The following is a 72,089-nucleotide window of genomic DNA, read 5'->3' as shown; positions in this document are numbered from 1 at the left end:
GTTGATATTTTGGCAGAGAAATGGAAATAAGACATAACCAAAAGGAAATTCTAGAACTAAAAAGTACTATAACCCAAACTAAGAAATTAATGGATGAGATTATTAATAATAAAGACAGAGCTAAAGAGACAATTATGGAATTGAGAGATATTTTAGAAAAAATAAATAGAATGAACAAAAAAATATGGAATATAGAAAAAAGATTAAGAGTCATAAGGGAAATAATAACAACAATAAAAATCTAACATGGCTATAATTGTAATTGTGGAAGGAGAGTGGAGAGAGAATGAAGCAAAAAGAGAATCTAAAAAATATTGCTAAGAATTTTCAAAATATGTTCAGTTCAATTTAGTTCAGTCTCTCAGTCGTGTCCAACTCTTTGTGACCCCATGGACCGCAACATGCCAGGCCTCCCCGTCCATCACCAACTTCCGGAGTTTACTCAAACTCATGTCCATTGAGTCGATGATGCCATCCAACCATCGCATCTTCTGTCATCCCCTTCTCCTCCTGCCTTCAATCTTTCCCAGCATCAGGGTCTTTTCAGATGAGTCAGTTCTTCCCATCAGGTGGCCAAAGGATTGGAGTTTCAGCTTCAGCATCAGTCCTTCCAATGAACATTCAGGACTGACTTCCTTTAGGATGGACTGGTTGGATCTCCTTGCAGTCCAAGGGACTCTCAAGAGTTTTCTCCAACACCACAGTTCAAAAGCATCAATTCTTTAGCGCTCAGCTTTCTTTATAGTCCAACTCTCACATCCATATATAACTACTGGAAAAACCACAGCTTTGACTAGTCAAACCTTTGTTGGCAAAGTAATGTCTCTGCTTTTTAATACGCTGTCTATGTTGGTCGTAACTTTTCTTCCAAGGAGTAAGCATCTTTTAATTTCATGGCTGCAGTCACCATCTGCAGTGATTTTGGAGCCTAAAAAAATGAAGTCTGCCACTGTTTCCACTGTTTCCCCATCTATTTGCCATGAAGTGATTGGACCAGATACCATGATCTTAGTTTTCTGAATGTTGAGCTGTAAGCCAATTTTTTCACTCTCCTCTTTCACTTTCATCAAGAGGCTCTTTTGTTCTTCTTCACTTTCTGCCTTAAGGATGGTGTCATCTGCTCATCTGAGGTTATTGATATTTCTCCTGGAAATCTTGATTCCAGCTTGTGCTTCTTCCAGCCCAGCATTTCTCGTGATGTACTCTGCGTATAAGTTAAATAAGCAGGGTGACAATATACAGCCTTGACATACTCCTTTTCCTATTTGGAACCAGCCTGCTGTTCCATGTCCAGTTCTAACTGTTGCTGCCTGATCTGCATACAGATTTCTCAGGAGGAAGGTAAGGTGGTCTGGTATTTCCATCTCTTTAAGAATTTCCCCCAGTTTGTTGTGATCCACACAGTCAAAGGCTTTGGCATAGTCAATGAAGCAAAAATAGATGTTTTTCTGGAACTCTCTTGCTTTTTCGATGATCCAGCAGATCATCGAAACTAATGTTAAGAAAAAAGTCTCCAGTATTCTTTCTGGGAAAATTTCATAGACAGAAGAGCCTGGCCAGCTGCAGTCCTTAGGGTCACACGACTGAGCACTCATGCATAAGAGAGATGATGGGAGGTGGGTTGGTAGCAACAAACAGAGCAACAGCAAAAAGTCTTTCAAGCAGTCAACTACTGAGACAATATTAAATGGAATGATAATTAGAAGATACTTTATCTCTCAGGGGAAAAAAAAGTCCAGAGCAAAATAGAATGTTATTGCTAAATGTGAAAAGAAATAAAAATACCAAGCTGAAATTTTATATTCAGCAAAATATTATTTAATAATAAAGAAACTTAAATATTAAAACTTCTTTGACAAACAAATTTGAGAGATTTTTTACAAGAAGAGCTAATTCTCTAAAGGAAATATATAAAGTCTGTTCAAATATTTCAAGTAGAAGTACAGTGATACTAGCTAATAGCATCTCAGAACTTCAGGGAAGAATAGAGAACAGTGAAAAAGAGTGTATATGTGTGGTAAATCTGTATGAGGATGATTTTAAAAATAACAACAACAGCAATAATGTATGGAGAGTTTCAAAAAATATATGATATGAAGAGCATATGATTTGTGAGGTGGCAAATGTAGTAAAATTATTCAAAATTCCTTCAAATTTTAAGAGGAAATATACTAATTTAAATTTGAATTTTCTAACTAAAAGATGCTGGTGGTAGTCTCAAGTGTAATCAGAAAGAGAATTGTAGTAGAATCTATAATTACTAATAGTTAAAAGGATAAAGGTAAAGAACAAAAAAATAATCTTATGGAACATGAATAGAGAAAAAGAAGAATATAAATCATATGTGACAAGTTGAAAGCAATTAATAAGTCAAATAAAATGTATCAATAATTACATTACATGTAAATAGAACAAATATTTAATTATAAAATAAAGTTAAAACCCCAAACTTACATGCTTCTCCCAAGAGACATATACAAAATGTAAAGATAATGCAGGTTGAAAGTGACAGGATAGGGAAGAATTTGATGCAAACCTAAACCAAAAGAAAGATTATGTAGCTGTATATCAATGCGGACTTTACGGAAAAATGCATTTCTTGAGATAAAGAGATGGACTTCTTTCTTAAATCACTTTATTTGTTTATTCATCTCTTCACTTTTGGCTGTGCTGGGTCTCGGTTGCTGCACAGGCTTTTCTCTAGCAGCGGTGAGGTGGCTGCTCTTCACTGCGCTGCTCGGGCGTCTCCTGTGGTGGTTCCCTTGCAGCAGAGCACGGGGCTGCAGGGCCCACAAGTTGCGGTAGTTGCGGCTTCTGGGCTGAGAGTGCAGTACCTGTGGCGAATGGGCTTGGCTGCTCTGTGGCATGTGGGAGTTTCCCGGATCTGGGATGGAGTGCACGTTTCCAGCACCGGCAGGTGGATTCTTTACCACAGAGCCACCAGGAAGCCCTAGACCTCTTATGTAAAAATATAGTTCACTGGTTCACTCTAGTAATTACAAATATGAATGCCCCAAATAACATAGATTCAAAATATATAAGGAAAAACTACAGAACTACAAAAGAAAAAGCCCAAAACCTGTAATAATGTTAGTAAGTTTTCAAGTACCTCTCTCAGTTCCTGATAGAAGAAGCAACCTAAAAATATTAGAATATAGTTCAATAAGCTAAGCTTAATTAACATATTTTAATTGGAAAATATTTTGAACTAAATGAAAATAAAAATAAGACATGTAAAAACTTATAGGATCTGGCTAAAGTGAGTGCTAGAGGGAAATTTTCCAGCATTAAATATCTATATATATATTTAACATCTTATTAGAAAAATAGAAAAAATTCATCTAGGAAAAAAGAACATTAAACACAAAGGAAGACAAAGGAAAAATATGAAAACAAAAATCAGTAATATCGAAAACAAAACCAATACAGAAAATCACTGAACTCAAAAGCTTATACTGTGCAAAAGGTCACTGCAATAGATAAACCTCTAGCTGGACTGTTCCACAAATAAGAAGGCAAGACACAAATCATCATTATCAAAACTTAATAAAAGGATATTTCTAAAGAACCTAAAGACATTAAAAGGAAAATAAGGGGCTACTATAAACATCTCTATGCCGATACATTTGACAATTAGGCTAAATAGACCAATTTCTTAAAAGATACAAACTACCAAAGCTCATTGGAGAAGCAGCAGGCAGTCCGTCAACTTGGACTGCCACATTCAACAGTCTGAAGGATTTGCGTTGTTCGTCCTTCCCTCCTGAACGGTTACTTGCATAACGGGCTGAAGCTCCTTTGAGGCAAGGACTAAGGAAATCAGAACCATGTTCTCCTGCGACAGTGTATCCGATTCTTTCCTACTGGAGGACTGGTGACTCCTTCTTATAGTGGGGTTTGCCGTCCCCAAACTGTGGTTCAAAAGTGTTCACTGGGGGCATGGACATGCTTGACTTGAATTCACAGTGCCTCTGCTTAGCGCCTTTGCTGACTGTCCGTCTATTTTGCACGTGAGGACCCTCCTCTGCCACAATCCCGCTGTGAGTCGGGCTCCCCCGACTGCCCCTCCGGCTCGCAGATTCCGAGCGCTGCCCTTGGCTCCTGAGGGTGGCGTAAGCCTCCTGGCCTGCAGTATTCAGGGTCCGGTGACCCCACTGCTGTCGGAGAGCCCAGTTCAGCTGTGTCTGCTCTCGTCAGCCCAGCCTGCTCGGAGGGCCACCACTCTCCCTTCCACCAGCAAATTCCTCTGAGCTTTGGTCAGTGGGGTGTCTTTGGGTGCTTTTCCATTCGAGCGAGCCCAGCTCTCCTAGCCCACCCATCCCTCCTTCACCATCTCTAAGGCAGTTAGGGCGTTTGCACCTCCTCTATGGCAGGAGCGGGCAGAGGGCAAATCTGAGCTGGGACACAGTCTCAAGAGGCCTCAGCTGACCACACAGAAGACGCTGTGGCTGGGGTGGCCCTTTGCAGCGGCCCCTAGTGTGGGACTTTTACCCCCATCTGGATCCATCAGGGGTTGTGAGGTGCCCCGGGTGTTCCAGGCCAGCCCTGTGCAGATCATGGCTGTGGGCCCTCTGCCGACAGCACTCCCAGAGGCTGGGAGAGTCGAAGCAGGAAGGACATCTGAGTGGATCATCACAGCACAGGCTAGTCAGGCCGGCCAAGAAGCCAGACCCAAAGGAGTGCACGGGGTCCGTTCCACAGGGCTAGCAGCCAGGCAACGCTGCACTGGTGCTCTCGGACCAGGGAGCAGCTGCCTTGCGGGAACAGGGCAGGGGCAGTCGCGGGGGCAAGGATGGGGCAACCGCCTGGTTTCCGCGTGGGCATGCTTGCCTGAACGGCACATCTGTGTTTTGTACACTTTTCCATCTGTGCTCTACTTCGAACAGCGTGAAATTACTTGGGAGAGGAGGAGTGTTTCTGAGATCTGGCAAGCATGGTTGTTTGAACTGCTGCTTACCTCTTGTAGATATTGACACAGCCTGGAATTTCCTGGTTTGCTGGTTGAGGAATACTTTTTCCAGGTGCAACACATCTGCTCTCACTTTCCAGTCGTTGAATTTGGATGATTCAGATGCTAAATTGGACTCTTTTCCTTTATTTTACTTTATTTTTTTCTGGTTGACATGAGTAAAGCAATGTGTGTGTTGTTTTTAGAATGGAAAGCTTTGGCTAACTGAAACCAAAATTATCCCTTTTAAATCACAGGGCAAATTGCCTGCATGCTGTAATAAACTTACTATAAAAGTTTGGGTATGCATCTATGTAGAGTAATTTTGCTTTGGGATGAATCAATATAATGCCTTGTTTCTGATATTTTAGAAAGCTCTTCATAGCAAGAAGGAATTTGCTGACTTTGGCATGTGAGCAGTGAGGGTAAGATGTTTCAAAATTATTCAGTTTTAGTAATTCTAAGAAGAAGGTTTCTAGTACAAGGGAAACAAAGCCCATGTCAAGTGTTCCCAAGACACCATGGGAGCCTGAGTTCCTGTGCGTTTCGAGAATGCCAGTTCTAAGGATCAGTCTCATTCCCCAAGCAGACAGAAGAGCGTTGCAAGGAGCCCCTTGACACACAGCCTCACCCTAGACTTGATGCCTCAAACCACACAATCTGATCCAGACCTTTCATTCCACACTTAGGAAAAATGCTTTAAAAGCCAGTGACCTTGGCCAAGCTAACATGTCAGTTGCTTCTGTGCACAACTTGAAAGATAACTGAAACTGTGCATGCGACGGTGCTGCTCGTTTTCACGGAAAAAGTAGGGTGGCACCAGTAGAGAATGTAGATGAGCATCTTCCAGACGGGACATCTGGGACGCCATCCTGGACATCCAGCAAGAGAGTTCTCAAATAAGCCCAGAAGTGCTGTTGACAACAGCAACTCAAGTTACCTTAAGGGCATTGAAAACATCATACAATGGGAGCAGATATGTGGACCATATAATCAACAAAGGATCAGTATCTGGAATTCCAAGAACTGCTTTTTTTTTTTCATTTTATCCTCTCCCTTCTCTTGTGAGTTTACTCACCAGCACAGAGCAGAACTCTGAGAAGCCACACCTTGGAACTACATCTACACCCCGAGAGGGAGTGACCACCCCTTCTCAGAAGTGGAAACCCAGTGGCCCAAACACTGTTTTAAATCAATAAGAAAAGGACGAGTTATGTCCAGAAGCAGCAGCACGTCACAGAAATGTACACAAAAGACATGAATGGGAATGCTTCGTGTGGTAGCAGAGGTCTGCAATGACCACCAACAGGAGAATAGGTAAATTGTCATATATCCCAACCGTGAATTATTTTTAACACCCTAAATTAGGCGAAATGCTGGGCTGGATGAAGCACAAGCTGGAATCAAGATTGCTGGGAGAAATATCAATAACCTCAGATACACAGATGACACCACCCTAAAGGCAGAAAGTGAAGAGGAACTGAAGAGCCTCTTGATGAAAGTGAAAGAGGAGAGTGAAAAAGTTGGCTTAAAACTCCACATTCAAAAAACGAAGAACATGGCCTCTGGTCCTATCTCTTCATGGCAAATAGATGGGGAAACAATGGAAACACCGACAGACTTTATTTTCTTGGGCTCCAAAATCACTGCAGATGGTGACTGCAGCCATGAAATTAAAAGATGCTTACTCCTTGGAAGAAAAGCTATGACAAACCTAGATAGCATATTAAAAAGCAGAGACATCATTTTGCCAACAAAGGTCCATCTAGTCAAAGCTATGGTTTTTCCAGCTTTCATGTATGGATGTGAGAGTTGGACTATAAAGAAAGCTGAGAGCTGAAGAATTGATGCTTTTGAACTGTGGTGTTGGAGAAGACTCTTGAGAGTCCCTTGGACAGCAAGGAGATCCAATCAGTCAATCCTAAAAAATCCATCCTGAATATTCATTGCAAGGACTGATGCTGAAGCTGAAGCTCCAATACTTTGGCCTTCTGATGTGAAGAAGTGACTCATTGGAAAAGACCCTGATGCTGGAAAAGATTGAAGGTGGGAGGAGAAGGGGATGACAGAGGATGAGATGGTTTGATGGCATCACTTACTCGATGGACATGAGTTTGAGCAAGCTCTGGGAGTTGGTGATGGACAGGGAAGCCTGGCATGCTGCAGTCCATGGGGTCACAAAAAGTCGGACACAACTGAATGACTGAAATGGACTGAAATTAGGAACCGCAGATGTATGAATTTCAGCAATTTGGTTTTGAGTGCTAAATGAAAATCCCCAAAGAATTAAAAACAAGTAAAACCAAAGCCACATGTATGTAGGCTAGAAATACATGCACAGAAAGGAAGTAGCACCAGATGACATCTAAGGGGAGAGTGGACTGGGGGCTGTTAAGGCTGAGGTAGTGTGTTATCAAGTCTGCATTTTTATTTTGGGTAGTACTTTTCTGGACGTTTGCTAAATTATTTAAGTAAATTAATTTTAAAAAGTAGGCATTGCATAAACAATAACGAGAATATGTTAGAAACTGAAGGTTCAATTAGAAGGAAAAAAAAAACAGGAAAAGCTGACCATGTGATTGAAGTAGTCAAGCAGGGCAAAGTTCACTGAAACGTGGGAAAACAGTGAAGACCAGAAAAGTGAGCAGGACAGTGTGAGGTGGGTATAAAGTTGGCTCGGCTGTTTTGCTGAGGACCAGCCCTGAGACACATGCTCACTCTGGTCAAATTCCAGAGAAGCTGTTTTTCTAAACAACTTTATCTCCTTTTGGGAGGGCTTGAAGTTGCAGGTTCCACCTGCAGAGACACGAGTTCTCTGCTTGCTCCTGGGGGTGTAGGTGGCTATGAAATCCTTGAAGAGGTTAAAGGTTTTCATCTTGGCTGCTTGCCCAGGGTTCGCTTTAACGGGATTAGGAAATGGTACTTTCACAGTGTATTTCTGGAAACTTTCATAAGGTAATAAATCAGCAGAAAAATTCACACAGCCTTCTCCCTCATAGCACTTCTGTGATAGACAGGGGTTTCCATGAATAGTTCATGTGGAAATTTTAGTCTAAACATGACACTCTCGAGTATTCTACAGAGAAATGACCTGTCACTAACGGTGGTGGTTTAGTCTCTAAGTCACACGGACAGAGGAAGGCAGAAGCTGGGCGAAGGCTTCGGATCCCGTGACTGTGGGCCCCCCCGTCTCAGCCCACCTCCTTGGCCAGGTGGGGACCGCCGGATGCGGCTCCAAGCGGCAGGGCCTCAACTCGGCCCGTGGCGTCAGCCTCGTGTGGACCGTGTGGAGAGCGGCAGGTTTGCAGAGGGTGTGGCCTGCTTTGCTGTGGGTAGGTTAGGAGGAACAGCCTGGGCCTGCTGGGACGATCTGGAGAAGGAGATGGCAACCCACTCCAGTGTTTTTCCTGGAGAATCCCAGCGGGAGCCTGGTGGGCTGCCTTCCACGGGGTCGCACAGAGTTGGACACGACTGATGAGACTTAGCAGCAGCAGCAGCTGGGATGATCTGTGTCTCTTCCTGCACCATCCACACCCCTGTCAGCTGCTTCAGTGTTTCTAAAGGCCAAGCTCGACGGCAGTTAGGGTGTTCACTTCCCGCATTCGTGTCTCCGTGCTTAGGTTAGATAAACAAGGCAAGAAGCCTTTTTATTCACGTGAAAGGCTTTAAATGTTGGTGTTGCAGCATCCTTTCCAAGCATGCTCATGGACAATTGCTTTTTCATAAATTTTTGTTTAGCTCTGGTTGTGAAATGACAGAGTTATACGTGTATAAGTGCATCCACTTTGCAATGAACTACTTGTATATTTTTGGTAGTTTATCTACACTATACTTTCTCTGATTAGGTTGATTGCAATATTACTTTATGCCTCTTCTAGCTAACAAAAACCTGGACTTGCTTGTGTATGCTTTTGATTTTTCTGGTAATTTGTTTTCATTGTCTTTTATAACAGTGTTGCTCTGAATGTCTTGGAAACTAAGAATATAATTAAGTCTCCCACAGGTTGGTTGGGAAGCACTTGGGGGTCCCCACGGCGAGCCCTGAGCCCTGAGCACATATCCGGGTCAACAGTCCTGTGAGGTGAGCAGGTCCACAATCTGGACCTCTTGATGCAAGACTTAAGAACTTGGAAAAAATCCTTTGGGTGCCAGTAAGGGAGCCAGGCCTAATATCTAACAATTTAGCTATAAAACAATTCAGGGAACTTCTGGCTCATGAGTCCAACCACACAGAACTTTATTTTAAAGGAATGAGCTTTACCTGACTTTTAAGAGAGAGGCAGATGACATGAAAATAAACTGCTTGCTGAGAATTACCAGAGATGTAAGAAGAAGAGTTTCGGCACCTGACTTATGCTGACTGACTAGAGCCTCGCTAAAACACTTCACGGTGTATTTCTTGACAGGCCAGTGGCTGGAGGACCCAGCCGGAGTGGCCACAGCCCCTTCAGATTCAGCAGGATAGGCCAAGGTCACAGTGCTCAGGTCTCTGGTGGAGAGGGGGCAGATGAGAGTGGTGAAGGGGACCCAGAGTGGCTGCAGAGAGCCTGTGCCACAGAGAAGCAGCTGGGCCAGGCGAGGCAGGAGGGCTGCCGGGGGTCCGGGAGGGCCGTGTGAGAGGGGGAGAAGCCCCTTCACCATTGATGTAAATTCTACACGAATTTCAAGTTCACACCACTGTGTCCATTATACGGTCAGTTCAATGACTCAGTTGTGTCCGACTCTTTGTGACCCCATGGACTGCAGCACACCAGGCCTCCCTGTCCATCACCAACTCCCGGAGTTTACCCAAACTCATGTCCATTGAGTCAGTGATGCCATCCAACCATCTCATCCTCTGTCATCCCTTTCTCCTCCTGCCTTCAATCTTTCCCAACATCAGGGTCTTTTCCAGTGAGGCAGCTCTTCACATCAGGTGACCTAAGTATTGGAGCTTCAGCTTCAGCATCAGTCCTTTCAATGAATATTCAGGACTGATTTCCTTTAGGATGGACTGGTTGGATATTGCTGTTCAAGGGACTCTCAAGAGTCTTCTCTAACACCACAGTTCAAAAGCATCAGTTCTTTAATGCTCAGCCTTCTTTATGGTCCAACTCTCACATTCATATGACTACTGGAAAAACCATAGCCTTGACTAGATAGACCTTTGTCAGCAAAGTGGTGTCTCTGCTTTTTAATATGCTGTCTTCCAAGAAGCAAGGGTCTTTTAATATCATGGCTGCAGTCACCATCTGCAGTGATTTTGCAGCCCAAGAAAATAAAGTCTGTCACTGTTTTCATTGTTTCCCCATCTATTTCCCATGAAGTGATGGGACTGGATGCCATGATCTTAGTTTTCTGAATGTTGAGTTTTACGCCAACTTTTCCACTCTCCTCTTTCACTTGCATCAAGAGGCTTTTTAGCTCTTCCTCACTTTCTGCCATAAGGGTGGTGTAATCTGTGTACAAGCATTAAGTAATATTATTCATAAATCTGACCTTTGAGAGGGCTGGCAATCATTTAGTCCTGCAAACAAGCTCATCAAATACTACAGGAAGAAACACAGAAGCATCTGTGCTGAAGATGGGGGCAGGCACAGCCGCATCACAAGATCAAGAACTCCTGTAACTCCCTGTTGTGCCCTGGAGACCGGCTCCATACCCTCCTACCAACACACCCCGGAAGAAAGCCTGGGAGGCTGGAGGGAGCTGGGACGATCTGAGGGTTATTTTATCCCTCCTAAATGCTTGTTTTGCAGTGAACCACAAAACTGGAACAAGAATCTGTAATTAGACCTTCAGCAATGTCAGGATTTGGATCTGGCTTTTATGTGTGTTCAAAGGTGATAGGCAAGAAGGAAGGTAAAGAAGCACACTTAATTTAAGAGTTTTAAAAGAATAGTTCTAGAATTCTTGTGTATGGAAGGCGGGAAAGACTGCCTCTTTTTTTTAGAGCTGGGAGGCGCCTTGGTGAGAGCAAGCCTCCTTCTTGCACAGGTTTGGGGACAGAGAGGCCGAGAAACTTTCTAATGTCACACAACCTGTGTCAAAGCAGGGGCCAGCAGCCAGGCCAGAATTTTCTCCATTGAACTGCACTGGTTTAGACATCTGCTTTTTAAAAATGACAGTTTGAAAGCAGCCACCACACCCATTCCAACAAGTTCACTAATGTCCCTTCTCTGAGTGCCTCTTCTCATAAAGTGCTTGACCAGCAGCACATTTCTCCTTGGATGTCCTCGGGAACCAGGCCTAGGGACAAACTGTGTGGAGTTCATCCTCAGCCGCCCGCTGGCTGGGATGTATGTGCTGCGCTCACGTCCACTAACGGGGAGGCCACCAGGGCTCCCAGCCCTCAGGGCCGCGAGCCACGCATGACCGCACCACCGATAGCAGACGGGCCACATTCGCACATAAAGACCTCAGAGCACTTGCAGAGGGTCACCTGTCCAGCCAGGGATGCTGGCATCCCCGGCCTGTTGTACAGAAAGATGATGCAAAGTGAAGGCTCCAGGGAGCTGGGCACGGGCCACTGCTCCTGTGGGTTTATGATAAATTTTCTCTCTTTAAGAGACTTCCTTACAGAGTATCTTTAAGGCACTTCCAGTCAGACCATCATCTCTGAGGGACTGGGTTCAATTCCAATTTTCTTACTAATTTCTTTCTTCAAGAGTTACGGGGATTCTGACATGCAGTGACTTGAGGGAATCCAGAGTAAAAGATTTATGCTCCCGGGCCTTTCAATGCTCCCTGGAGTCCTGGAGGTGCCGCCGGCTACCCAGACGCCATCTGATGGTCTGTGTATCTGGATGGAACAAGGACGGAGCCACACAGGCACGCACTTGCCCAGGGCCACGTCAGACAATTGCAAACACTCGTGTTTCTCCTGTATTTAATCCCCAAAGAGCCTCTGAAATTTGAATCTATACTACAAATCCTTTCATGAGAATACAGACACCAGCTAAATTCTCAAAGGGCTTGCAGTTAATCAGGGAGGATAAATAGCAAACTCAGGACCTGGGGTCTGGGGAAAGCCTTCTAGAAGAGCCAGCATTAAGCTGAGACCCAAGCGACGATAGGGACTTAGACAAGATTGTTGCAGACAGCAGGAGGACCCTGCTGCAGCCTGGAGGAGGAGGGGGCATCTGAGAGCTGGAAGCAGCCGTGATGCTGGGACGTGGCTGAGGGGGAGAAGGCGGGAGGGGCCTGGGGACAGGACCAAGAATGTGGACTCTGTGCAGGGAAATAGGGGCCCTGGGGAAGGGGAGCCAGATGGGACCATGCAGCCGTCCCGGCGAGAAGACGGTGCTGTCAGGGCTGGGAAGAAACAGCCAGGTGAGAGTAGCATCCCAGGTGGCACGCAGCGGAATGGGTGACGAACTGCAACTCTGGGACCAGCGAGCGGGCTCTGTCACTGAAGTAGGGTCAGGAAAGAGGCCGGGCAGCACTGCCTGAGGCGGCGCTTCTCCGAGGGTCCTGCATTCCTGATGTCCAGAACCCTGGGGATGCTCGTGAAGATGCTGATTTTTCTGCTCTAAAGCGGGAAGAGGTGACAGTGGAGACCCGGAGTCCTGGTCAGGCAAGTGGTGAGCACACCAGCAGTGTGCGGGCTGTGGAAACTGCCAGGAGTTCATTCACCCCGGAGACCGAGGTGTGTCCACTGGATTTGCCAGCATGAAACCGTCCTCCACGTCCCTGGCAAGGTCGGACTCAAAGGAGGGGTACAAACACAGGCCAGGCCGACCGGTCCGGGAGGTGCATCAAGATGCCGTAATGCAGACCGAGTCTGGAGGATGTTTTCATGACCCTTGGCGGGAGTATCAGCAGCTGGAGGAGACGCGAGGCCTGAGCAACATCAGGGTTTGGGTTTCTGTTTGTTTTTAGGGTGAGAGAAACTTGAATCGTGGTGGGAAGGAGCTCATAGAGAAACAGAGGTTGGAGCTGGTTGGCCAAGTAAGTCCTTTAGAAGGACAGGGTCCCCCCGCACAGGGGGAGAACAGTTTCATACAGCAGAGGAATCAGAATTGCTCAGTGCTCATCCAGGTTCCTCTTGAACACTTCTGTGCCAAGAAAGACCTGATGCCTTTCAACCAAAGGTGACCCTTTTGATAGTTCTGAGTGAGCCAAAATTCCTTCTTGAATTTTCTCTTACCGGTCCTAATTTAACCCTGGGGCCTCTAGAATAGACACAGTCCTCCTTCTGCATTGTGGAAATTCAAATACTGTATTTCCCCGCGCCTTCCCTTTAATGCCCTAAATCCCTTTACTGCTGGCCGTTCTGTGCCCTCACTGGGCACCCAGAGCTCAACGTCCTGCTGAGTCTCACTGGCTTCTTCACGACAAAGCTAACACTCCTGACCTCTCCCTGGAGAGCTGCGTTGTTTCTGCTTTTGCATGTGTAACTCCAAATGTCAGTTTAATATTTGATTACTATAAAATAGTGAACAAAAGCAAGGAAAATTAGGGCCTCCGCTCCAAAATTTGAATGGTATAAAGAGAATTCAGTGACTCTGGACTCACTCAGATTAAATTTTCCAAGCTTGTTTACTTAGTTTTTCAGAATGTAAGTGAATGTAAGTGATATTAAGATTAAACTATATACTATGATTTGGCAGCAAAGCATTGTTGATAGAAAAAGCTTTATTCTAAGTATGTGTTTTAAAAGACATCAAAAGGGGCTACAAGTGAACTTTAACAGTCTACCTCTCAGTTTTTGCATATTTCCAGATGTTGATCCCAGAAGAGAAGATTAATTAATTTGGCCCCAAGAAAGTATGGTTAGTTTGGTTTAAATCTATTTTACAGATGGGCCAGGGTAGAAAAACCAGAGGCTGGAAGGGACAGGAGACTGGGGAGGCTTGTGATTTGGCTTCTCCCTCTACTTGCAGTCTACAGGAAACCATGAAGAACAAGTATCTCCCTCTTCTCTGAAATCTCCAACGCCCTCCGGACCTTAAGCACGTGGCTCTTTGTCTGATGCCTGAGCTGACACCACTGGTAACTGTATTCGCCACAGGGACCACTTTTCCTGTTGTGGGCATTCTCTTATTTTTGACTGTCCAGCATTCATCCCTTTCGAGGGTGTCAGACCCTGACTGTCTTTGGGAAAACATGTATTCTCTGCATTTTCCAGGACTGAGGGGACCCAGCCCTTGCCATTCAAGAGTTGCATCCCCCTGGCTGGGGGCACGTGGTGCTGGGGGACCCTGGAGACCTCCCTCCTGGCTCTGCACCAGCCCACAGGCCAGGGGACACTCCTAATTTCTGGCACAGGTGTTCAGAGAGCATCTGTGAGCCTGAGCTGAGGGCGGAGCTAAGACAGCAGAAGAGAACGGGGGACAGACAGACTGAGTCTTGATTTCGTCGTCACCCACAATCTCTCACGCTGCCAGACTTCTCAGCTCTGTGCATCTCAATCTCAGCTCTGGTCAACTGGATTTAGCTTGATCGCTATCATCTGCTGCAGAAGCATCTGGACTGAGCATTCTGCTCTGCATTCGTGCCGTGGGTCTGGGCTCCAAGCTCCCCCACGTACACGTCCCCCGGCCCCTGGACGTCATGGCAGGCGATGCTCTTCTGATGTCAACCTTGGCTACTCCTCAGCCTACAGCTTGTATCCCTGTTGGCCTCCGTCTAATTCTGGCTGCTCTGGGTAACAATCAACATGATCCAAGTTTAGCTGGTGTTACTGCTCTGTTGCCCGGGGAACTACAGGCAGACAGAGAAAGTTCACAGCTGCCTTGAGCAAAGTATTCTCATGTCTCTCAGAACCAACAGAAATTCCTTCTAATTTCTTAACTAAAATAATCATGGATGGAGACATGCAAACGTCAGTTAAAGGCAGCTATTCTGAACAAGTGTTTTCTACAGGCTGACCACGTTCTCGTTGTACGTTAGCCTCTCTTAGATCCGGCCTCTGTATTCGCCATCCCAGGCCCTCGGCTCCAGTCTAGTTAAGTCAGGGGTCAGTGCCGCATCGTTGAGAAATCAAGAATTATTCTATCTGCATGCCACACTCCTGCTCAAGAGCTCTGAATGTGCCCAGTAAGGGCCAAGTTGAGCTGAGGTCTGCTGGGTTAGGAAGTTATGCTTGGGTTCACAGCTTCTGCCTGAGTTCAGGGGTCCTGCTGGACTTGAAGGTCCTTCACACCTGCCTCTATCCTCAGTTTCCACCTTTCCTCTATCCCCAGCTTTTGTTGGATGGTCTCCCCCACTATTTTCACCTCTCACCCCCAACCACACCCTTGAAAACTGGATAAAATTGGTTTCTTCCCATTTCCTCAAATGCAGCTGGAACCGACATGCGCCTTGAAGAATAGACCCTAAAATCCTTGTGCTGAACATGACTGCCTAGTTTTAGGAATTAGAACTAGGGGTGCAGAAAGGAGAGGCAGTGACTCCAGATGGTGGGCCTGGAGACCCCCTGCCTCGGGAAGACTGAGGGGACTCTCCAGGAGCCAGTGGATTTACCTGGCCAGAGGGAGCCAGGTGGCAGTGACAGGACTTGGGCCACACTTCGTGGGGCCTTGAATGGACAGGGTGCAGGCAAGAAGTGGTTTCAACACAGGATTTGTATCAGTGTGTGTGAGGAAAGTGCCATCTTTTGGTGACGTAATTACTATCTGCAAGGGCGTGTGCAATGTGGGGCTCAGATCCACCATGAGATAATATTTAATATACAACTTAAATTGCCATTTTTGTCCCCAGGGGTCTGTTTTCAATCTAAAGATTAGGTTGATCTTGAGATACTTTCTTGAACCAGTTAACGGAAAGCGAGAAAGATGATACCTGGCCTTCAAGTATGGCCTTGAAGTATGACTTTTCTTCTCTGTATTCCTTATCTTTGCTTCAAAGGAAGCTGAGTGTAACTACCAATGGTTATGACATTAACAATCTTTTTCAAACATTTAAAAGATGGGATTCTCCTTGGATTTAGTCGTCCTTAGTCAGTTAGACCTGGGTACACAACTCAGGAGCAATGATTGCATAAGAACTCAGAAGTGTTTTCTATTATTAATACTAAGTTGATGTATGTCTGAGGATAGGCTCAATTCAAAGTCAATCTAGACTCAAAAAGCTAATAGCTGGCATCTTTGGAGGAAATTCTTACCCTTGAACTGGCCAAGGGTAGAATTATTCTCTCTGAAGAACAAAAAAGGAAAACTATTATCCCTGCATCGTGACTAATTTTAAGTGGGGAGTTGGCTTTTTGCAGAACTATTACCCATGGAAAGTTGAAGGTGCATGGAAATGAAAGACCTAAATGTAACATCATGGGGTCTCCAGGTGTCACACTGGTCTTTTCATCTTTGAAGTGAGCAGGGATGAAATGCAGGCTGCATTTTCCAAACCTACAAGCCTGTACTTTCCGAGGAGCGGTTCCTGTCTGCGTGTGTCCCTGGTCCGAAACGCAAAGGTGGGAGTGGGCCCATTGTTTGCAGGAGTCTAACTGTTGCTGGAGGAAGTCTCTGTCACTCAAGGTGGTATCAGGCCCGTGTTATTCCGGAAGCCCCAAATTGGTTTGGGCTGTTGCTATTGGAATAATCCTGTTCTGGGGGGACAAGTAGGCTTCTTTAGTCATGGATAGCTGTGCATGGACCCTTGGCCTGTCCCTGATTCACCCTTCTTTGGAGAAGATGAGGACACGAAAGCCCATAGACGTCTGCATCCTACTTTCTATTTAATTATCAAGACATTCCTGGAGATCCATGGTTTTAAACCTTAGAAAAAGTTCATGATCTGTGGTCCATTTGAAGTCACTCTGCCAGGCATCTGATACTGCTGGTGGCTGACAGCACTGGGAAACCTGCTGATTGTTCTGGAGGGACCACAAGCAAGCCATTGTCTGCACTCTCAGGAGGCTGATTGGGGGCCCGCGGGCCCTCACAGAGTGTGTACTCCACGCGCCCAACCCCATCGCCTGGGGGTTGGGAAAGCCTGGGAAGTGGGGGCCCCTCTGGGGTGAACATGTGTTTCAGGGGGTTGGGGCTCTAGCTTCTATGACCAGCACAAGGGCCTCTGTCTCTGATTCCACCTCCAGGGTGAAAATAATCTCCTGGAAGTCTTCAGAGAGGTGCATTTTCCACGGTCATCTGTCAGCTGTAGGAGTTTTAAATCGGCTCTTTCTCTTCACCTCCAGTCCCAACAAAACTGACCCCTCTTTCTGCAGACACAGAGGTGCTGGCTGGGCCCAGCACTTGGGAGATTGCGGGGTGCTGTGCCCTGTGACTTCTCGATGAGAAAATCACTTTTTACATCACTTTACCCTCTTACAGCCCAGTGAAGAGGGTAATTCATGTCATATTCTCGGATGGAGGGTAAAGGAAACCGCACTAAAGTCGGAGGATGAGAGGCTGGTGACACACTCGTGCTGGTGCCACGTCACACTCTGAAGCCGCCAGACTCCTGACAGACGGTGCTTTCAGTTTTCACGTTTTCCCCAAACAAATCCTGTTTTTTAAATGCAGCTCTAGCTATGACACCTCAAACAAACAAGGCTAGTACACGTTTCTCTCAGGAGGTGCTGCTCCCCACACCTCTGGCGCCGGCTGCAGACGGGCCCGGGCAGTGTGCCGTCCACGCCTGGCTCGCATCCCGGGACTCACTCTTACAACCTGAGTGATGAGGCTCAGCGTGGGGAGGGCTGTTCATCCAGTTGATAGCTTCTTTGTTTTCCTCCTTCTTCAGGACTCCTGTTTTTGCTACTTTTCTACAAGTTTAGTGGTCCTAACTACACACATTGTAGTAGGTAACCACTTTTCACTAGGTAAGTATGCATTATTTTAAAATTTACATGTGTGGATTAAACAATGCTCCCAGAATGGTGGAGTAAAGGCCTTGAAAATCTGTTCTTCCATAAAAACAATGAGAACACTGGCAAAATTGTCAAAATAAACTTTTTCAACAGTTTAGAAATTAACCAGAGCCTTACAACAACTCAAGGAAATTTAAAAAATTAATTAATTTATTTTAATTCGAGGCTAATTAATTTACAGTATTGTAGTGGTTTTTGCCATACGTTGGCATGAGTCAGCCATGGGTGTCCACGTGTTCCCCATCCTGAACCCCCCTCCCACCTCCCTCCCCATCCCATCCTTCAGGGTCATCCCAGTGCACCAACAGGGAATTTTTATTCAAGAAAAATGGCTGTGTCTTGGTGGGATCTTTGTGGCGCTGTAACTTTCCCCGTTCCAGCCCTTCTGCCCCAGCTTGGCCGTGACGTTGAAACCTACAGCCTCACAGTGAGGGCAGCTGTGTAGCTACCAGAGGGCCCAGAAGTCTTTGAAGCTCCCCAGACCCTGTGCCCAGATCAGCACACTATTTGGCAAGCCTGGCAGTTCTCTGGAAACCTCCACTCAAGGACTTGTCTTTATTTGACCTGACTCAGAGCTTACTCAGTGTAAACAGTCCTTCCCTGGGGTGTTTGTTGGAAAAAGTCAGTGGCAATTATTTAATATAATAGCCACATAGAGCAGCAATAGCATTTGGGCAAACAAGAGAATGACCAAAACAACAGAAGGAAAGTCTAAGGAATAATGTGTCTACAGGGGCTTTGGAAAGCTCCAACACATCCTGGGAATAGAGCATGTCACCCACACAATGCCCAGGAAAGGCCTGGGAAGGCCCAGTTCTCTCACTTCATGGCCACCTCCTCCACAGGCAGGAGGTGATGGGTGAGCCCGTGTTGTAATCTGCCTGCCAGAGCATCGCCACAGCACACACAAGGCCCACAGCAAAGGCTGGGAGACCTACTGCTCGAGGCTGTCCGGGAAACTTCAGCTGTCATTAGCAGCAACCAAGGCAAGTGACCAGAGACGTCAGTGCCCACCTGTAACACAGAATGCACTCACGTAATGAATTTGCAAGTGGAAGTTGCTGGGGCATGTCTGACTCTTTGCGACCCCATGGACTGTAGCCTGCCAGGCTTCTTTGTCCGGGGAATTCTCCAGGCCGGAATACTGGAAAGGGTACCTGTTCCCTTCACCAGGGGATCTTCCCAACTCAGGGATCGAACCCAGGTCTCCCACATTGCAGGTGGATTCTTTACCAGCTGAGCCACAAGGGAAGCCCACATGATGACTTTAGGAAAGTCAAAAACAACAGTAACAACAAGCAAAACAAGGACTCCCTTGGAGCAGAGGAGTGGTCTCACTTCCCGAACTGCCATATTTTATGTTAGAAAAAAACAACAGAAATAGTTTTCAACAAAAATTTTGGGATGTCCAAAAACAGGAAAGCTTGGCCCAAAACAGAAAAGAATTGCCAGTATAAATTCTCCCTGAGTAATCTGAGACATTGAATTCAACAGGCAAAGACATTAAATTAGTTGCAGTGACTATGTCTAGGAACCAATATTATCCTGGCTTGGAGTCTAAAGAACTAAAGAAGAGCATAAGAGTGAGGTTACACCAAACAGATGATATTAATAACAGATCATAGTTATACAACAGTACCAGAGAGGACTTCTAAAGTTGAGAAATAGGACTAAAATGGAAAAATTCAACGCAGGCGCTCAACAACAGTTTGGGCTGGCAGAGGAAAGAGACAGAGAACTTGAAGATAAGTCAAGTGAGACGATCTAGTCTCACGTACTCAAGTGAGAAAAACAAGGAAACAGAAAGAAAGAAAAATAAACCCCAAAATATACATGATAGAAGCCTCAAGGAGAGGTGAGACAGGAAGGGGTAGAGAGAAAATTTAAGGAAGTAATGTCCCAAACGTCCCAAATTTGATGAAAAACATTAGTCTACACATCTATAGAGCACAAATAAATTCCAAGAAAGAAAAATTTGAGGTGATTTACACCTAAAAAGGTAAAACTATCAAAAGTCACAGAGAATATTGGAGGCAGCAGGACAGAAGGGACTCATTGTGAACCATGTATCCACAATAATAGTAAAGCTGATTTTTCATCAGAAACCATATCGGCCACAAAACAGTGGGACGACATATTCGAAGCACTGAAAGCCTCTTCAGGGGAAGAGCCAAAAGCAGGAATTCAAGCAAGGGTTTGTGTTCCTTACAGCTCTATGTGTGCTCAGGTGCTTCCATGTCCAACTCCTCCCAACATCACGGACTGTAGCCCACCAGGCTCCTCCACCCATGGAATTTTCCAGGCAAGAGTACCAGAGTGGGTTGCCATTTCCCACTCCAGGGAATCTTCCCCACCCAGGGATTGAACCCATGTCTCTTCCATCTCCTGTGTGAGCAGGCAGGTTCTTTACCACGGGTGCCACATGGGAAGCCTCATAGCTCTGTAAGTGGAAGTGGAAGTTGCTCAGTCACGTCCGACTCTTTGGGACCCCATGGACTGGAATTCTCCAGGCCAGAATACCGGAGTGGGCAGCCTTTCCCTTCTCCAGGGGATCTTACACAACTGCCAAAATGTAAAAACAGCTCAAACGTCCATCAAGAGATGGATGGATAGACAAAATGCCGTCTATTCATATAATGGAATTTTTATACGGCTAGACAAAAGAAGGGAGTCCTGACACACTACACAGATGAACCGTGAAAACTTTATGCTGAGAAGTCAGACACAAAGGACCACATATTCCGTGATTCCATTTTCCTCGTCCAGAAAAGGCAGATCCACAGAGACAGAAAGCACAAGAGTGGTTCCAGGAGCTGGAGGTGGGGGAGGGAGTGCGGAGTGTGTGCTGAGGCTTAGGAATTTCTCTGGGGGCGGTGATGAAAACCTGCCTAATTAGAAGTGCTGATGGTTGCAAAACCATGCAAATATACCAAAGCTGACTGAACTGTACACTTTAAAATTGTGAATTTTAGATTTTAAGAATGGAATTAAGTCTGGAAAGTATATCTGACCTGAGATTCTATAATTCAAAGGAAACACAAATATTGTCTTTCTCTACAAACTGTAGAAAACCAAGAACAATTTTTCTAAGTTCTTGACCAAAACCTCAACTATACAGAACACAGCCGAGAAAAAAGACCCAACTGCAGCATTCGGTGCTCACTCAGGCTCACAGACTCGGCTCATCAGGGTGCTCTCAGTCCTCACTCTACTCTGCATGACAGTTAACAAGTCTGGGGATCTAGTCTTCCAGCAATAAGAAATTTTAGGATAATAAATAAAATAGTAGATGTTATATGATAATTACATCTCAGTAAACAAGAATGTTGCAAGTTCATCTTCCATGCTGTTGCTGTTCAGTCGCTCAGTTGTGTCTGACTCTTTGCAACCCCACAGACTGCAGCACACCAGGCCTCTCTGTCCTTAACTATCCCCTGGAGTTTGCTCAAACTCATGTCCATTGAGTTGGTGATGCCATCCAACCACCTCATCCTCTGTCGTCCCCTTCTCCTCCTACCTTCAATCTTTCCCAGCGTCAGGGTCTTTTCAAATGAGTCAGTTCTTCCCATCAGGTGGCCAAAGTGTTGGAGATTCAGCTTCAACATCAGTTCCTCCAATGAATATTCAGGACTGATTTCCTTTAAGATGGACTGGTTCAATCTCTTTGCTGTCCAGGGCATTCTCAAGAGTCTTCTGCAACACCACAGTTTGGAAGTGTCAATTCTTCGGCGCTCAGTCTTCTTTATGGCCCAACTCTCACATCCATACGTGACCACTGGAAAAACCATAGCTTTGACTAGACTGAACTTTGTTGGCAAAATAATGTCTCTGCTTTTTAATACACTGTCTAGGTTTGTCATAGTTTTTCTTCCAAGGAGTAAGCGTTTTTTAATTTCATGGCTGAAATCAGTACCCACAGTGATCTTGGGTACCCAAGAAAATGAAGTCTGCCACTGTCTCCACCGTTTCCCCATCTATTTGCCATGAAGTGATGGGACCAGATGCCAGGATCTTAGTTTTTTGAATGTTGAGCTTTAAGCCAACTTTTTCACTCTCCTCTTTCACTTTCATCAAGAGGCTCTTTAGTTCCTCTTCACTTTCTGTCATTAGGGTGGTTTCATCTGCATATCTGAGGTTATTGATATCTTCCATAATGACTATCAATGTAAAATATACACCCCATTAATAGAGCACCTATTTCATCAGATCACCATCAGCTCTGGGTATTGTCTTACTCTTTAGTCTTTGCCAATCTGAAAGTTATAACATAATATATTATTAGCTCAAATGCAACTTATTTGGTTGAAATAAAGGTGGCACTTTTTTTCATGTTCACTGATCAGTGTTTCTTTTTCTAATTATTCATTCATATTTGCTGCCATTTTTTATCCTACTCATCATATTGTTTTACTCACTTGTAAAGATTCTTAAATTATTAATTTTATATCGTTGACTGTCATATAGGCTGCTGCTGCTGCTGCTAAGTTGCTTCAGTCATGTCCGACTCTGTGTGACCCCATAGATGGCAGCCCACCAGGCTCCCCCGTCCCTGGGATTCTCCAGGCAAGAACACTGGAGTGGGTTGCTGTTTCCTTCTCCAATGCATGAAAGTGAAAAGTGAAAGTGAAGTCACTCAGTCGAGTCCGACCCTCAGCGACCCCATGGACTGCAGCCCACCAGGCTCCCCCGTCCCTCGGATTCTCCAGGCAGGAGCACTGGAGTGGGTGCCATCGCCTTCTCCGCATATAGGCTGCACTTTTTCTCATATTTTTCTTGTATCAAGTGCAAGTCAGTAGTTTCTTTGTCATATTTATTAGTTTTTCCATTATAACTTAATCTTGGTATAATATTTAGACTTTTCATTTTTAACGATTGTAAGACATTCTCCTCTACATTCCTCTTATAGAATTATGAATTTAAGCATTACCCATTCCCTCTGAATCTGAAAGAACTACAAAATTATGAGTCTTGCTGGAGGATGGAGAAATTATAGATATCTGGCAATGTTTCCTCCTAATTCACTTGATGCACAATATGTAATTTTAGTTTTAAGTCTGGCAACTGCATAATAGTCAATGCCTGCTGTTTTCTAATTTAAACAAAGAAATCCTGTCAAAGAGAAGTTGTCAAGGTTACAAAGAGGCTTATAAGCTTTAATAGTTTTAGCACAATACTCAAATATGTAGTGAATTACTGCTTGCACATAAGCAGGTAAGTTTATGTGCAGATAAGTAAGAACTTTGGAGATTCAAGAAGCACATTTCCTATCATTATTGTTCAGTCACTCAGTCGTGTCTGACTCTTTGCAACCCGGTGGACTGCAGCACGCCTGGCTTCCGTGTCCATTACCAACTCCTGGAGCTTGCTCAAACTCATGTCCATCGAGTCGGTGATGCCATCCAACCGTCCCATCCTCTGTTGCCCCCTTCTCCTCCTGCCTTCTATTTTCTCCAGCATCAAGGTCTTTTCCAGTGAGCTGGCTCTTGGCATCAGGTGGCCAAAGTATTAGAGTTTCAGCTCCACCATCAGTCCTTCCAAAGAATATTCAGGGTTGATTTCTTTTAAGATTGACTGGTTTTATTTCCTTGAAGTACAAGGGACTCTCAAGAGTCTTCTCCAACACCACAGTTCAAAAGCATCAATTCTTCAGTGCTCAGCTTTCTTTATAGTGCAACTCTCACATCCATACATGACTACCAGAAAAACCATAGCTTTGACTAGACTGACCTTTGTCGGCAAAGTAATGTCTCTGCTTTTGAATATGCTGTCTAGGTTGGTCATAACTTTTCTTCCAAGGAGCAAGCATCTTTTAATTTTATGGCTGCAGTCACCATCTGCAGTGATTTTGGAGCCCAAGAAAATAAAGTCTGTCACTGTTTCCATTGTTTCCCCCTCTATTTGCTATAAAGTGATGGGACTGGATGCCATGATTTTAGTTTTTTGAATATTGAGTTTTGAGCCAGCTTTTTCACTCTCCTCTTTCACTTTCATCAAGAGGCTCTTTAGTTCTTCTTAGCTTTTAAGGGTGGTGTTCTGCATATCTGAGGTTACTGATATTTCTCCTGGCAATCTTGATTCCAGCTTGTGCTTCATCCAGCCTGGCATTTCGTATGATGTATTCTGCATATAAGTTAAATAAGTAGGGTGACAATATACAGCCTTGATGTACTCCTTTCCCAATTTGGAAATGGTTTGTTGTTCCATGTCTTATTCTAACAGCTGCTTCTTGATCTGCATACAGATTTCTCAGGAGGCAGGTCAGGTGGTCTGGTATTCCCATCTCTTTAAGAATTTTCCAGTTTGTTGTGATCCACACAGTCAAAGGCTTTGGTGTAGTCAATAAAGCAGAAGTAGGTGTTTTTCTGGAATACTTGTGCTTTTTTGATGATCCAATGGATGTTGGCAATTTGATCTTTGGTTCCTCTGCCTTTTCTAAAACCATCTTGAACTTCTGGAAGTTCACAGTTCACAAACTGTTGAAGCCTGGCTTGGAGAATTTTGAGCATTACTTTGCTAGCATGTGAGATGAGTACAATTGTGTGGTAGTTTGAACATTCTTTGGCATTGCCGTTCTTTGGGATTGGAAAGAAAACTGACCTTTTCTAGTCCTGTGGCCACTGCTGAGTTTTCCAAATTTGCTGGCATATTGAGTGCAGCACTTTCACAGCATCATCTTTTAGGATTCCATCACCTCCACTAGCTTTGTTTGTAGTGATGCTTCCTAAGGCCCACTTGACTTCACAGTCCAGGATGTCTGGCTCTAGGTGAATGATCACATCATTGTGATTATCTGGGTCATGAAGATGTTTTTTGTATAGTACTTCTGTGTATTCTTGCCAGCTCTTCTTAATATCTTCTGCTTCTATTAGGTCCATACCATTTCTGTCCTTTATTGTGCCCATCTTTGCATGAAGTGTTCCTTACTTTGCACAAAATGTTCTCTACAAGGCTCTACTTATCAGCAAAGCCCTCTGGGTCAGGGTCTTCTACAGGCTGATCTGGCTGATCCTGAATCAGTGTAGATATCAGATTCATTATGGACTCCACCTGGTCTTGAGAGACAATTTTGGTGTTATAATCCAGAACATTACTAAGCACATAACAACTCATGCTCTTTCTGGACTCATTGTCAAAGTTCTCAAAGAGTGGGTGAAAATATTTTAACTTCAAGGCTTAAAATATTGTTGTGTCAAGGGGTATCTTCAAAAGTCTGGTGAGCTTATGGTGAAACTGCACGACTGGTAGCAATATATTCATGGTTGAGTTTATTAAATATTTCCACTGTTGCTTCTAGAACTTTATCAACATAGCCACAAGGTCAGGATAACACTTAATAGTAAGGTTAATGAGAGAGACTTGTAAAGATGCAACACCCTCTGAAGGCATGTCTTGTCTAGACTGTAATACTGTAGCCACCTACTGTGAAAATATGTCAAAAGTTTAATATCTGTTGGGATTCCAGGTCCATCTTCATGGTGAGCAAATAAAGCGAATCTATCAATTAAAGAAATGATTATTTTTTTCACATTTACATATTGGTGTAACTCAGCACAAGCCCAAAGAAATGGATTCAAAGTCTGAAGGTGGAATTCTTCAGGGGAAAACCTGAATAATGTACTCCATAAGATATTCCTGATCCAAAGCATCTCTGCAGTTCACCACTTGCTCCAATATGCTGGTCAAAATAATCTGTAACATTCCACATTTACACCTTCCAGCTGACTAAGGTGCACCAAATTTCTTCCTGCTAAAATTCTCAGTTCTTGTCTTTCTTGTTCTCTTTTCTCTGTATCTCAGTTCTGTCGCTGATGCTGCATTCAACCCCATAGCTTGTTCATATCTACAAAGTTGAGTAGTACAAAATCCATGGAATCACTGATATTACCAGTTGTTGCTTCATCTGTTGGCTCTCCTGCTTCAGGTAAGATATTCGTGGTACACTGAAGTAGATAATTTCAAAGAAATAGACCTCTCATGGGTATTGCACAACAGGGCACATTTCTACCAAATCTTTCAAAATATCTTTCCTGGACTGAGGAAATGACTTAACATATACAATTCTGAGAGAGTCAATTCCTAGGCAGGTTGATAAGAAGTCTGGGGTCCCCAAGGAGAGAGAGGTCTGGAGTTCTCAAGGAGGAGATAGGGGTCTGGAATTCTCAAGGAGGAGGAAAGGAAAATGTTTTTTTCCCTCTACATTCCTTAGTCTTAGTCACATACAACGTTTTGATCTTTAAGCCTGGAACTGATGATTACACAACAAACAACTCAGTTTAAACTCTGTACTAAGGATTATATAACAACAATGTATCCTGCTTGAGGACAGTTTCTCCTTCCTGAAAACCTCTGGCTAATCCTGTTATCTTAAAAATGTAAATTACAGGAGTGGGTCTAGTAAGATTTTTACAACCTCCAGACATTCTTTTGATTCATTGTAATAACTAATTAAAAAAGTATATAACTCCACTGCTAACCCTAGCAGGGGGGCACTCTTTCTACCCCCTTCTGATGCCTATGTCAGAAGCTTTCTCTATCTCCTTTATACTTTAATAAAACTTTATTACACAAAAGCTCTGAGTGATCAAGCCTCGTCTCTGGGCCCTGGATTGAGTTCTTCTCCTCCGGAGGCCAAGAGTCCCAGCGCCTTTCATGATTCAGCAACAACCTTTCAGTTCCAGCTATGATCAACAGATAAAGCGTTGGGATGATGTTTCCAGCATACTGTACAAATTCATAGAGATCTGCCACTTTTCTGCCTTTAGCAAACTCATCTGTCAGGTAAACTTCCAAGCAGTGCAGTTCATCAGAGACAGCCGTATGAAGTTCACAGTAGCTCTTTAGTGATAACATAGAATCCTGGAGTTCACCAAGCATATTAGAAGCATGCCTCAGAGCATACATAAGCTTGTTCTTGTCCAGGAATGATTGGACCTTCACAGCCTGTATGGCTTCATCCAAGAGTTTCTCTGCTCATCCTGCAGTGTCTGCCGTGTTTTAAGCATGGTGACTCCCCTAAGCCTGCAGCAAGCAACACCCATGCGGATCCTCCCGCTGTCCCACACTTCTTAAGGGAACTAGACAGTGTGGTAAAGTCAGGGCATCAACAATTACAGTGCTTTGAACATACAATTATCTTTCAGTAGTCACTGTTAGGTAGGTAGAATAGGGAAAAGGAGTCCAAAATGGTGATGGCTAAAAAAAAAGGAAGGTCAAAGGAAGGTCTGAGGACCAGAGTGAAGACTTCAGGCAGAACAAGCAGCACTCCTGGCTAAGCCCAATTTGCATAGGGCAGACCCAGGTGGAGGACAAACATATAAAAGGAGAAGCCAAAGTGCTTTCTCACGGACTGTCTCTCCCGCGTGCGTGTGCTCTTTTCTTTCTCTCTCTCTCTCACTCTCCTGCTATCTTCTAAATAAAATAGAGCTGTAACAGCTGATTTGGTTAGCTGTTTTGCCTAAGAGCTGTAGCACGGTTTGTCCAAGACCCAAGAGCTGTGACGCGCCGAGGGCCTTAATGTCCATTGCTCCAAAGCTTTGTTGTGATGAGACAAAGAAATGAGGAACATACACTCGCATGACAGTCACGCTTCAAAAAAATAATTTACTACACATGTTGAACAAAACTTTTATTTCCTAATCATATATAAATATAAGTATATATACGTAATAGGCACTGAGACTTTCATCTCCCAAATGGAATTGTCCTGATTAATAGAGATATAATATATAATTCTTACAATTTACCAAGTTAAATATTAACGGTTACAAAAGGCCCTTTCAACATATCTGGGTCTCAAAAATGTGTGCATTGAAGAGACTCCTGGTTCTTGACAAGATGAAATAACAGAGATTATATTTACCATTAAGTCTGAAACAACCAAAAAGCAGCCAAATATATGAAACAATAATTTTAAGACACTGGAATCAAGCACTGAAGGACAGTGAGCTCTGAAAGACGAGAAACAAACATAAGTTGCCCCAGCTCACCCGCCGGAGGGCAGGGAGGGGAACCCAGGCAGAAGGAGGATGTCCCCCGGGGTTAAGGAGATGGAGCTGCGTGCTTGCCTTAGTGACTAGATAAACTAGCCATACCGAGCAAGAGAAAAGGCTGGAGATGCAAACTACCAGCGTCGGGAATGAGAGAGGCGACCTTACTGCAGACTGTACTGATGGTAAAAGGAAAACAGGGAGGCATTTTGCATTACTTTATGCCAATAAATTGTACAACTTAGATAAAAGGGACAAATTTCCCCCAAAGGGTGGATTCTTTGGATGACAAAAAAGAAGTAGATTACCTGAACAGTCCTGAATAATGTACCTACTGATGAAACTGAATTTTTAGTGAACAAGCAAACAAAACCTTCTCACAATGGAGCCACCAAGCTCAGATGGCTTTTTTGGTGATTTCTATCAACTATTTCAGGAAGAAATTTTATTTTAAACAAAATAACTCTAGAAAAAAATTAAGGAAAGATCTTGTTTGACCTAAGGTTCTTAGGTGTGATATCAAAAGCATTGTCCATTAACGAAAAAAGTGCATAAATTTAAGCTAATTAACATAAAACATTGCTGCTGTTTGAAGGATTATTAGGAGAATAAAAATAGAAGCCAGGGAGAAATTATTTGCAAGTCATGAACTTGTATCTAGGCTATATAATGAACATTCAAAGCTTAATAATAAAAAAAACAAAACCACCAACTACAAAGTGGATGAAAGATTTGAACCACAGCAGAGATAAGAGTGGCAAGTGGACACATGAAAGCACATTCAACACCATTATTTACCCGTTAAACACAAAGTTAAACCACGGAAGGTTGGCTACAGATAAAAAGATCAGCCATAGCAAGTGTCAGTGAGGCTGCGAACAACCGCAACTCTCAGCGGGGGTGGCAGGCGGAAGGGGAGGGCAAAATAGCACAGCTGCTTTGGAAGACAATTGCAGTTTCTAAAAGATGAGCGTACAACTCCAGTGTGTTCAGTCATTCTACTCCTAGGAGTTTACAAGGAAAAATAAAAGCATATGTCAACACAGAGTCGTGCACGAATGCTCAGGACAGCGTCATACGTCACAGCCAGAACTGGAAGCACACACCCTCTATGAGTGCATGGGTAAACTGTGATACAGTCACACAAGGGGACGCTACTCAGCAACAAAGAGGAAAGAGGGCTGATACACGCTGGTGAAATGATGTCTTGGTATAATCAGGCTGATGAGACAATCCAGACAAAAAGTGCACACACTGGATGATTCAACTAATATAAAATTCTAGAAAATGGAAACTACTGAATTGTGATGAAAGTGCTTGCCTGGGTACTGGAGGAGGGGAGGCCACCGGGGAAGAGGTTAAAGCCAGCAGGAAGACACTTTTGGAACTGATGGACACATTTACTATGACAATGAGTGGTGGTTTCCTGAGTGAATACAGATGTTAAAACATTAACTTGTACATATTTAATATGTGTATTTATTTTATGTCAATTATGGGGCTTCTGTGGTGGCTCAGATGGTAAAGAGTCAGCTTGCAGTGCAGGACGCTTGGGTTGGATCCCTGGGTTGGGAAGATCCTCTGAAGAAGGGAATGGCTACCGGCTCCAGTATCTTGCCTGGAGAATTCCATGGACAGAGGAGCCTGGTGGGCCTCAGGCTCTATAGCCCTTTCTCTTGGTATCTTGTGAAAACTAGGGTTTGGAGACTAGGACCACAGTCTGTAGCATTGTTGAATGAAACTCAAAATCATGAAATCTTATGTTAGAATAGACCCAAGGACTTTGGTAGATCAATTTCCCAGTCAAACAGAAATTCTTTGTATATCATCTTAGGTTACAGGTACCTAGTATTTCCTTAGCCTATTTAATTCCAGAGCATTCATTATTTCATTGTTATTTGTTTGAAAATCTATATATTATGAAGAAATCTGCTTCCTCTGGACTTTTCTTTACAAGATATTGTGTTTGATGCCTACTGAATATATGGTATTTAGTGGTAGGGAAATAATAACTTGATCCCTTGGACAGTTTTTTTTTTTAATTTTTATTTTTTGCTAGAAAGGGAACTTATAAACCACTTGCTCTACCCCTTATTTTACCTGCAGAAAAACTGACACTTAAAGTGTACATGGCCTGCCGTCTACACTCAAGGGCTTGGCCCAGTCCTCCTGTCAGTGTGCCCCAACAACTCTGTGCAAAACCTGCTTGTGTGATGGAAAAAGATAACTTGTCCAACGCAGTTTAAACAGATGCTCTGTCATAAAATGCAGTCCATTCCAACCCCCCATTGTGGAACTGGAGTCACCCAGAGGTAGTCTTTATTCTATCCAGGAATATCTGACACCATGGTGTCTGATTTGTTTTCTTTTAAAATAATTTGTATATATGGAATCTTAGCAGTCATTTTATTATTGCTACACAATGAACTTAATGTTCTTCATTATTTAAAAATAATTTGCATCAGTTCAGTTCAGTCACTCAGTCGTGTCCAACTCTTTGCCACCCCACAGACTGCAGCAGGCCAGGATTCCCTGTCCATCACCGACTCCTGGAGTTTACCCAAACTCATGTCCACTGAGTTGGTGATGCCATCCAACCATCTCATTCCCTGTTATCCCCTTCTCCTCCCACCTTCAATCTTTTCCAGAATCAGGGTCTTTTCTAATGAATCAGTTCTTCACATCAGGTGGCCAAAGTATTGGAGTTTCAGCTTCAGCATCGGTCCTTCCAATGAATATTCAGGACTGATTTCTTTCAGGATGGACTGGTTGGATCTCCTTGCCGTCCAAGGGACTCTCGAGAGTTTTCTCCAATATCACAGTTCAAAAGCATCAATTCTTCGGCACTCAGCTTTCTTTAGAGTCCAACTCTCACATCCGTACATGAATACTGGAAAGACTAGATGGACCTTTGTTGGCAAAGTAATGTCTCTGCTTTTTAATATTCTGTCTAGGTTGGTCATAACTTTCCTTCCAAGAAGTAAGCATCTTTTAATTTTATGGCTGCAGTCACCATCTGTAGTGATTTTGGAGACCCCCAAAATAAAGTCTGACACTGTTTCCCCATCTATTTGCCATGAAGTGATGGGACCAGATGCCATGATCTTAGTTTTCTGAATGTTGAGCTTTAAGCCAACTTTTTCACTCTCCTCTTTCACTTTCATCAAGAGGCTCTTTAGTTCTTCTTCCCTTTCTGCCATAAGGGTGGTGTCATCTGCATATCTGAGGTTATTGGTATTTCTCCCGGCAATCTTGATTCCAGCTTGTGCTTCCTCCAGCCCAGCATTTCTCATGATGTACTCTGCATGTAAGTTAAATAAGCAGGGTGACAGTATACAGCCTCGACGTACTCCTTTTCCTACGTGGAACCAGTCTGTTGTTCCATGTCCAGTTCCAACTGTTCCTTCCTGACCTGCATATAGATTTCTCAACAGGCAGGTCAGGTGGTCTGGTATTCCCATCTCTTCAGAATTTTCCAGTTTGTTGTGATCCACACAGTCAAAGGCTTTGGCATAGTCAATAAAGCAGAAATAGATGTTTTTCTGGAACTCTCTTGCTTTTTCGATGAATCAGCAGATGTTGGCAATTTGATCTCTGGTTCCTCTGTGTTTTCTAAAACCAGCTTAAACATCTGGAAGTTCACCATTCTATAATTTGAATAGAAATAATTATAAAACTTACTATAAACAGATTGTTATAAAAGTAGCTTTCCAAAGCCCCAACTACCAATCCCATCACTGAATTGCATATTTGAATGTTTTACTCATTTCAAAATATCCTGAACAAACATTGGGGCTTCCCCAGTTATTCCAAGTTAAAATTGTGATTTCCCTTAGCCAGAGACCCCTCAAGAATCTAAAGCATCACAGTGTCCTTGTGGACAGAAACACTGCCTCACATTTGCATGGTGTCTATAAAATGACCATTTTGCTTTATCCACATTGTGAATAGTTTTTGGCACCCAGACTAAAAGCATTTCTGAATGGTTTTAGAAGAATCTTTAAGCCATTGTGCCAGAAGGGCTATAAGACATTAAAGAAGAGATCTCACGTAATTTCATGAAAAGTTGTCTGTTACTAAATGCTCACTAATTCTATTTTAATATAAATATAATTTATAATTCTTAGGAGCTTAACTTGCAAAACAATAAGAATTGTGTAAGTCTTTGTCAGTTCTGTCCTGAATTAACTTTTCAGGTGTGTTTACTGTTTCATGAGAGAGAGTAGATGAGCTCTCTTACAAATCAGATGTGCAGCATCCTATTACCATGGTGACATGCAGCCCATCCAGGACTGTCCACAGGCATCTGATGAGGCGTAAATTCACTTGCACTGATTGACTCTTCCCAAGTATTTGGATAGAACTTGGCCTCCACAGGAGAGTTATATAGTGTTCTTTCCCATTAAAAGTTCTGCTATTTTATGTTGTTTAGGCATGCCCAGCGGCCTAGGAAAAGTGAATGTAATATACTCCTTAACTAGCCAATTTAGCAGGAATGCTCTTTCAGAGAAATCACTCATGTCCAAAACTAAACTAATTTCCAAGATCTTTCATTTTGATAATCCAACCAAGCTCACTGGAGGTCTAAGCACATGGGGAAGAAGGAAATGGCAAATACACTCACGGCAGGACTGTTTGTTCTCACTGATCCCACAGGGGGTGACCGCTGGCACTTCCTGAAGGAAAACTCTGAGGAGCCTCAATCTGCCTTGGCAGACGTCAGCCCAGAGGAAAGGAGGTCGCCTGCCCCCGGAGGCGGAGTCTCAGTGGCTGTCTCTGGGCAGAGGAGAGGGTCTTCCCCGCCCACCTTGGTCTCCACCTGTGTTTCTCTTTAATATCTCTGCAGGGATCCTTGCCAGCTTCCGACGTTTCTTTCAGATACACAGTGAGGAAGTGATACCCTGAGGGACTGCAGTGCTGGCAACAGCTTTGATTCCTCTGAGGTTTCAGGTGTGAACAACACCAAACACTGTCGAGCAAATTTTTAAAAATTCTGAATGTGTGTCTCCCCTTTTCCCCTACTATTAGCACATTATGCTCAACTGTGAGCCTACCTGGTAAATTATATGACTCATGTTCTGCTTCCACTCAGTATTTTTGAAGCTTTTTGAAGATTATAAATGTGGTTAATACTCTGACATAACCAAAAATGTTTCTCAAGTTTTGTTTTTAAACAGTGATCTTTGCAGTGTTAAATTGTGTAATTCTGTTAAATTGTGAAGAGTATGTCTTTCAGCCCTAAGATCTTCCATACTCAGACCAAAAGCTTCAAATCCAAAGCAAGATCCAGTCTGATTGACATTTCACTGGGACCGCAAATGGTAGGTAGTCCAGGAAGCAGGTATTTTCAACCTGAAAGTCATATTCAAACCAATCAAAAGAAAAGCCTTGAAGGGCTTAGTTTTAGGGACTTTTTCTAATTTGGAAATTCCTCTCCGGTATTGAAATAAGCATTAAGGTAAATAGAGAATTAGAAATTAAATTTTGAAATACATGATGGATTATGATTTGTAAATAATTAGTAACAAAAATTCTAGTAACCTAGCATTTTCATTCGGAGAAGGCAACGGTAACCCACTCCAGTACTCTTGCCTGGAAAATCCCATGGACGAAGGAGCCTGGTAGGCTGCAGTCCATGGGGTCACTAAGAGTCGGGCACGACTGAGCGATTTCACTTTCACTTTTCACTTTCATGCATTGGAGAAGGAAATGGCAACCCACTCCAGTGTTCTTGCCTGGAGAATCCCAGGGACAGAAGAGCCTAGTGGGCTGCCGTCTATGGGGTCACACAGAGTCGGACACGACTGAAGCAACTTAGCAGCAGCAGCAGCATTTTCATATTCACTAGGGAATGCATTGTTATTCTAGGAAACTCTGAACTGAAAAAATATTTTCTCTAAGTATTATTTATAAATATTTTTGATGCTTTATGAATATTATCTTCCCTGGTGGCTCAGTTGGTAAAGAATCTGCCTACAATGCCTGAGACCCAGGTTCAATCCCTGGGTAGAGCAGATCCCCTGGAGAAGGACATGGCAACTCACTCCAGCATTCTTGCCTGGAGAATCCCATGGACAGAGGAGCCTGGTGGGCTACATTCCATGGGGTGGCAAAGGGTCGGACACGACTATCTGAGCATGTGGTTATTTATGTTGCGTGTGCCTGCGTTCTAAGTCACTTCAGTTGTGTCTGACTCTTGTCAGCCCACCGGGCTCCTCTGACACATGTGTATGTGCAAATAGCAGATTCACCCACAATAGTAGTATCTTTATTTCATCGATTATTTCATTATAAGCATACAAATAACAGATGAATGCTATATTTTATAAAGTCTCAAACAGTACAATGGCGATATCTCCCTCGATGAGGAAAAACTGCTTTGTTTCTTTTTGTCAGTGCCACGTGGCTTATGGGATCTGAATTTCTTGACCAGGGATCGATCCCAGGTGACCGGGGTGAAAGTCCCAAGTCCTAACCACTGGACTGCCAGAGAATTTTCCAAAATTGCTTTTTTATGACCATAAACTTTCCACTTGCTGAACCTATCTTCCCATCAGCTCTGCTTTCTCCTGCCTTCATGCCCAGGGCCTGAGGCATCCTGGAGGGTGGATTTAGGTGCCCACCAGCAGCCAAGGGTGACTCTGGGGGAGCCAAGGTCCCCGAGTCCTCATTTCTTGCTTGTGGGATCACTCTGCATCTGTTTCCTAGTGAGCTGGCTTCTGTCTAAGGACTTCTGACGTGCCCACTGCAGGTGAGGACATGGTGAGAGCATTGGCTATTTAGAAAACCATCCTCGGGCCCTTCTCCAAACACACACACTGCTGATGCACGTCCTGAAATTATACCTCTAATCATTTAAGTACATATGTAATTAAACTATGTAGCACATTTCACATTATAAATTCCGTAAGTCTGGGAAAGACTGAGGGCAGGAGGAGAAGAGGACAACAGAGGATGAGATGGTTGGATGGCATCACTGATTCAGTGGATATGAGTCTGAGCAAGCTCCAGGAGATGGTGAAGGACAGGGAAGCCAGAACTGAGTGCTGCAGCTCATGGGGCCACAGAGTCAGACACGACCTAGAGACTGAACAGCAATAACACACACACATGTAAAATAATACATAGAGCTATGTGCGTGTGTATATACAAATATGTGCATATGTAACTACATTCGCACAAAATGACAAAACATGACCAGTGTCTGTGTCTCTCCTGCTGTCTAGACCATGAGCTGCGTGTGTGCAGATCACAGCTCTTCTGCTCCGTAGCGTATCTCTGTGGCCTACAACAGTGCAGACGGCGCTCAGTGGGCAGCTGTTGAATGGGTTGTTTAGTGAGTGGATGGAGAGGGGATGAGAGGTTGTCTGTGGCAGGCAGCCTTCTTATGCACAGGCTGCACCTCGGCTGTTGTGAAGTCTGATATTAGAAAGTCCTTCCTCGCCCCAGGTTCTGTGGGTGGGCTTCTTCCATGTGCTGGGCCTTCATATTTGTAATGATAGCTGTCCTCTGAGCCCCAGCTACCCCGTAGGTAAGTGCAAACAGAATGAAGGCCGTAACACATGGGGTTTCCTGCTTCTAGTCATGCTGGGGGTGGATTAAGTTGCTGATGGTATTTGGATCAAATTATTGCACTCATCTCACACACTAGTAAAGTAATGCTCCAAATTCTCCAAGCCAGGCTTCAGCAATACGTGAACCGTGAACCTCCAGATGTTCAAGCTGGTTTTAGAAAAGGCAGAGGAACCAGAAACCAAATTGCCAACATCCGCTGGATCATGGAAAAAGCAAGAGAGTTCCAGAAAAACATCTATTTCTGCTTTATTGACTATGCCAAAGCCTTTGACTGTGTGGATCACAATAAACTGTGGAAAATTCTGAAAGAGATGGAAATACCAGACCACCTGACCTGCCTCTTGAGAAATTTGTACGCAGGTCAGGAAGTAACAGTTAGAACTGGACATGGAACAAGAGACTGGTTCCAAATAGGAAAAGGAGTATGTCAAGGCTGTATATTGTCACCCTGCTTATTTAACTTATATGCAGAGTACATCATGAGAAACGCTGGACTGGAAGAAACACAAGCTGGAATCATGATTGCCGGGAGAAATACCAATAATCTCAGATACGCAGATGACACCACCCTTATGGCAGAAAGTGAAGAGGAACTAAAAAGCCTCTTGATAAAAGTGAAAGTAGAGAGTGAAAAAGTTGGCTTAAAACTCAACATTCAGAAAACTAAGATCATGGCATCTGGTCCCATCACTTCATGGTAAATAGATGGGGAAACAGTGGAAACAGTGTCAGACTTTATTTTTTTTGGGCCCCAAAATCACAGCAGATGGTGACTGCAGCCATGAAATTAAAAGACGCTTACTCTTTGGAAAAAAAGTTATGACCAACCTAGATAGCATATTGAAAAGCAGAGACATTACTTTGCCAACAAAGGTCCGTCTAGTCAAGGCTATAGTTTCTCCAGTGGTCATGTATGGATGTGACAGCTGGACTGTGAAGAAGGCTGAGCTCTGAAGAATTGATCCTTTTGAACTGTAGTGTTGGAGAAGACTCCTGAGAGTACCTTGGACTGCAAGGAGATCCAACCAGTCCATTCTGAAGGAGATCAGCCCTGGGATTTCTTTGGAAGGAATGATGCTAAAGCTGAAACTCCAGTACTTTGGCCACCTCATGCGAAGAGTTGACTCATTGGAAAAGACTCTGATGCTGGGAGGGATTGGGGGCAGGAGGAGAAGGGGACGACAGAGGATGAGATGGCTGGATGGCATCACTGACTCAATGGAAGTGAGTCTCAGTGAACTCCAGGAGTTGGTGATGGACAGGGAGGCCTGGTGTGCTGCGATTCATGGGGTCGCAAAGAGTCGGACATGACTGAGCAACTGAACTGAACTGAACTGATTTAATGCTGACTTTTCAAGACCAGGGAATGTACACACTGAGTGTTCTCTATGGTTCTGTGTGATGCTCTTGCATGTGGTGACATTTTTAGCCTTCGGAGGCATTTGTCTTGACTACACTGGGTCTTCTGTTCCTTCATATACATTTTAGAACTGATTTACTAAAGACCACCAAAAAGAAAAAACCCTCTCAGGATTGTGATTGGTATTGAATTAAATTTATAATTTATTTTTATGGAAAAGTTAATGATTTTGCCTTCCTATCCATGAACATAATGCATTTTGGGGTCCTTTTAATGAATTTTGATTAAATTATATCATTTTTTCCATAAGAATTTTACACATAATTTGTTAGATTTATTCCTAGATAGCTCATATTTTTATTGCAATTATATCTGTAGCTCTTAGAAATTGCATTTAACTGTTGTTGGTGTTAAGAGAGGCAGTAAGTTCTATAAGATGTTGAGTGTAAGCCTGAGGTGTTTTTGAAAATCCTTATTAGGGTTCTAGTCTTTCTCTGAAAGACCGCCTCCACCTGTTCCTCTGCCTCTTAAGTGAGCACTAAAAATACCTCTTGGAATCAAAGTTAAAGAATGGGTACATGTTTTGGACTTAAAAACAGTGAAAATAATTTATGACCATGGCTATCGAATCTGAGAAAATAGTATAAATATGGAAATAGTAAAAACTTCTGGAGTTGCACACATGTTCAAAGGCTGTGTTTTGGAATACAGCAGGGCCCTCGGGAGCAGCACAAGGAAAACTCTACTGTTTTTCAGTGACTGTCTCAGTTTCAAGTCACTTAAATTCACAGAACCGTCTTATTTATTGACACAATTGCAGCAAATTTAGAAAACAATATTCAGTAACTGGGCAAACTATGGAGAAAAGCAGATAACTTATATGCCTTTTGTCAGTTAGCAGCTGGTGTTTGAAACAGAAGCACTCACTTCCTGCAGCATATTATTGACTAAAAGTCAATAGATCTTGGCTGTTCAGTGGGTTCTGAGATACAGGTGGGTCCGGCTCTGCTCTAGCTGTCTCTCGATCTGCAGTGAGCTGGCTGGTGATGACCGAAGAGTGGAGGACAAGCCGCGCATCAAGCCTCTGGAACCGTCATCTCTGCTGCAGTCCTACTGGCCAGCAGGAGGCACTGGCCAAGCCCAGCGCCAATGTGGATAAAGTACACCTGCTTTTAGCATAAGGAGCTGCAAAGGCCCTGGCAGAGAGCGTGCATTTAGAGGAGGCGGCAGTTTGGAGTCACAGTTCAATCCATCAGAGTGCATTTGTGATTTCTACTCTGGCAGTAGAATGCTATCCTACTCACTGTTGGTTTGAAGGCATATAGTCTCACCACTTCAGTGTTCTACTGATGGACAGGGGCAGGAACATGGGTACATTTTAACATTCATTTGGTTGAGTGATGTGCCTGTGCATTTGGCTGATTCCACAAGTCCTGTGGAGGCTCCATAAACAATTTTACTTGCTGTTTGCACAGTGAGAATAACCATCCACTTGATGTCTGAGCACTTTCTGCAGATGTAAGAGTTCTCACCAAGTGCACCATCTGACATGGTGTCTGAAGTTCTATCCTTTCTGGCCTCATTCTTTTGGATCTTAAACATTTGCAGATACTGCAAGTCTTTAGGTCCTAAGCTGCCGACACCCTGATGACAAGAAGCAGCTCTTGAGGAGCTGATGGCCCCGAGGGAGGCTGGGCTTCCTACTCTGTCTTGTCCTGGGTGGACCTGTCTCATTTCATCTTGAACAAGCACACCTTTCTCCAGAGAGCTGCTGTCTGTGGTGCGTACAAATCAATAGACCAATATGAAGAATTGGGGTTTAAAAAATAATTGTGGATTCTTAATTGGAACAAGTGCTAGAAGGTGGCAAGGTCACTTACCTGGGAAACACACTAGCGGGTCCCACTGTGGAGAAGCTGCAGGATTCGTCCTGCGCAAGCACTGGTCTGAGCTGAATCATCATGTCACCCTTCCCATGACTTCACCACTCTCTGATGATGATAAAGGAAGCAGGATAGATTGAAATATCAGCAGCACTCATGAGGCACCACCGACATGAACGAGATAATACCATCTCAAGACACTGCGCAGGGGAATTAAGAGAAGTCAGATGATTCCGCGTGGGCTGCGTCCAAGCTCAGTGGGACTATCAAGTCCTTCCAGATGTTAAGTGATTAATAAATAAAGCAAGTTTGACGGAGTCCAGGCTGTGACTGAGGAACTGGTAATTTGGCAGAGAATCTGGTTTCACATTATCACTTATGGATGTGATTTTTAAGTAACCTTGGAAAACACTTATGAGTTAAGCAACTGTTTATGCCCTTGAAAATTTTGTGCTGTTCTCAGTTGCCAGTGAGTGTGGGTGTGAGCAGAAGGTGGAGCTTGGGCTATGCGTGGAGTGGACGGGAAGTGGCAGATCTGAACAGTAGTGGAACTGACAGCACGCTCAACGAGGAAAGAGACTCTCTCTGTTTTAACAGATCTACATCACATTCTATTTAAAATCATCTTTTCAGTAGATTGCATTTCCCTGCTAAATTGTAAACTTTGTTTGCTTTGCTCAGAATCATGTTCCCAGAGGCCAGCTCGGTTCCTGGAATACAGCAGCGTTTCTTGGGTGAGGAGCTGGGCACAAAGGCCAGGCGGAAGGCTCTGTCATGGGCAGGCAAGGCGAAGTGGGGAGAGGGCCTTTCACAGCTTCTCGGGTTCCCTTTCAACTCAGTCTTTCCTGAAGAGGCACAGGGCTGGGACGAATAACCATGGATATCCAATAAAAATAAGCGAGGAGATTGCTTCGGTCTGAGGGGACAGGAGCGGAGGTCTGGAAGTGGGGAACTGACTGCAGCAACTGCTCCTGGAGTGCTCGTCTGTTCTTAGGCTCTCGGTCACACACGTGCCCCCCCACCCCACGTGATGAGCCCTCTGACCTTGTATTTACTCACAGGGCAATCACCCTTCACTCCCCAGATCACCCAAGCACCCAGGTTACAGCACAATATGGTAAAGTTACCCCTGTAATCCAAGTCAGCAGGAGTTTGAAGGAGTTCTTGTTTTAACTCAGGGAACCCAGAAAGCTTTTGCAGTCCAACCAAAATCTTAAATAGTTTAACTGATTGCTTCTCTGCCTTAGTTTTAAAAGTATAACATATTTGAATTGTACTTTATTTTTGAGAAATAGTTTTATTCACTAAAGAGAATTTTTATGTGCTTTAGCAAAAGAACATTTACACAAAACACAAATCCTGACTGTATTTCTCAAACTTATAAAACAATGTGCCACTTTGACAAATGCCACAATTTATGAACTTTCTTAATGATGTTTTACATTTCCAAACTAACAACATAACTAAAAACAAATCAAAGCAGGAGACAAAGCAACTCATTTTCCCCCAAACATTCTCTCTTACTCCTTTGAGAAGTCTGCATTGTATGATTTGACCCCTAGCAAACCTGTGAAGTGGCTGAAGCTCTATTTCCACCTTTCAGCTGAGCCACAAGGGAACTCCCATTTCCATCTTTCAGAAGAAGAGCAGAAACAAATTACTAGAACCAACCAAAGACTCGCCACTGAGGCACTGCATGGGAGTAGGACCCTGGTTTTAAATTCCTGGTCTAGCCTACTGTGGTTTCTAATAATTGAAGTTGAATGTTACGGGGTTGAATGAATTCCTCTCACTAAAATACGAGGTCAATAGTGAGATGTCTCCTGGAAACATCTCTTAACTTTTAAAATAAAGAATTCCTACACTGACTTTTTTCTTACAGTCATTATTTCTAATTCAAGTTAATGAAGGAACATGAGTATCTACATTTTCTACTGTGTATATTTAAGAACTTTTTTTTTTAAAGAAAGGGATCTTTTGTGTTCGTAGCCAGCAATCAAGCTAAGCCTAGAGAGTAATACAAGAGCCAGTTACCTTAAAGAAGTGACTTTTTCTTCCCTTAAATGATGATTAGGAATATAGAGAAAAACTGTAAACAAAATCATTTAAGCAGATCAAGCAGCTAAAACTCATGATGATGACCACACACGTGGAGAGCAGCCCAAAATCCCCGTGAGAGGTTGTTAGTGTCCCTTCTTAAAGGGTTATTTTGAAGGAACCTGCAGCCTCCTGCTAAACAGCAGAGTCAGCCCTTTCACCGCTTGTGGGGACTCTGCATTCTGCTTCTGCCAGGTGTGAACTGATTCCTCCCTGGGACGGCTGTGGCTCCACTTCTCAGTGTTGAATTAATCCCAGCACACAACGTCCTGTGTAAGTGGTTCTAGAGTTGTCTGAGACAAAGTGTAAACATGTTGAGTGAGGGGAGGGAGAAGGAAAAGGTGGGCCAAAAGATGAGGAAATACACTGATTGAAAAAAATATGGAGTTAAGAGTAGAACCAAATTTTTCAACACCTACTTGGAAGTGTCAGAGGAGAGGAAATTTCTCTTTCAGCTTTTCTGCTACCGTCTTTAATTGCATAAGCTCTCAAAGAGACCTTCTTAGAAAATCCCACTTCATAGAGAAATTAGCATTCCCATGACTTATCCCATTGTTTATATGAAGAAGAGTAATGACCATTGTTGAGTAACAATACAAAAGCGATGGTAATATTTACTGAGCCCTTACCGTGTGCCAGACACCATGTGCCAGACACCGTGTGCAAGACACCGTGTGCAAGACACCGTGCCAGACACTTTTCTTGCACTGTCTGTCCCACTGAACTCCTACAATAACTATAAGAGGTGGACATCATCATCCCCACATCAGGGGCAGAATAAATAGAACCCTGGGATTCAGGGTTGGCCTGACCCTGGCCTGACTCCAAAGGTTACTGTTTTCTCTCTATATGTTTGCCGTTGTGTAGGGGCCAGGGGCAAGCAATGATGTACAGGGGCTGTGCATTAAGGCAGGTACACCTTCTTGAAAGGGCAATTCTCTTGAACGATTTGGTGAAAAGGTTTTGAATTTTTGAGCTCTTAAAGTGCAAGGAGATCCAACCAGTCCATTCTAAAGGAGATCAGTCCTGGGTGTTCTTTGGAAGGAATGATGCTAAAGCTGAAACTCCAGTACTTTGGCCACCTCATGCGAAGAGTTGACTCATTGGCAAAGACTCTGATGCTGGGAGGGATTGGGGGCAGGAGGAGAAGGGAACACAGAGGATGAGATGGCTGGATGGCATCACTGACTCGATGGACATGAGTCTGGGTGAACTCTGGGAGTTGGTGATGGACAGGGAGGCCTGGCGTGCTGCGATTCATGGGGTTGCAAAGAGTCGGACACGACTGAGTGACTGAACTGACCTGAAAGTGCAAGTGTTGCAAGTCAGTCGCTCAGTTGTGCCTGACTCTTTGCGACCCTATGGACTGCAGCCCACCAGGCTCCTTTGTCCATGGGACTTTTCAGGCAAGGATACTGGAGTGGGTTGCCATTTCCTTCTTCACGGGATCTTTCTGACCCAGGAACTGAAGCCGGGTCTCCTGCACTGCAGGCAGATTCTTTACCATCTGAGCTACGAGGAAAGCCTTGAGCTTTTAAAAAAGTTGTCAAATAAGTTGAAAGCAACATCACAACAACTCTTGCCTTGACAGGTGGCTCAATCACATTTTGTCTAGTAAGACTCAGGGGATTGAATATTTTATGTTCAGCAGTCACAAAATTGGCTTTTTCCGTTTGTTAATTAATTTCATAGTAGCTGTCGTAAGAGCATGTTCAAGAGGTTAGAAAGACTTGTTGAATAGTCAGTCCACTGAAATACATGAGCATAAACTGAAATCCTTGGCAAGGTTGGCCAAAATTAAACGTTTATTTTCTCAAAAGTGTCGAGTTTTCCTCTTGCAAAAGAGTGGGACTTTCTTCTTTTATTAAACATTGGCTCCCACTGGAATATTATCTCCCTGAAAGCACAAACTTGTCTGTTTTCTTTCACTACTCTATCCTCAGAACATTTCCAGCATGCACCACATGTTTGATAGACATATGCAGAATGAATTAATAGAATTAAAATTACACAAAATGTTAGCAGTTCAACTTCCTGCCACAGCTGTGTTCCATCAAATAATTTGTTTGTAAACAAATATGATATCTAATTTTACTTCTGTTTGCAAGGAGTTTCCTGATACCAAAAGACTGAAAATATGGGGTAGGAACTTTAGAGTCAATTTTCACTTAGGTTGTCCAGTTGAACTTTAAACTGGAAAAATGGATCAATTTTTGAAGGCAGGAAATTTGAATGTGAGAACTTGATGAAAATATACAACATAATAAGAAACGTTCAGAAGAGTCTAACAACACAGGAAATGAGGATATAAATATAGATATGTAGATATAGCAATTTTCTTTGGATTCCCCACAGTGAACCCCCACACCCTAACTATAACTAGCTAATAAGGTCTTGAGCAGCGTTAGTTAATCTAAAACTGTGTGACATAGCAACACAGGAGGATGGGGGAAATTACTCTTTTTGAATCATGAGCTGTTCAACTACAGTGCCAAGACCATTCAGTTGGGAATGTTCTTTCAACAAATTGTGTTGGGAAGACCTGATATACACATGCAAAAAGCAATGAAGCTTGACCCCTACAGCATACAACAGAAAAAAATTAACTCAGAATGGATCAAAATATTAAATGCAAGTGCCCAGACTATAAAACTCTCAGAGGAAAACGTAGGGAGAAAGAGTCATGACATTCGATTTGACAGTGATTCTTTGGACAGCAAAGGCACAAGCAACCAAAGAAACGTAGACAAGGTAGACCCCGTCAAAATTAAAACCTTACATACAGCGAAGGACACGGTCAGCAGAGTAAACAGCAACCCACGGAAAGGGAGAAAATGTTTGCAAATTATTTTTCTAAAAAGGAATTGATATCCAAAATATATATAAGAACTTGTACAATAGAAAGTTTAAAAACAGAGAAAGGATTTGAATAAAAATTTCTCCAATGAAGTATACAAATGGCCTTTAAGTACATAAAAAGACGTTCAACATCACTAGTCTCTGGGGAAGTGCAAGTCAAAGCCTCAGTGAGACAACACCTCACACCACTTGGATAGGTTTAATCAAAAACCGGAAAATGCAAGTGTCGGGAAGGATGAGGAGAAATCCAAAGTCTGGGACATCACTGTGGGAACGTAAGATGGTGCAGCTGCTGCAGAAAATGATATGCATGCCCGTGTGCTCAGTCGTGTCTGACTCTGTGACCCCGTGGACTGCAGCCCACCAGGCTCCTCTGTCCATGGGATTATCCAGGCAAGATTACTGGAGTGGGTTGACATTTCCTACTCCGGGGGATCTTTCCAATCCGGGGATCAAACCCAGGTCTTTTGCATCTCCTGCATTGGCAGATGGATTCTTTACCACCTGGGAAGCCCCCATGGAAAATGATATGGCAATTCCTCAAATAATTCAACATAGAATTATCATATGATCCAACAGTTCCACTCTTGGCATTATAGCCCAAAGAAATGAAAGCAGAGACCAGAACAGCTATTTGAACACCTATCTTCATAGCAGCGTTATTCACAGTAGCCAAAATGTGGAAGCAAGTCATGTGCCCATCAGTAGATGACAGGAAACAACATGTAGAACATACATACGATGGGGTATTATACTATGAATAAGGATACGAGATTCAAACAAGTCTTGCTGTGGACATAGGTTTTGAGTTCTCTTTCTTCAATATCAGCAGGGGTGTGCCTGAATCACTGGATAAGTTATGCTTTTAATTTTATAAGAAACTGCTGCCCTTCTTCTAAAACCATCTCCAGAATCTTTCACTTCATGAGTGATGTGTGAAAGTTCTAGATGCCTCACTTCTCAGCTCAAGGCCATGCTTGATTTTTAGATTATTACCTATTGTTATGGCTGTGAAGTGACACTGCATTGTGATTTTTGATTGTCTTTGATGACTAATGGTGACAAGCAAGTTCTTACATGCTTACTGGCCATTCATATACCTTATTTTGTGAAATGTCTGCTCAAATTTTTACTCATTTTAGTCTGATTGTCTTTTTGTTACAGATTGATTACAGTTTCTTATATATTTTAGAGTACTTTGTTAGCTATACGCATTGTAAATATTTTCTTCCAGTCTGTTTTATCTTTTCATTCTCTTAAAGTGCATTTTTATGAGCAGAAGTTGTTGATTTTGATGAAGCTGAGTTTATCATATTTCATTTTGTGGTTGATAGGTATTTTTTTTATTGTTGTTTTATTTTGTTTTTGTTTCACATCTAGATAAATTTTTGCCTACCTCAAGTTCAGAAAGACATTTTTTCTATGTTTTCTTCTAGAAGATTTAGACCTTATAGATTTATGTTTAGGTGTAAAATCTATCTTGTATGACCAGTAAGACTTTGGCAAGGAATCAGAAGACAAAAAGCACAGAACACAGGTGAGGAGTCGCAAAACTTAGTGATGGGCGATTTGCAAAGTTTTCTGGGTTACTCAGTCTCCTTCCGAAGTTCTTATAATGGGCTAGTCAGAGGAATGAAGACAGGGGTGGGGGTCAGCTTCTCAGGCGCTTGGAAGACAGTCATTACCACTCCCCCAACACAGAGGGTCCCCATCCTTACTGCCTGGGGAAGTGGCCCCAGTTTTCAAACCAGCCATGAACACCCCAGAGGCTGTGACACAGATGACACGGCGGGTGGTGCAGGACGTCCTCCTTCTCCGTTTGGGCTCAAGGGTGTGGAGCAGGCGCTGCTAAGGAGGCACGGACGAGAATCTGAGGCCTCAAGCTGCACACCAGAGCAGACAGAGTCACTTCGTCCTGAGGACTGTGGACGAAGACAAACCTTCCCAGGGGACGGCTTCCTGGCTGGGGGAAGCAGGCTCTGGCCTGAGAACCGCGTGGAGGGGCGGTGAGAGGGCACCGGCTGCCACCAGGGTTTGGGGGGCTCTGTGGGGACAGCACCAGGCCTCCTGGTCCTTGGGTGGGCCCAGGACCCGGGCTGCGGCCTCGACCCCAGGGCAGCGACAGCCTGGCCCACAGTCGGTGGGGCTGCTCCGCACCACCTTCAGATCCAGCCTCTGGATTTGACTCGACCAGCTAGAATGTTTTCAAAACTTGTCTGTGCCCCCAAATAGAGGAATGTCCACCCAGACAAAGCACCAAATAAACAAACTGCAGGACGTCAGCTGGACTTTGTTTACTGCTGTGACTTCTGTGGGTGGAGCGGGGAGGATGAAATGCTCTGTTTCTGCAGAGTTTGAGCCTAAGGAGGATTTCAGTCTTGAGTGTTACGTAAGAGCCTGGAAGCTGGTCCCGGAAAGAGCTGGCGCCCTGTCCCAGGCAGCACTGCGTCCAAGCATCGCTCTGTTTAGCCTCAGACCTGGACGTTCCAAAGGGGGGCCGCTTTACTCATCTTCGCGTTCCTCGTGCCTGGCATGTTCTCAAACTCAGTAGATATTTGAGCTCATTAATCAAAGGATGACTAAATAGTCAGGTGGCTGCCAGACTCGCGTGCTAATTGAGAATGTGTTTGAGACCTTTGAGAGTCTTCTTTTTTTAGAAGTTATTATGTGAGGAAGGTCTCTCCAAATCCCCTTGACCCTGGGGACTGTTAGTTGACTTTTGAGAAGAGCTGACCACCTCTCAGTGAGCACACAAGGTCATCCTGGTCGTCTTTTCTTGGACTGCAACCGCAAATGCTTTACAGACTGTGATCTCATTTGGAAAGATGCTAATTTTAGAAATAAATCTATTTCTTCAGAAACTTGAGTTTGGCTCCAGAGGGCATTTTGGCCCAAATCTCTGTTTGCTTCGGCACTTTTTTCACCATGGCTTTTTGGCTTTGGTGATTCCGCAGTGAGACAGGAGATGCTGGGGACAGATCTGCATTCAGACTTGGCAGACACGGGAGAGCTGCTTTGTCTGAGTGATAAACAGGGACAAGGAGACTCATTCCGACTCCTGAGTTTGGACATCTCAAAGCATAAACATTCAGCACTATCCCTGGCAGGCCCTAGGCCTCGGGCATGAGAAGTCTGTAAACAAGTTTGCAATGGAGAGAGACAGCTCCCAGCTCCTGTGATGCTGACGACCGCCACACAGGCGCACAGGCCTCTGCCTCCAGATGACATGTGGCCACTCTTAGCACTTTGCAGGGCACTGGACAGTGGGCTTGGGGTCTCCCAGTCAGCCTGGGATCCTGTCTGAGCCCAGAGCTGACTTGGGCAAGAGGCAAATCCACTTTCAATGTTGTCTCTCCACTTTCACTTCTCCGAAGAATTGTTAATAATTTTGCACCACCTTATATTTTTTGCAAGCTTTATAATTCATTTAACACTGTCACATGTGTTGCACATTAATATTTTGAAAATATTACACTGATAGTCTTTTTAAAACCTCTTCTCTTCCACAAAGACTGTCCTCCAGATGTCATTCTGTTTTCATGGAACCAGGGAAGGAAGGTCCACACATGCTCTGGGGAGAAGGAGACAGGCAGAGAAATGCCTCTCGGCCTGAAGAGGAAGAAAGCAGGGCCTCTGGCTGAAATGGAGGAGGAGGAGGAGCACGAAGTCAGCAAGCATCTTGGCTTCTGTTTCCCACTCAGTTCAAGTTGAAATGCCAGAAGCTAGGGGAGGGAACCAGAGAGGTTGTGGATAAAGCCAGATGCTTCAGGATGTGTGCTCCACCCCCCTCAGGACTCTGGGAGTGTTCATTCCCCATGTGGGCAGCCTCAGCCAGTGTGCGTGACCTCCAGCAGGAAGAGCTGGGGTAGTCAGCACTTAAGCCTCCCATAGCCATTGTGTGCTGTAGAAAGAACCAGAAACAGGCACCAGCCTTGGGACACAGAAAGTGACTGAGTTAGAGTGCAGCGCCTTCCAGTGCAGAGTCAGTCATAGACCTCAGTCTACACTCTTTCTTCATGGTTGTGCGGTGGCAGAAGCTGCCCAACACGGCCACTCTGAGAACAGGATATAGTCCTTGGCTGCCCGTGGTCTGGCCGTGTGAACTAGTTCTCAGAAGCAAACATGGAAGGAGTAGTCTTTACTACTCTGAACCTCCCACCTGTGGGGCTCCATGTTCTTTTTCCTTCTAATGGCCAAACGTCAACACTGTGGTTAAAGTTGGAAGCCAAGTGTTAAAGAAGCTGAGGTGACAGAGTGCCCACTGCTCAGTCTTCGAGCTGATTATTCACATGATTAACTGCATGTTAAATGTTAGAGTACATCATGGGACATGCCGGGCTGGACTAAGCACAAGCTGGAATCAAGATTGCCAGGAGAAATATCAGTAACCTCAGACACACAGATGACACCACCCTTACGGCAAAAAGCAAAGAACATCTAAAGAGCCTCTTGATGAAAGTGAAAGAGGAGAGTGAAAAAGTTGGCTTAAAACTCAACATTCAGAAAACTAAGATCGTGGCATCCGGTCCCATCACTTCCTGGCAAATAGTTGGGGAAACAATGAGACTATTTTTGGGGGCTCAAAAATCACTGCAGATGGTGACTGCAGCCATGAAATTAAAAGACGCTTGCTCCTTGGAAGAAAAGCTATGACCAACCTAGACAGCATATTAAAAAGCAGAGGCATTACTTTGTTGACAAAAGGCCATCTAGTCCACTGGTTTTTCCAGTAGTCATGCATGGATGTGATAGTTGGACTATAAAAAAGGTTGAGTGCAGAAGAATTGATGCTTCTGAACTGTGGTGTTGGAGAAGACTCTTGAGAGTCCCTTGGACTGCAAGGAGATCCAACCAGTCCATCCTAAAGGAAATCAGCCCTGAATATTCATTGGAAGGACTGATGCTGAAGCTGAAACCCCAATACTTTGGCCACCCAGTGCGAAGAACTGACTCATTGGAAAAGACCCTGATGCTGAGAAAGATTGAAGGCAGGAGGTGAAGGAGATGGCAGAGGATGAGATGGTTGGATGGTACCACCGACTCAATGGACATGAGTTTGAGCAAGCTCCAGGAGTTGGTGATGGACAGGGAAGCCTGGCATGCTGCAGTCCATGGGATGGCAGAGTCAGACACAATTGAGTGAATGAGCTGCATGTTAAAGACACCCTCTTCCTGATGGCCAGAGACTCACTTAGTTATCTGTTAATTCAGTTAAAAAGAAAATTTCATTGTTTTAAAGTGCTGGCATTGTGTGGTTTATTTGTAATAGTACCCAGCATTACCTTAACTAATACAATCAGGCACTAATCATGCCTTTTGGTCGCAAAGATGAACAAATAGCAGAGCTACACTCAAAGAACACAGCCTAATGAGGGGGACAAGCAGGTAAGTAAGCAGCTTTTTCTATAGTGCGTCAGGTATAGTGAAATTACTGTGAAGAGGGTGGTAGCAGGTTGCCCAAGTGGGAAATCTAACAGAACCGGGAGTTGCCAGCCTGGGAAGCAGCAAGGACGCTGGTGGAGGAGGTCCAAAGCACGCACGGGATTCAGCACGAAGCACCCAGGGTGCGAACAGCATGGGTGAATTTCACATGCTCCGCTCCAGATGAAAGAAGTCAGATTAAGGCTCAGTCTTCTGTAATGCCTCTAATGTGACACCTGCAGGAGGCAAATCACCAAACAGAGACTGATCAGTGTGGACCAGGGGCTAGGGATACAAGGAGGTGTTGACTACAAAGGACCATGAAGGAATTTTGGAAATGTTCCTACAAATGTTGATGGAAATGTTCTACATCTGATATTGATAGCGGTTACATGTCAGTATGTACTTGTCAAAGTTCAAAGAAATGTATACTTAAATGGGTGAATTTTATTTATTATAACTCAATTTTTAAAATGTTCTGCAAAAAGGAAAATTTCATGTCTTTTTTTAAAATAAAAAAGTAAAAAGTATACCATACAAACACTAATCAAAAGCAACCTGAATCAACTATTTTAATATCAAAGTAGACTTCAGAAAAGAGAATACTATCAGGTATAAAGTGAGATATTTCATAATGACAAATCATTTCATATAGAACATCCATCCTAGATATGTGTTCACCAAACAATGAAGCTTCAGAATATGTGCAGCAAAATCTAAAATAACTTAAATGACAAATAAATGTGGTACAAAAAAATTCTCCAACCATGAGAAACTTAAAAAATAAGAGAAATTAAACACACACTAAGCAGAGAAAGAAAAAATTAAAATAGCAGAAACCAGTGAAGTAGAAATAAAAGAGAAAGTTAACAAAATTCGACTCTTTGAAATGAGCAATAAAAGTAACAAACCGCTGGGGAACAGACAGGACAACACTGCAGATGCTGTACATAGAAGATTAACAAAGGACACTGTGGATGCTAAGACATTTGACTGCAAGTGGACAAACTGAAAAACATAAATTTCTAAAATTTGCTCAATGTATGACTTTGATAGCCCACTATCTATTAAAATTAGAGAAAATTGAATTCATGGTACAATGTTATAAAAAAGAAAAACCCCATTCCAGTCCCTAGTAAACTCTACCAACCATTGAAAAAAAAACCCATAAAAACCCTTCTACACAAACCCTTCCAGAAAAAGGAAGAGGAAAGAACACTTAACTACTGCTTTGTGAGAATAGCGTTGTCCTAACACCAGAAGCACATTGAAGCATCACTAGAAACTATAGAAAACAATATCTCTCATGGACATAAATAGAAAAGTCCTCACCAAAATGTAAGCAAAAGGAATAAGCAGTACATAAAAGGGAGAATTTGCTAGGACTGACTGGAGGCTTCCCGAGTTACGCAAGTTTGTTTCAACAGCCAAAGCTCAGGGAATGTAGTTCACCATATTGAGATACTAAAAGGAAAAACACAAAACACACAATAGAATGAAAAGGCACAGATAACATTGTTTTTCATAAAATTCAACATCAGTGCAATGTAGCTAATCATACATAGAAGGAAATTTTTGAAACACCTACAGCTAACACTCTACTGAGCAGTGATAGATAATTATTTTCCCTTTAATGTCAGGACTAAGGAAATGGCGACCCACTCCAGTGTTCTTGCCTGGAGAATCCCAGGGACAGGGGAGCCTGGTGGGCTGCCTGTCTATGGGGTCGCACAGAGTCCGACACGACTGAAGTGACTCAGCAGCAAGGCAATTTAATCACCATTGTTACCACTTCTATTCAGTATTGCATGGCGGCCCTTTCCAGAGCATTAAGGGGGAAAAAATTAACCCATACAGATTCAAAAGAAATGAGCAGAACTGACTTTTTTCACAAACAACCTAACCGTCTATCCATTGTTATTCAGTCACCAAGTTGTGTCTGACTCCCTGCTACCCCATGGACTGTAGCATGCCAGGCTTCCCGGTCCCTCACCATCTCCCAGAGTTTGCCCAAGTTCATGTCCATTGAATCAGTGATTCCATCCAACTATCTCATCCTCTGTCGTCCCCTTCTCCTTCTGCCTTCAATCTTTCCCAGCATCAGGGTCTTTTCCAATGAGCCGGCTCTTTGCATCAGGTGGCCAGAGTATTTGAGCTTCAGCTTCAGCATCAGTCCTTCCAAAGGGTATTCAGGGTTGATTTCCTTTAAGATGGACTGGTTTGATGTCCTTGCTTTCCGGGGGACTCTTAAGAGTCTTCTCTAGCACCACAGTTCGAAAGCATCAATTCTTCAGCACTCTGCCTTCTCTATTGTCCAGCTCTCACACCTGTATGTGACTACTGGGAAGACGATAGCCTTAATTATATGGACCTTTGTCAGCAAAGTGATGTCTTTACTTTTTAACACTCTGTCTGGGTTTGTCACAGCTTTTCTTCCCAGGAGCAGTTGTCTTCTAATCTCATGGCTGCAGTCACCATCAGCAGTGATCATAGAGACAAGATAAGGAAGTCTATCACTACTCACTCCTTTCCCCTTCTATTTGCCATGAAGTCATGGCACTGGATACCATGATCTTAGTTTCTTCAATATTGAATTTTAAGCTGTTTTTTCCCACTCTCCTCCTTTACTCTCTTCAAGAGGCTCTTTAGTTCTTCTTCACTTTCTGCCATTAGAGTGGTATCATCTGCATTATCTGAGGTTGTTGATATTTCTCCCAGCAATCTTGATTTCAGCTTGTAGTTCATCCAGCCCAACATTTCACATGATGTGCCCTGCATTGTGGTGAAGGGGCTCGCGTAACTCAGTGAAGCTATGAACCATGCCATGTAAGAGTTCTGACAAAACGTGATCCACGGGAATGGCAAATCGCTTCAGTGTGCTAGCCGTGAGGACCCCACGAGCTGTATATAAAAAATAAAAACTCTGTATCTAGTATATCTTAAAAAATCAATTTTAAAAGTTAATATAATTAAAAAGTAAGTTTAGGAATGTCTTAGGGTACAAGGTGAATATTCAAAAATTAATTGTGTATTTACATATTGCTGCTAAGTCACTTCAGTCATGTCTGACTCTGTGCGACCCCATAGACGCAGCCCACCAGGCTCCCCTGTCCCTGGGATTCTCCAGGCAAGAACACTGGAGTGGGTTGCCATGGCCTTCTCCAATGCATGAAAGTGAAAAGTGAAAGTGAAGTTGCTCAGTCGTGTCCGACTCTTAGTGACCCCATGGACTGCAGCCCACCAGGCTCCTCCGTCCATGGGATTTTGAAGGCAAGAGTACTGGAGTGGGGTGCCATTGCCTTCTCTGGTATTTACATACCAGCAATAAACAATTGGAAATTAAAATAGAAATGATAACATCAAATGTAATAGCATAGTAAAACATAAACTACACAAGGACAGGTTTAACGAAGTATAACAACATCCATGCACTGAAAACAGCAGACATTACTGAAAGAATTTAAAGAAGACTTAAATAAATAGAGATACCATGTCAATTCTTTGAAAGTCTTATTGTGAAAAAATGTCAGTTATCTTCAAAGTGATTTTAAGATTCAACAAGACTCCAATTAAAATTCTAAGAGACTGAGTATTTTGTATAATTTTATAAGTTGATTATAAAATTTCACATTAGTTTAAAAGATGTAGACAGCCAAAACAATTTTGACAATTTCAAATTTTGAGAACTTAAAATACATGACTTAAAAGTGCATAATAAAATTATACTAATCAAGACAATGAGATTTCAGTACAAGGATAGCTATACAGACCAAAATGGAGTCCAGAAGTAAATCCACAAAATTTATTTTTGACAAAGGAGCTAAGGTAATTTTACAGAGAAAAGATTATCTTTTTGACATATATTACTGAAAATATTGAATGTTTATATGGATAAAAACAATATTTACCTTTATTTCACACCATATAGTAAAAAAAAAAAAAATTGGAAATGCATCATAGATGTAAACTTTAACATAAAGCTGTACAACTTCTGCATGAAAAAGTAGGAGTAAATCTTTGTGACCTTTTTGGGGAAGATAAACTAGATATGATACCAAAAGAACAAATCATAACAGAGATAATTGATAATTGGGCTTTCTTCAAAATTAAAATACTTTACCCTTTCAAAGATACTCTTTAAAAATACTGAAAAGGCAAGGTTCAGACTGGGAGAAAAATATATCTGATAAAGCACTTGTATCCAGACTATATAAAGAACTCTCAAAAGTCATTAATAAGACATACAATCTGAGTCAAAATATTTGTGGAAGATTTGAACGGGCACTTTAACATAAAAAGATATTTGCATTAGAAAAATGAAGATGAAAATGAAAAACAGAAACAATTCCCTAAATAATAGAAAAGCTAAAGTGGAAAAGACCCCAAGCCGAGTATTGAAGAACCTGAACAAATGGGAACTCGCATATTTTGCTGTTGGGAATGCACAATGGTGTGCTTTAAAAAACAGTTTAACAATTTCTTACAAAATTGAAAGCACACTTACCATTTAACCCAGCAGTTCTACTCCAGGTTTTTACAAAGTCTCGTGTAAAAGTTCCACAGTAGCTTTTTTCACAGTTGCCAAAGCTGTAAACAGTTACATGTCTTTCACTTGGTAAATGGATAAGCAAAATATGGTGTATCTGTACAATGTTATATGATTAAGCAGTAAAAGGGAGTGAACTCAAAATAGATTAAGGATCTAAATGTAAGACCAGAAACTATAGAACTTTTAGAGGAAAACATAGGCAGAACATTCTCTGACATAAATCACAGCAAGATCCTCTATGACCCACCTCCCAGAGTAATGGAAATAAAAACAAAAATAAAGAAATGGGACCTAATTAAACTTAAAAGCTTTTGCACAATGAAGGAAGCTATAAGTAAGGTGAAAAGATAGCCTTCAGAATGGGAGAAAATAATAGCAAATGAAGCAACTGACAAATAATTAATCTCCAAAATATGCAAGCAGCTCATGCAGCTCAATACCAGAAAAATAAATGACCCAATCAAAAAACGGGCCAAAGTACCCAATAGACGTTTCTCCCAAGAAGACATACAGATGGCTAAGAAACACACGAAAAGATGCTCAACATCACTCATTATCAGAGAAATGCAGATCAAAACCATAAAGAGATGCCCTCTCACACTGGTCAGAATGCCTGCCATCAAAAGTCTACAAACAATAAATGCTGGAGAGGATGTGGAGAAAAGGGAACCTCCTACACTGGATATCTGTTTGGAAAGAAACTTTTTTTAAATATACCAAAGTTAACGCCAGATGAAAGATACAAATGCAAAGAATGAAACCATATAAATATCAGATGAAAACATGGGTCCATTTTCTCAGAGTCTGGAACTGAGGAAAGCCTTTGTAACTCTGTCTCTGAATCCAGAAACAAAGGCTGACACACGTGACTATAGACAAAAACAGTAACTTTCACATGGCAAACAAAGCAAAGCACCATAGACAATGTTAAAAGACAAACGACAAACTGGAAGAATGTACTTACAACTCACATCACAGATAAAGGGCTCACCTTTGGAAAATATAAAGAACTCTTTATATAGACCCACTAATCACACTTGTAGGATAAACCCTAAAGATGTTGCTGGTGTTTAGTCGCTGAGTTGTGTCTGACTCTTTGTGACCCCATGGACTGTGACTTGTCAGGCTCCTTTGTCCATGGGCTTCCCAAACAAGAATACTTGAGTGGGTTGCCATTCTGTTTCCAAAAATAAAAGGAAGAATAAGCAAAAAAGAAAAGAAAAACATAAAGAGATACAATTACCTAAATAATAGAATACCTACAGTGGAAAAGACTGGCAAAACTGAGTATTGAAGAGGATATGAACAAATGGGAGCTTGCATATTTTGCTGTTGGGAATGAACAATGGTGCAGTCACTTGGAAAAAAAGTTTAGGAACTTCTTACAAAATTGAAAGCACACTTACCATTTAACCCAGCAATTCTACTCCAGGTTTTTACAAAGTCTCATGTAAAAATTTCATAGTAGCTTTTTTCACAATTTCCAAACCCAGAAACAGCTAAAAGTCTTTCACTTGGTAAATGAATAAGCAGAATATAGTATATCTGTATAATGTTATATGGTTAAGCAATAAAAGGGAGTGAACTCATAAACACAGCAGTGTGAATGAATGAGTCTCAAAAGTACTGTTACATGAAAAAGAAAAAACAAAGACTACATAATGTATGATTCTAGTAATACGAAATTCTAGAAAAGGCAAAATTAGATCAGGAAGCAGATCCGTGGCTGCCTGAAGAAGGTGTGACGGTGAAAAGCAAGGACAGTTATAAGAGGTGGTGGGAACGGGCTCTATCTTGATGGTGCAGTGTTTACACGACTGTATACAGTTTGCAAAACTCATTGAATTTCATACTTCGTACAAGTGAATTTTTATGGCATTCACATGAAACAGCAATGCAACAGGTTATAAAAGAAAGAACATACACTCCTTGTAGGAAACAAGAGTATATATTTGATTCTCTTAAATGAAAATAATCTGAAAAATTTCTAATAATTTGATGCATAATCTTCTGGATGGCCAACAAAGGTCCGTCTAGTCAAAGCCATGGTCTTTGCAGTAGTCATGTATGGATGTGAGAGTTGGACCATGAAGAAGGCTGAGCACTGTAGAATTGATGCTTTTGAACTGTGGTGTTGAAGAAGACTCTTGAGAGTCCCTTGGACTGCATGGAGATCAAACCAGTCCATCCTAAAGGAAATCAATCCTGAATTGGAAGTACTGATGAGCTGAAGCTCCAATACTTTGGCTACCTAATGTGAAGAACTGACTCACTGGGAAAGACCCTGATGCCAGGAAAGATTGAAGGCAGGAGGAGAAGGGGACAACAAAAGTTGAGATGGTTGGATGGCATCACCGACTCGATGGATGTGAGTTTGAGCAAGCTCTGGGAGTTGGCGATGGACAAGGAGGCCTGGCGTGCTGCAGTCCATGGGGTCACAAAGAGCCGGACGTGACTGAGTGACTGAACAACAACAGAAATCTTCTGGATTGCTTTTCATCGACATATACTAAGTATATTGTTTCATGAACTTTTTCATGACTGCACGTTGTGAACATTTTTATGTGTCAGTAAATGCTTCGTGTACTGACTTTTAAAAGTTCAGTTTGTAAACAAGTATTTAACAAATCACCCATGTTTGAGTATTTGAGTAATTTTTCATTTCTCAGTGTTGAAGACTGTGTTATAGTTTCAAATACTCTGAGTTTAGTGCAGTAATTTTGGTCAGATTTAGCTTACAGTTTTATGAGCTTGATAATGGCTATGAACAGTTTGTCAGAGGAATGGAGAAAGTCCTGTTTGGGTCATGTGACTGACTCATGGATTTTGAAGTGTGAGTACAGACAACCATGGCTGTCAATGGAAGACACGTTTTTGGTTAATGAAGATTTTTATCTTCTTCTGTAGACCACTGTGTAGAAGTGACCACTTCAGCCCTGGCTTGTGAAGGCACCTCTAACAGAGAGAGGCCTTACTAACAGCTGACTCTTGAATACAAGCCAGTCTTGCTGGGGGATGAAGGTCCATAGAGTTACAAGTCCTCATCTTCAGCCCCACCCTTTACAGCTAGAAGATCACATTGTGATAAAAGGAACCAGGTTCTGCAGTGATGTTCAGGAGATTCTGAGTTTTATTCCTTGGTCTCTGGTCGCTACATGGTAACAACACCTGACATTTTTATGTCCGAGCTCACTAAGGACTTTCACATCCATTAGTTCATCTACTACTAGTTACAACCAACCCGTGAACAAATGAGGAGCCCAAAGCAGAAGTGAATGAGACTCATGCTCAGGTAACTAGTTCGTGGATGAAGGAACCAGGGTGAGCGCTGCAGATTTCTTATGTCAGATTCGGTAGTCCTCATTGTAAGCGTTCCCTGTGGGAATGGTTGCCCGTGGGGAGAATTCACCACCTTTCACCCTGAGGTGATGGTTACACGAATCTACGCTCTGGATAAAATGGCTTTGGGTGGTGTACACATGTGCCAATGGCAATTTCCTCATTTTGAAGATGTCTGTTACGATACATAGGACCTCTCTGTATCCTCTTTTCAACTTCTTACAAATCTAAAGTTATTTCAAAATTTTTTTGAAGTCAGTAACAAGTTGAATTACTGTGAAATGAAGAATAAATAAGAAACAATTCTTTTAAAATATCCAGCCATTCTATATCCAATTCAGGTTTCCCTCGTGGCTCAGTGGTAGAGAATCTGCCTTTCAATGCAGGAGTCCCAGGAGAGGTAGGTTTGATCCTTCACTTGAAAGATCTCCTGGAGAAGGAAATGGCAAGCCACTCCAGTGTTTTTGCCTGGATAATCCCATGGATGGAGGAGCCTGGTGGGCTACAGTCCATGGAGTCACAAAGACTCAGACATGGCTAAAGCCACTGAGCATGAACACACAGACATACACCCAAGTCAGGTGTCCAGAAACTCTAATCATTGTTCTTAGTTTCACTGAAAACTGTAAATCCTAAAGCAGTTCTATTCAAGGGAAAACATTTATTGATCACTATTTTGTTTCAAGATGGTTAATTTATTCAAATGATACTTTTAGGTACATTTATCTGCCTTTTATTCTAATTTAAGTTCAAGGAGTTTGTTTGGCATGAGGAGAGTACATCGTCCCATCTACCCTCGTGATAACCCCAAGATGTAGGTAACAGCCTTACCACCAGATTACAGGTGGATAGACTACTCATTTAAGGAAAAATTTCCACACCATTCCAGTTTTTACACAAATCTGGGGTGGTATCAGCGATTTCAATCTGATTTTATTCAAAGCCCATAATGTCTTTCAGGGAACCCACTCAGGCAATTTCAGTACTGGTGGCTCAGAGGAGCAAAGCGGTTGTTTTGGACTTGCGTTATCCGGAAGCCCTGACAAGCCAGGTCACATGCACAGCAGTGCAGCCATCAGCGGGGAGCTGCTCCTCCTCCCAGGGAAGGGGCAGTGTCGAGCTTGCCCTCGAGTAGAAGAGTAGACAGCAGTGAAGGTGAGCTTAGATCATTTTGTTCAACAAATTTGAGGAATCATGGCCTTTCTGGCAGCCAGGCAGGGACAAATAGGAAATTTGCACATAATCCTACAAACCAGTCAGCTTCTCAGAGGACAGAAGAGGAAACTTTTGGGCATGCAACCCAAGATTCTGAGGCGTTAGCTGCGGGACCCCAAATCCTTGGCTGTTCTTTGTTCTTGTCACAGGAGAGAAAGCAGTTGGCCCACACAGACGAGGTTCCTTCCCACAGAGCTGTAGCCTGCTTTGCCTGGGAGAACTTCAGACAAGACCCCATTTTCCCTGAGAGATTCAGTGTCTGCTTTGTCCCATGGTTGCCCTGTAAAATAAATCACAACACATAATTGTTCCACAGGATTCTCACATCTTGCATATTTTCAGATCATCTAGACAGCAAATCTGAAGGGAACCTGGAGTGGGTAGCCAGATACAGGCTCTACATTTACTTATTGAAAATAAAAAGGAAAAAGCCAGCTAATGTTTAACAATAGAGAAGAACCATGAAAAAACTTTTTTACTTGTTGAGTTTGCAAATGTCTTTATTGTAGTCTTTTCCTTTGACAAGAGGAATTAGCACTCAAATGTTAGCTGAGCCTCACTTCTGATAAAAGAAAAAAGCAAAACCCGTAAACTAGGCAAGTCAAAGTATGTTTTAATCTATCAAAACCCGAACTTTACTGAACAAGTGATTGCATTTGGCAATAAGAGGTAAAATCAAAAATGATTGATTTTTATCCTTAATTTACTGCTATAGACATTGATTTTCAACTGCAAGTTATGATTCTCATCATATAAACAATGAAAAATAAGTATTCCAGAAAAGCTGTGAAAAAAAATAAAGCTAGATGTGCACTCAACTGCAAGTACACATTCAAACACAATAGACCAACACAACATTGCCTGCAGGAGTTTGAAGTTCATGATTTAGAGATATCCATTGTAACTCAGACTGGAAATGAGACAGAATCTACTCTGGAAAAACAATGGTTCTCCTGAGATAATCATTAGCTCTGCAGAGAGTACGAAGTCAGATCAAAGACTCCCTTCCTGGAAAGGCTATGGTGAGTTCAGTGAAACTCTGGCAGCCTGATTTGAGAAAGAATGCTCTGTTCGCATTCTGGGGGACAACTAGAGCACCATTGCCTGTGAGCTATAGACCACAGCAGCTCCATTTCTGCTTAAATGGCCTGAACAAAACTCCCAGTGTACCTCAAGGTATCTTTTGGGCTCCAAGTATGTGTGACTGGCACAAAGAAGACTGGGTGATGACTGATCTTAAAAATATTGTAAGACATGGTAGGGCTACCAGAAACTTTTCCAAGTAAATCAACTTGAGCTTCATTGACCACATTTAATTTATTTTCTCTCTGTGTATTCGTGGCTAGAAAATTGAATACTCGTGGAATATTTGTTTCTATTTCATTTTTCCATGCCATCCTATTGTTTGCACCATTGTTTTCCCATACAGCCATAATGACTCTAATTTATGTCGGTGCTACCCGGTGAATAATTGGTCATGTGTTAGGAATAATGCACAAACTCTGTTTAGACTTGGATGATGAAAGAATCAGTGTGTAATATTTGATCCATGCATATGTGTTTTGTCTATACAAATCCAGTGTTATTACCAGTATGTTTTGGTAAATTATACTTCCTTTTTAAAAATTAAATAGTAAAAACAAAAGTGAATTGATGTGTTCTAAAGTTCAAATAGTATATCCTTCTTATCACGAAACATGCTCAGCCCTACCCAGCTAAACTTTTCTCTAACCCTCGTGGTGGCCTCAGGGCATTATCTTGGCTTCAGCTCCATCTCTGTATTATTCCTGGATGCCCATATTATTTGCCAACCAGTTTTTTCCCTCCAGATTTATGGCTGGCTTGTTTTCTTAATCCTTACCACATTTCTGAAATTCCACTCTCAAAATAGAGACACACAATGCTCTCAATCTGCTAATTTCTCGTGACTCATCTGGAGCCTCTTTCTCCTAGGAAATTGAGCCTCCATTTTATTTCTTTGGCTCTTTAAGAAGCTAGACCATTTTCTCCTAAGTATTCTAAGCTATCCAACATAACACAACAGTTTATAAATAGGATTAGTGGCCTCTTTGTAACATGGACATCACCAGATGGTCAACACCGAAATCAGATTGATTGTATTCTTTGCAGCCAAAGATGGAGAAGCTCTATACAGTCAGCAAAAACAAGACCAGGAGCTGACTGTGACTCAGATCATGAACTCCTCATTGCCAAATTCAGACTTAAATTGAAGAAAGTAGGGAAAACCACTAGACCATCCAGGTATGACCTAAATCAAATCCCTTATGATTATACAGTGGAAGTGAGAAATAGATTTAAGGGCCTAGATCTGATAGATAGAGTGCCTGATGAACTATGGAATGAGGTTTGTGACATTGTACAGGAGACAGGGATCAAGACCATCCCCTTGGAAAAGAAATGCAAAAAAGCAAAATGGCTGTCTGAGGAGGCCTTACAAATAGCTGTGAAAAGAAGAGAAGCCAAAAGCAAAGGAGAAAAGGAAAGATATAAGCATCTGAATGCAGAGTTCCAAAGAATAGCAAGAAGAGATAAGAAAGCCTTCCTCAGTGATCAATGCAAAGAAATAGAGGAAAACAACAGAATGGGAAAGACTAGAGATCTCTTCAAGAAAATTAGAAATACCAAGGGAACATTTCATGCAAAGATGGGCTCTATAAAGGACAGAAATGGTATGGACCTAACAGAAGCAGAAGATATTAAGAGGTGGCAAGAATACACAGAAGAACTGTACAAAAAAGATCTTCATGACCCAGATAATCACGATGGTGTGATCACTGACCTAGAGCCAGACATCTTGGAATGTGAAGTGAAGTGCACCTTAGAAAGCATCACTACAAACAAAGCTACTGGAGGTGATGGAATTCCAGTTGAACTCTTTCAAATCCTGAAAGATGATGCTGTGAAAGTGCTGCACTCAATATGCCAGCAAATTTGGAAAAGTCAGCAGTGGCCACAGGACTGGAAAAGGTCAGTTTTCATTCCAATCCCAAAGAAAGGCAATGCCAAAGAATGCTCAAACTACCGCACAATTGCACTCATCTCACACACTAGTAAAGTAATGCTCAAAATTCTCCAAGCCAGGCTTCAGCAATACGTGAACTGTGAACTTCCTGATGTTCAAGCTGGTTTTAGCAAAGGCAGAGGAACCAGAGATCAAATTGCCAACATCAGCTGGATCATCAAAAAAGCAAGAGAGTTCCAGAAAAACATCTATTTCTGCTTTATTGACTATGCCAAAGCCTTTGACTGTGTGGATCACAATAAACTGGAAAATTCTTCAAGAGATGGGAATACCAGACCACCTGACCTGCCTCTTGAGAAATTTGTATGCAGGTCAGGAAGCAACAGTTAGAACTGGACATGGAACAAGAGACTGGTTCCAAATAGGAAAAGGAGTATGTCAAGGCTGTATATTGTCACCCTGCTTATTTAACTTATATGCAGAGTACATCATGAGAAATGCTGGGCTGGAGGAAGCACAAGCTGGAATAAAGATTGCCAGGAGAAATATCAATAACCTCAGATATGCAGATGACACCACCCTTATGGCAGAAAGTGAAGAGGAACTAAAAAGCCTCTTGATGAAAGTGAAAGGGGGGAGTGAAAAAGTTGGCTTAAAGCTCAACACTCAGAAAACTAAGATCATGGCATCTGGTCCCATCACTTCATGGCAAATAGATGGGGAAACAGTCTCAGACTTTATTTTTGGGGGCTCCAAAATCACTGCAGATGGTGATTGCAGCCATAAAATTAAAAGATGCTTACTTCTTGGAAGGAAAGCTATGACCAACCCAGATAGCATATTCAAAAGCAGAGACATTACTTTGCCAACGAAGGTCCATCTAGTCAAGGTTATGGTTTTTCCTGTGATCATGTATGGATGTGAGAGTTGGACTGTGAAGAAAGCTGAGCACTGAAGAATTGAAGCTTTTGAACTGTGGTGTTGGAGAAGACTCTTGAGAGTCCCTTGGACTGCAAGGAGATACAACCAGTTCATTCTAAAGGAGATCAGTCCTGGGTGTTCTTTGGAAGGAATGATGCTAAAGCTGAAACTCCAGTACTTTGGCCACCTCATGCGAAGAGTTGACTCATTGGCAAAGACTCTGATGCTGGGAGGGATTGGGGGCAGGAGGAAAAGGGGACGACAAAGGATGAGCTGGCTGGATCGCATCACTGACTCGATGGACGTGAGTTTGAGTGAACTCTGGGAGTTGGTGATGGACAGGGAGGCCTGGCGTGCTGCAATTCATGAGGTCGCAGAGTTGGAGACCACTAAGCGACTGAACTGAACTGAACTGTAATGAATGTGATATTATTTGCAGACTTTATGCCCCAAGTTTTTGTCCCACTCTATTAGCAATGGTGGTAACCCCACCTCACTCCCCGCAGTTTATGTCCAGTCATTGAACTGACTCTTGCTAATGTTATCATTTTGCTAAATGATGCTAACAATGACCTCCCTTTTGGTAAATCCACTAGGCACCCTGTTGTCCCCAGCTGTTACTCAGCCTGTCAGCAAGGTTCATTACAGTTGGCCACTCTGTCCTTTTATATTTTCTCTCCACTTAAAGCACTTTCTTCTCAACAACATGATCTTTGGGGATTTCCTCTGGCCTCACTGGCTATGCCATCTCAGTATCCTTGCCTAGATTCTTCTCCTCCACAGTGGTTAGAGAGCACCAGAGTGTGTCATGTCTTCCCTGCCTGCAGGGTGTCTCCAGGAATTCTCATCCAAGGGCATGGTATCAAGTGACATGCAAGTATTTACTAACTCTGTGACTCCACCTCGTCTGACAGCCTACATGGCTTGACCACTGGACGTGTATCAGATTCCCAGTGTGGCCCGTCCTAGGGAGAGTGCTCACTCCCTCCACAGGCTGCTCTTCTTCCTGGTCCCCTGGCAATTCTTGGTGCCACCATCCTCTAAGTTCCTTGACCTAGAAATATGGAAATTATCCTTGGTTCCTATTCTCATCCTACCTGGCATTCAATCTTGCAGCAAATTCTATCATCTCTACTTGCAGACACACCGCTGGTCCTTCCACCCAACTCACCTCCCCTACTGGCCTGGGCCACGACCCCCAGCTCACCTTGATCATTCAAAGTCTTCAAGGCGTCTTCCTGTACCTACGATTGCTACTTAATCTTGTTTTCTACAATACAAAGTGACCTTCTGAAAACACAAGATAGAAGTCAAACAACTAGATTCTTTGTTCCCGAACCCAAACAACAGCCTAAGTGAGCCGTTTGCCTGTTTCTGCAGTGGAAACACAAGTGCCTCCCACCGCCTGACACAGACCTCTGTGCTCTGCTTGTTCTTTTCAGCCATTTTGACCACTTTGCTGTAAAGTTGGGTACCACCACCTGGCCCCTGCCATTCTGGAGTCCTGTAATCCTAAATGATACAAGAAAACCCAGTTCAGCTTCATCTCATACTGTCAATCCCAGACTTCAGTATTCACACCACATTACCATATGATGCCAACATCTCTTTATCAATAGACTTGTTAGCCTTGTTGAAGGGGACACTCTCCATGGTATCTCAAAGGAGTATATTGGTATCACTCATTAAATCTGCTTTAATATTCCCACCTCTCCAAAACCATGGTCTTTCCTCAACACTTGAGCAAGGTAGATCTGCCATCTCTGCTCTTTCCTGGAGGATGTCAGTGCTCTGGGAGCCACCCTAGCAACACTCAAGAACCAGCCACAGGGGTTCTTGGCTGGGTTGCTAGTTCCTAAGCCAATCACTTTCTGTTTTTCAAGTCTTCCAAGCAGTTAACAAAAGCCAACTCTGTCCATCATCATTTCCCTTATGTTCCTAAATCGTCTAACTCCCAGAGCCCAACAAGGCCTGTGTTCCAACTGCTTCCATTCCAGTTACCAAGGAAGAGTCCTAGTGGGGGTGTTCGTGCATGGCCTCTGCTAGCAGCTCAGCTGGTAAACAATCCACCTGCAGTGCGGGAGACCCCGGTTTGATTCCTGGGTTGGGAAGATCCCCTGGAAAAGGGATAGGCTACCTAATCCAGTATTCTTGGGCTTCCCTGGTGGCTCAGCTGGTAAAGAATCCTCCTACAATGCAGGAGACCTGGGTTCTATCCCTGGAGAAAGGAAAGGCACCCACTCCAGTATTCTGGCCTGGAGAATCCCATGGACTGTATAGTCTGTGGGATCGCAAAGAGTCAGACACGACTGAGCCACTTTCACTTACTCTGCTCTCAATGGGGTCCTCATTGCTGTTAGACCTGGCTCCCAAATCTCCCATTTTAAGGGCCCATTTTAGTCTGCACTCTCTCAAAACAGAACAAAAGGCAAGATTTTATGTGCACACTATTTACCTCGGAAGTGACTTCAGAAGCAGAAATGAAAGACCAAGGAAAGTGAAGCGGGAAAACAGGGATCGTTCACACGAGAAGGCAGTGTCTGTTGGTCACCAGGACTTTCTGCAGCGCATATAAAATGCCGTCCAAAACCATCTGCTGAAGAGGTGAAGGCAAAGGGCATCCGCTCCGGGCCTTTCCCACTCGCACTGGCAGGGAGACGGCCTCCCTGCACTTACAGCTTGTGTGTGCCTGAATTCAGGGCAGGCGTCAAGAAGCCTCAAGGGGAAAAGTGTAGCTCAAGCCTGAGATGAGGCACAGGCATCACCAGGTGGGCAGCTCTAAGGTGGGGCTGGGGGGTGAGGTCTGTCTGAGGGACAGCCAGGCCTGGGCAAAGTCAGTCCACCAGCAGAGAGAGGGATATCAGATCCTTTCTGCTATGACACTTCAGACAGTCGCTAAAGTGCCCTGGCTCTCCCTCAGCTTATTCATTTGTAAATCGTGAAATGTGGGCTAAATTTGTGGCTCCAAAACCTATCTTTAGAACACAGCTACATCGGGAATTCCTAAAGTCACATGAATTTGGGCCCCAGAAATCCTGTTTCAGGGAGTCCTGGCTACAGTACAAGAAATCATGTTTCATAAACCTCTGGGGTGATTCCAATGTAGTTAGTCTCTACACCCACTTCTAGAGTCCTTTTTCATTCTGTGACTTGGTGGATTATTTAGCCATTGGATAAATGATGTTGGAATTTCAAGATAAATATAGCATGGAATTATTTAATTTACAGATTTGCATTTGGATGAGTTTACACAAAAGAAGCAATAAGTTTGTAACATAAGACAATATCCAACCAGATGTTGCAGATCACACAACTTTCACCTGTGGAGGTGGTTTTTTAGCAATAATCAAATTGTTCTCTTCATTCTTTTTTACCCAGTGTAATAAATACTTGCTAAACATATTCTATCTAGTAGATTGTACTATTTGTTGATAGTGATCTGGTGCTATTATAAAAAGACAAATAAGACATTGTCCTCGTATGAAAGAAGTGTGTTACAATGTGACAGATAAAGAATTAAGGCAGAATGAAATGTCATGGTCAGGGGGTGGGGGAGAGACAAAGCCTGTAGATTTTTCCAAGAAGGAAACAATTACATTTTGCCAAATGAAGAATGCAAGATTTTTTGGCTATAGTTTATTAATCTCTCCAGCTATGTTCAGCAACCAAGGACAGCATAGAAGAAAGCAGAATTTGAGGAAGATGGACATGGAAGTAAAGACAGTGAGGGGTCCTCAGGGCCCCCAAGAACATCGCTGCACTGAGTTGGAGGCCAGTGAAGCCAGAGTCAGAGGACGTGGACTGCCCTGGAGAGATGAAGAAACAAGGCATCATCACGCGGGGAAGTGAGCACAAGTTCAAGGTACACTGAGAGACAGACTTCAACAAAGTTCTGGGTGTGAATGAGGAATTTACAGTTCGCAAGCTTGAATGGTTGGCAGCTTCAAATAATGCGTGTGGTCTGAAGGTTGCCCTAGACCACAGTCGAGGCTGCCTGAGCGGCAGGAGCAGTCCTACTGATGTGGGCCTGACAGGTGTGACTTCAGGAGGGTGCACGCCCGGCCAACCAGACACGGGCTTCAGGACAAAGAGGCTTCTCGTCCTCAGTTTATCTCACGATACCATTAAGATGCAGGCTATGGGTTGAAAGTCAAGGACAACCTCTGACACCAGGACTGAGACGTTTCTAATCTTCAGTGGCAGAAGCATTGAGTGCAGTTCATTTGTTTGCTCTATGTAACTGTACTGGCTTCATGACCCCACACTCCCAGTGGCCCTTAGGATGCTGCCACGCCAGTAACTCGCAGCTCAGGGACCTCCAGACGGGTGGGCTTGCTCACTCATTCAGCCCCAGGGCCCTGGACCGAGCGTGACTGCTGGTCTTTCGCACCCTGACACACACCTCCTTTCCTCCGGAGATCTGGGTTTTGGGACGGGTCAGTGCAGACTCTGCTGCAGGCATGCACACTTGGCTTCTGTTTCAGAGCGCCCAGATCAACTTGGTGACCCTGAGGGACCCAAAAAGTGTCTGTTAATCAGTTGGCAATTAGCAGCCCTGACCCTGATGAACAGCAGAGGGTGGCCAGGCTGTTCCGGGAAGCCTGGCCTCTGTTTGGAACACTTGAGATCACAAATGCTCTCCATGTGCAAGCCCTCCAGCTCACTCAATCACTGGAGACTAACTGCCCTCAAACTGTCACTCCTTTTCCGGAATCATCAATTTTCTTGGAAAAAATAATTAGACCCATAAGAAGGAAAAAAGAAAAGAAAACAGTATGAAAGGCAAGATAAGCCAAAATGAGCAAAATGTTTCCAGTCAAAGAGAAGGGAAAGTAAGACTTGTCAGCAACCCCTCAAAAATAATATGATTATGTTTTATTGCCCCTTCTTTTTTTCCTGGCATTTCTGATGTAAATATTTTGTATACATTAGAGAAGTTGTAAAAAAAAATTATTTCAGAGTGCTGTAGCTTCCTACTGGGGACAATGTAAGTCTAATCTTGCCAGGAGGCAACAGACAAATCACTACACACACTCCAAGCTTTCTGTGATGCTTAAAAATAGATGCTGAAAAAAGTTTCTGAATGCTTCTTCTCAGGAACATAAGAAATGTTGAAATCATTATGTGATCATTCAAAATATAGGCTGCCATGTAATCCAAGTTAATAGAATTTGCTATGTTTATTTTGCTTTTAAGGCATAACCAGCATAAACAGATTCTGCTCTAATGGCTTGGTGTTGCTATACATAACAGGCATAAATAGGGATTTTGGAAACCGTATGTTTTCACTTGATTGAAACCAAGGAAGAGATGTAAATGTGAAAATGAACTAAATAAAAAATGAGATTGACCTCTTCATGAAAAAAAGATGTATATGTTTGTGAATTTAAAAATGAGCCCTCAAAGACAGATTATTAAAGACTTTCATATTTATCATTATCTTCTGGATAATAAACCTGGAATTAAATTTAACTCCTATAACATAGAAACTTACCATAAAGGAAAGGCATTAATAAGAAAAATAATATCACACAAAATACCTCAGATAAATGAGTTTGATGGTTGCAGATTATAGCTTGTGTTGAGGCTGTTTTGTCTTAGAAATCTGTCAAGCTTTCTCTACTCAAAACACACTGCTGAGGTGGGGAAAGCTCTAGATTCTGTGCTTTGGGAAGTATTCCATTCAAGGGGAAGGAGTGAGTCTCCTGTGTGCTCTGCACATTGAGGGCTGGGGGAAACCTGCCTGTCACATTTCCTGAGTATCAGCAATGCACACGTTCGATATTTTTGACAGACACCAGACACCACGTGAGAAACCTGGAAGGGACGTCCCCACAGAGCCTGGCATCCGCGAGTTCACCTTATGATGAAAGGCGGAAGTGTCTGCAGGTAAAGGGATCAAGGCGCTGACAAGTGGCAGATATGGAGAAGAGAGACAGAAGATTTGGGGTCAAACAGCAGGGAGGAGAAGAGCCCTGAGACAACAGAAGCTGCCGCTCTGAGTCCTGTGAGCTCCGCTGGACTCAGGGACTTGAGTCAAATGAAAGATGGGTCTGGTGAGTTTTGTTTTGAAAAGCCAGATCTAAAGTTTCAATCCCTGCTCGCACTGATGAACTAGGTTATGCATATTTTTATATTGTCAACAGTTTCAAGTAATAAAAAATTTAAAAATACTTGCAGGAACCATTGACTGAGCACTCATTCTGTGCTTTACGTCAGCTTTAAAATCTGTTCTCCCAACAATCACGTTATCACATTTTGTATGGAGAACTGAGGGCTAAGAGAGAAGGAATACCTTGTCCAGTGTCGTGCAGGAATATTAATACCAAAATTGAGTTTGAACCCAGTTCTTCTCAACTCTGAAGAGCACATAATTAAATGTGACAATATGCCAAATTATTTCAGTTCAAAGATTAGAATATAATGCTATTTTTGGTCCTAAATTCAACCTGATTCAAGTCTCCAGCAATTTATTCAGAATGACTGTATTTCAGGTGTATACATTATACTCACACACACACACACACACACACACACACACACACACAGCAGAAGCCTAACTGCTCATCTTCTGATATCTGCCTACACTCTTGTAATTGAGCAAAATATCTACAATCTGATTTTTAAAAATAAAGAAAATCTCACAGAAGGAAAAAAAATGATCATTTTCCATATAAAATTTGATACAGTTAGGTTTACTCCAGGGGGTGGTAAAGGAAGACGTCTTGTTCTTTCTGTAAATTGCTTTCCAGTGTTCAGGCATCCTGCCTGCAGCTTACCCTTCAGATAACACCTCTCAGATCTTTATCTGTCATAGTATTATTATGGCATTCCTTATTTATAATCAATTAGGGGAAAATGTAAAGAATGATATGCTTCAAATGTTTTTTGATGTAGCGCCAAATCTTCACGTATGTTCCTGGCAGATTAGTCCTCTCTGCAGAAGGGTATCAGCAAACGGGACTTCCCCGTGTGACATATGCAGTCACGCTCCACTTTCCTGCTAACTAAAAGAGACTAAACCACGACTTTTTTGCCTCACACTACCAAATCTACAATTGAGAACAGAAGCACTCTTATTTTCTGATGCTGCTTTCAAGAAATCGGGGGCCTTGAAGAGAGTTCATTCAAGGCTGAAAAGTCTTTCTCAGCTGTGAGATGGGACTGTCACTCCCTACAGAATTGCCGTGCCATCTCAAATTCTTGCAAGGAGTTGTGTCCCCTAAATCTGCCACCAAGGTCACAGAATCTCTTCATTCTTACAAAGAAAATGTAAATGGTACAGGAAAATGATAAATCTATTACTCCATGAATGTGTCCTCACCATTAAGGCACAGAGTTGCTTCCGACTCAACCGCCCTAGTGCGCCCCTCCTCCAGAACTAACAGTTCATTTTGGTAGGCCAGCTGAGCCCACGTGGCCATTCACCAGCTACCAACAGTTGTCTATGTATGTGGAAGCTACAATGTCTGATAATTATTGCCGGAATTCTTGGTAGAAAATTTAACATGCCTAGACATTTATGAGAAAAATATGTATCAATAAATTCAGATACAAAAGGCCTAAAGAGATGCTTCCCAAAAGTAGACACACAAATTGCAAATAGGTCTATGAGAAGATGCTCAACATCATTAGTCATCAAGGAAATACAAATTAAATCCATGAGATTCAACTTTTACATGCTTTAAATTGCCTAAAATAAAAAAGGCAATACAAGTCTTGTGAGAATATGGACCACCTGGAACTCTCATGCACTGCTGATGTAAAACTGTGCCACTATTTAGCAAAACAGTTTAGCAGTTTCTTTAAAAGTTAACATACTCCTCAGTTCAGTTCAGTCACTCAGTCGTGTCTGACTCTTTGCGACCCCATAGACTGCAGCATGCCAGGCTTCCCTGTCCATCACCAACTCCCAGAGTTTACGCACACACATGTCCATCAAGTTGGTGATGCCATCCAACCATCACATTCTCTGTCATCCCCTTCTCCTCCTGCCTTCAATCTTGCCCAGCATCAGAGTCTTTTCAAATGAGTCAGTTCTTCGCATCAGGTGGCCAAAGGATTGGAGCTTCAGCTTCAGCATCAGTCCTTCCAATGAATACTCAGGACTCATTTCCTTTAGGAGGGACTGGTTCGATCTCCTTGCAGTCCAAGGGACTCTCAAGAGTCTTCTCCAACACCACAGTTCAAAAGCATCAATTCTTCGGCCCTCAGCTTTCTTTATAGTCCAACTCTCACATCCATACATGACTACTGGAAAAACCATAGCCTTGACTAGATTGACCTTTGTCAGGAAAGCAATGTCTCTGCTTTTTAATATGCTGTCTGGGTCAGTCATAGCTTTTCTTCCAAGGAGCAAGTGTCTTTTAATTCCATGGCTGCAGTTAGCATCTGCAGTGATTTTGGAGGCTCCCCCCCATCTTCCCGCCAAATGAAGTCTCTCTCTGTTTCCATTGTTTCCTACTATACAGCAGAAACATTCCACTCCTGGATTTTTAATCATATATATATATATATATATATGTCATACATGACTGCTCATTGCAGGATTTTTATTTTTGTTTTTGGCAATAGCTCCAAACTAGAAGCAATCCAAAAGCCTGTAAACAGGTGAATGGGAAGCAAATTGCTTTAATTCATATAGTGGAATGCTACCCAGCAATAAAAAGGAGTGAATCATTGATATATGGTACCACATGGATAAATCTCAAAAACCACTAAGCTGAATGAAAAAAGTGAAGCAAAATGAGTACATACTGCATCGTTCACTTACAAAACATCTATAAAATGCAAATTATGACTCCCCTAGAGGATGTTTATGGAGGACAGTGTTCCTAAGACTTATGCAGAACCAAGAGAATGCCCAAACACTCTAACATGTAGCATGCAGAAAAGGCATTTGTTGAAATTTAAGGCCCATTCCTTATTTGTAAAGCATATTTTAAACAACTCTAATTTCACCATCCCAAATATTACTCATCTTTCAAGCTCCAATCAAGCCTGGAATTCTTTTCTAATCCTTTCTTTAAGACAGGGAGTGAGCAATTGCTGACCAGTTGCATGACTACTTCCATTTGGCCGTCTCCCCAGAACTGATGCTCACACCAAGGAGTGGTCCTGACTCCAAGGCCATGGCCTGTCAATCCAACCTGACTGGGACCAAATTCCAGTGTCCTCAGCATCCCTGAACACTGGAGTCTGCTCTGTGCTGCCTCTCATGGCTGTTCTCTCAGGGCCCCATGCGTCCGCTGCTCTGAGTAAGCCAATGGCACACGAAAACCACACAGACTTTTGGACTCCTTTCCCTGCAGCTCTGTGCTCTCCCTTCCCTAAATCACAGCCACTTAGCACTGAGTTCTGGCCTCCATTTTTCTGTCCAGAGAGCCTGTGGTCTCCATGTGGGCTCCAACCCCTGTGCTAGAGTCTGGAAGATGCTCTCAGGGAGAAGCAAGGATGAATGTGAGGCTCACATGTGTGCTTCTTTTATCTCAGGGATCACAGCCTGTGTTTGTTGTCAAAAGCCTGCAAAGAGCAGCTTTGAATATTTTATTCAGCTTTTTCACTTGCCAGTGGCAGGATAATAAGCCCAATAGCATCCATTCCATCATGGGCAGAGCATAGTGAGATCTTTTATGTTGAGAATATTACACTTGAAAACTAGCTGTAGAAATAATTTCTGTCTTAGGAGGACACTGTTTTCTCTCTCAGGGGTATTTTCTGGTTTGTTCAGCCATATGTCAGGTTTCCAGGGCTGAGATGGGTCACAGCTGGGTGGTGGTAACCACTGCAGTCAGCTAGTTACTTCCAGTCCCCCTTGTTTCTGCAGGACTGATGCTGTAACCCTCTGGGCCCTGGACATCAGTGCCCCCTCCTGTTGGGGGCCAGCGTGAGGCACTCCACCAGTGGCAAAGGTCATGAGGAAGGAGGCTCGACATACGCAAAGGCGGGATCGAGCCTCAGGAGTCCCCCTGGAAATCCTCGAGCATCTACCCCCATAACCAGAGCCTGCCTACTTTACTACTTTGTGCTCTCACCTACACTGACTTTATGGGGGGCTGTCCCCCACCACCTCTTTCAGAGAAAGAGTTAACTTAGAGCTCCAGTTAATAATAATTCCTGGGTGTGACAGGAGGGTTTCAACCTACAAACTCCTCTGAAGGTTC

The 72,089-nt window shown here is 43.1% G+C and overlaps 1 long non-coding RNA gene and 1 pseudogene across 1 annotated transcript; both read right to left on the bottom strand.

Moving 5' to 3' along the window:
- Positions 1-24,689: 24,689 nt before the first annotated feature.
- LOC147373351 (vacuolar protein sorting-associated protein 35 pseudogene) lies at positions 24,690-29,855 on the bottom strand (annotated as a pseudogene).
- A 256-nt stretch (positions 29,856-30,111) lies between these two features.
- On the bottom strand, positions 30,112-38,731 carry LOC147373350 (uncharacterized). Its single transcript, XR_015163043.1, has 2 exons — positions 38,540-38,731; positions 30,112-31,371 (listed from the first exon to the last, which is right to left on the bottom strand). It is a non-coding gene; the product is annotated as an uncharacterized LOC147373350 (long non-coding RNA).
- Between the last annotated feature and the right edge of the window lie 33,358 nt (positions 38,732-72,089).

The sequence above is a fragment of the Bos grunniens genome, chromosome 4 (assembly GCF_055505025.1).
Source record: "Bos grunniens cultivar Pamir isolate PY7600 chromosome 4, Bosgru_T2T1.0, whole genome shotgun sequence".
Lineage (NCBI taxonomy): Eukaryota > Metazoa > Chordata > Mammalia > Artiodactyla > Bovidae > Bos > Bos grunniens.
This window is presented reverse-complemented; position numbering and strand designations above follow the sequence as displayed.